General features: G+C 41.2%; 2 pseudogenes; both read right to left on the bottom strand.

Annotated features, from left to right (window-relative positions):
* Window positions 1–34,875: 34,875 nt before the first annotated feature.
* Window positions 34,876–35,913, bottom strand: LOC139207960 (piggyBac transposable element-derived protein 4-like; annotated as a pseudogene).
* A 25,402-nt stretch (window positions 35,914–61,315) lies between these two features.
* Window positions 61,316–62,975, bottom strand: LOC139217765 (piggyBac transposable element-derived protein 4-like; annotated as a pseudogene).
* Between the last annotated feature and the right edge of the window lie 9,114 nt (window positions 62,976–72,089).

The following is a 72,089-nucleotide window of genomic DNA, read 5'->3' as shown; positions in this document are numbered from 1 at the left end:
ATGACCCAATACATGAGCAGGGCTCAGAAAGGAATCGACATACCAGGGGGGGCAAGCATCAGCTACTAGCCAATAGAACAGGCAACATTGCAGATGTTCAGGACAGTTACAAATACCTTGAGATCCTGCAGGTAAATCATGAGGAGGCAGCAAGGAAGCTAAATCTAAGCTGGCCAAAGGAGGAGACAGAGGTCACTGATATCAAGACAAGGAAGCTCCTCACAATGCATGGGGGGGTTTGATCCCAAGTCCAGCACCCTGAGACTGTACACTAAGCAGAGTGAGGGAGGCCAAGGACTGGTGAGAGTTAAAGCTATTGTCCACGAGGAAACAACCAAGATCTTGGAATACATCAGGATGATGGTCCCTTAAGTTAAGCTGCAAAATGAATACCTCAGGGAGCAGAAACCTGATAATGCAGAAGGAGGATGAACCTTACTGGAGGGACAAGCACCTAGACGTCATAGAAAAGTGGCTAATGTCAAGAGATCCTACCAGTGGCTGGAAAAGGCTGGATTAAAAGACAGCATAGAAGCACTGATCATGGCAGTGCAAGAGGGGGCACTTAGTACAAGATCAAAAGAAGCAGGGGTCTTCTGCAACACACAAGACCCCAGGTGCAGGCGGTGCAAAGATACACTACTCACAAAAAGTTAGGGATATTTGGCTTTCAGGTGAAATTTCAGGATGAACCTAAAATGCATTCTAACCTTTCCAGGTGAACTTAATGTGACCTTCTCTAAACTTTTGAATGCACATGTCCAACTGTTCAGTGTTTCAGTACTTTTTGCACAAGTTGCTGTTCTCTAACAAGAAGCTTAACAGCAAAATTCATAACAGGTTTGATCCATGAATCGACCAATACATTTCCTGGTTCAGTTAGAATTGGTATTTAAACAGTCCTTCTCATCATGCTGTTCACATTCTGACATCATGAGACCAAGACGACACCTAACAATTGATCAGCAGCACCTTGCCATTGCGAGGCTTCAAACAGGAAGTCCTCAGATGGAAGTTTTCACTGAGCTTAGAGGGTCACAGAGTGTCATCAGGAGGTTGTAACAATTTCAATTCAATTCAATTCAATTTTATTTGTATAGCCCAATATCACAACAGAGTGTCTCATAGTGCTTTACAAAGTTCACTGAAATAAACAAGTGTAAGCGAACAAACAATCTAATAAAGAGTCCAGCAGTCGATGAGGCCAATGGATCAGTCCGGTGGATCAGTCCGAGGCATCACCTGCCCTTTATGACCCTCCTTCTTCGGGAAGGAAAAACTCAAAAAACCCAGTGGGAAAAGAGAAACCTCCGGGAGCACCACAGTGAAGGAGAGATAACAGTGATACAGAGTGACTGGAAGACTCACAGAAAGGAGAGGAGTGGACGTCCTTTGGCCACATCCCAATTTATTGAGACACCGAACATTTTTTGTTGTGGTATACCCACCACTGTTGTTAGATTTTCTTCAAATAAATTGTTTAAGATGAAGAAATTACCATTGCATGCTTCTACTTACATGCCCTACTTCCATGATATAATACCAATGTAGCATTAACTTTTTACATTTTCCATATATTTCACCTGAAAGTCAAATATCCCTAACTTTTTGTGAGTAGTGTACAGCACATAATAGCAAGGTGTAAGATGTAGACAGGAACAGCGTACATCTGACACCATAACCAAGTGGCTGGCTAAATGTACAATAACAGCTACATTGAGTATGGGCTGAGTCCCACAGTCAGAATGAAGACACCTCCCAATGTGGTTGAGAATGACCGAGCTAAGATCCTGTGGGACTTCTGCAGATCTGGTCTGATTGAAAAAGTGGTGCTGGCTAACCAACAGGACATCATCAGGAAGAAGGATGGTGAGAACCTTGAAAAATACCAAGGGCTCAAAGAGGAGCTAGGAAAGATGTGGGGAGTAAAGGCAACAGTGGTAAATATGGTGATCGGAACACTAGGGGGTGATTCTCTTTTCAACTACAGTCATCATCAGGTCAAAATTTAATGTGTCCAATACTTCAGTTTATGACTAAATACTTGCAAAACTAATGACGTTCCCATCAGCCTTAACTGTGTTTTCTATTTAGTGCTATTAGGTTTTAAGCATCTTAACATGCTAAACTAGGATGGGGATGGGAATAAGCATTAAACCTGCATGTCCCTAAGTTTGTGCCTAAGTCAGTTTGCAAGACATTTGGGCTTGCAGACCCAGATTTTTGTGTACTTAGTTGGCTTTAAATATTTGTGATTTGACCCTAGTGTTCTGTACTTTCCTTTAAGCAGTTACCCTAAGATCGTGACAGCATTATACTTAAAAATGTATGTTTTAAGGCCAAACTATGTATTTTTTCATGAGCAACCATAATAACTGCTTCTGCTGCCACAAATATTAAGCACAATGGTGGGACATTTAATTCGGTTGATGAGAGAGCAATAAAGGTTATCATAGTAGTCTAATCAGAGCTAAACCAGGCCAGAGAGCAAAGAAAAACCATAAACATCTACACCCACAGCAGTTAGACCCATAGTCCAAAAAGTAGTAGTGAGTGATGCAGTGCCATAACGTTCAGGAGATCATACCTGCTCAACCCATGTTACATTGTGCAAGAACAGGTGTTTGGTGCGTGGACTAGAAATGAAAGAGGCACCATTCTCCCCATTACAAATCATTGTAGCAGTGGCAAATAGAAATGATATGAGCAGGAGAGAGACATACACTGAAGGAGAGAGTCAGAGAGGTACACTGACTCATCAGAGAACCCATTATCTCTGTGGAAAGAAATTGAAGTTGCATGAAGGAGAACACACAACAGTACAAGGAGAGAAAATACCAGATTCTGTTGCTGAATGGCACCTCTCCATGGGTCGGTAATTAACAATTGCAGGTCAAGGGGAATGTCAGTACAAACCTACCATTAGGAGGAGATGGGCAGGCTGTTTTAACAGCTAATCATCTCTCATCCCAGTCACACTGAGAGCCAGGCTGGCTACAGTGTAATTTCTAGTACTGCTGTGTCACTGCCACAGCCCAGTTTCACTGCACTTTTCTGGAATTACTTGTCGAACTGTGATAATATGGACTCATTCTACACTGAGAAATCTAGCATTTCATAGTAGTGACATAAACACTGGCAAAATGAGTTACAGCACCAATCTAAAGTGATGGTAGTGGGTTACCTACCTTGCAGTGACAAATTCACTTCAAAATCAGATTATTGTCCATAATTTCATTCTGTCCACCAAAACCATCGATTAGAAAGTCATATCTTTTTTTTTTTAGCTATACCAGCATGGGTTTAGGGATGGCAATGTCTTCCTGTCTGTTGGTTGGTCCACCACTTTGTTCCAGACCGGAAAATCTCAAAAATTGGATCATTTCAAAAAGACATTTTACCTGGTGATGAACTGTAATAATTTGATGATTCTTGAAACTTTTGAACTTGCATCATTATCAGGTCAAAATCCCATCACCCTCAGCTATACTTCAATTTAGTGGTAATTAGTGATGGTTACCGTGCTTACATGCTAAACTTATGATTTTCTATTTTTTATTTATTTTTAATACTTACAACTACAAGTCCATTGAGAAAGTAAGTTCACCCCCATGAAGTGGTGGTTAATGGCAACTAACTTTGCAGATCCTACAGCATATTGTGTAGATTATCCAGAACAGCACATTTGTTGTGGTTGATTTTTTCCAGTGTTTTCAAGTCTGGGAACACAACAAACTGGATTCCATTCTCCGCCTTTGTATTCAGGTGGAGGCAATTATCTCAGAGACAAAGCACCGTTAATTTCCTGAATACTGTCATAAATATGTTTTGCATAGGTAACCACTCTAATTAAATATGTAGGACCAGTTTGAACCCAGTTTTTCCTTCTGAGCCTGCAACAGGTAAGTGAAAAAATAATAAACATGAACAACCACACATACTAACACACACACGCACACACACTCTCCATGCATGCAAGGTAATCATAATCATAATCATAATGCTCAGCCCCACTGCATTGGAGCAGCAGGGTGATGGTTAGATTTGCTTATATGCTATTTATTATAGCATACTGAGGTATGTTACAAAATTGTAAGTTTCCAGAGTGACTTGAATGAAAAGTGAAATAACTGAGGGTTCAGGAGTGTGATGATGCACAACCCAGAGGTGACTTCAGGGTAATTGAGCTTGTTCCTGGGAAGCACCAGAGCAGATATGACACCACAGCATGTGTTTATACAGTGGGCTGCGTACCTCAGTGAAATCTCTCCCTTTCGATCTCTGTCCCCCGTGACCTCTGGATGTGCCATCATCTATCAAAGAGAACTGTCATGGCTTTAAAAGATTTTCCGCTCTGTCTTTTTCTTCTCTTTCAAATGATTGGGTGTCATGTCGAGGAGACAGTTTGTCAACAAACCGATGGTATAAATGGAGCAAAGGGGCAGTATAAGAAAGGGTGCTGGTTTAAAAAGTAAGCATGATGAAAACAAGGCAGACATCAATGCAGAAAAGAAAGAGGAAATCTGGAGAAAACACAGAGATTGCAGAGAACAGAACAAGAAATATATTGCAGCAAGGGAAGGTAATGTTAATAAACTGAAGGAAAGAAGGATGACCAATATATAGTAAAAATAACAGATCTGGGGAGGCTATAAAATCATTTTAAGACACTGATTCGTAGGAGTTCACAGCTGATGTGATGGACTGAGGCTTCCACAACACAAATCTTGTTATTTTAGTAATAGTCCTCTACACTTCAACTCAGCACAAAATGGTAAATGGTCTGTATTTGTATAGCGCCTTTCTCGTCATTTTGACTATTCAAAGCTCTTTTACATCACATCCTTATTCACACATCATTCATTCAGGAGGAATCTAAGTTGGAGGAGACTATTCTTTTACACACACACACAGGACCAAGTGGGGGTTCAGTGTCTTGCCCAATTCTCAACCACAGTGGTAACATTTAATGTCTGAGACTACTACTGACCCCAGGGTTAAACAAACTTGTACCCCCCGCTAACTTCCCCAGGCTGTAAATCTGGGCCAACCATGCATTGAGGACACACAACACAGTCTAGATTAGTTTGTAAGAAAATAAATCTGGACAAAGAATAAATAGTATTAAGATATGTCAGTGCTTTAGCATTAAGTTAACACCTAACTGAGCAGCTTAAAAACATTTCCAGACTATTTCCTTTCAGAGTAATTGCCCAGCCTTCAGTTAGTGTGTATCTTGCCATGAAGTAGACCCCCCCCCCCCCCCCCCCCCCCCCCCCCACACACACACACACACACACACACTCCCTCCCTGATTGAAAAGTCTAATTGTTGTTTTTACCCTTCTGAGCAGTCTTTTAACATACTCACCATTTCAAGATTTATGCTGTACTTAAAATGTTATTCAGTACTAGAGAAACATGTATGTTGTTAATAGTGCTTTTGGGAAAATAGATGCAGGACATATGCATGTTGGGGGAGAAAAAAGAAGCATTCCTCTGAGGTTTCATGCTCAGTGGTTTTTACTTTTAACTGGACCGTTTGACTCAAGTGCAATAATGAGTTACAGGTTGGAATTGATTTTCCAGATTGCCTTTTTTACTCTTGACTGCTCAAGATAATAGTAATGTTGGCTAACATATGAGGTCTGAGTTTCACAGTCTCTCAGCGTTGGAAACATTTACATTTAAAACAAAGAATGGGAAACAGATACAGCTGCTAAGTCTGCCTTGTGAAATCAGTTACCACTGATGGTTCATTATTAAACACCTCACCAACAACCCACAACACACAAAAACGCATAGTATATGAAGTCATTGATTAATTGGAGAACTTTTACTGAGAAAAACAAAAGAAAATCTGAGAATTAAAACAACCCACCTACATCCTGTGTTTGCTAACATGAAGCGTTACACTGCATAAATTGAATACATTAAAATTGATACATAAAATTACTTTCCCATTCTCCAGCAAGAGCTTCCTTCCTAGCAAGAGAGTAAATATACAAATTGTTCATTGAAATTACTTCTATAATACATGGTCAATCAGTCTATACATCAGGTTTAGTAGCACGCAAGACGCTATGTAATTTTCCTTTGTGCTGCAATATTAATCCAGAGTGAATGTTTATACATTTTTTTCAAGTAGGCCAGAGTCTCTGTGTGTGGGTGTGTGTTTAATTAGTTCAGTATATGGGTTGTTAAATGGGCACCTCCCAACACAGATGTTTCAATAAATTAAACCCATGGCACCTGCAGAAGGCTCAGGAGTGATTTTTTGGCAAACTAGAACCCCATCGCTACCACTTAACTACATTGACACTTTACCAACACAACTGAGTTGCACAAGCGGCAACCTCTGGTTCTGGAAAATGTAGCCAATGCGGAAGTGCAAAAAACTGCAATTCCTGCACTGGCCGCTTGAGGCTTGCTCCAAAAGGGAGCAAATCCCCATAGACTCCCATGTTAAACGTTATAGCAGGAATAAACATTACAGCCTGGTATAAAAAACGGTTTTGATTTCTATTGCTAATTTTTCATGAGAACTGTATGAGGGGTGAATTTTTTTTTTATAACTCACTCGTTTGATTACATTAAGGCTTAAAGTTGTGCATTATTAAGGGTTACTTTGAGTGACAGGTGGGTGCTGTGAGAGATGGCTAGTCGCTAGCCATTTGCAAGGGTTCCCATAGTGGCTTATTCAAAGCCAGACCATCATGGAAAAGGCTATAGATATAATGTTATTAAAATATATTGTAAAAGTAGTCTTTTCATTACAGTTAACCAAACATCAGTGACCAGTGATATGGTGGCTTGTGTTGACTGCTCCACCGTCTGCAGCTGCCATGGAGTCTGTGCGGAATCAAGTTTAGCAACGTAAAAGGCTCCTTTTTTTCTTTCTTTCCTTTAGCAGTGTTGTACACAATTGACAAATGTGGTGATGTACTGCACAAACATCCTTGTTGAGATTGAGATTAGAAAATTGATGTCAATTTTACACAGCGTCTGTCCCAACTCAGTCTCACAAAAGTTTGTGAAATAGTCACAAAATTTTAATCTATATTCAATTCAATTTATTTTGTATAGCCCAATATCACAACACAGTTGTCTCACAGTGCTTTACAAAGTTCACTGAATAAATACATTTGTGTCTGTGGACATGACGTAACAGTTTACAAAGTTGGGTTGTAAAAAGATATATCTAGCGAATATATCAAATATCTAGTACAGCCAAATTAGTAATAACACTGCATCTAGATGATCTATGGTAAGAAAAATTAAAGATGTTGGTTTATGTCAGATATTTAAGATAGTATTTTCTTAAATGAGGTTTTGGGATGGCGGTTCTTACAGTTTATAAGTAGGGTTGTAAAAATGTATATCTAAATGGTAAATGATCTGTATTTGTATAGCGCCTTTCTAATAATTTTGACTACTCGAATTAGTAATAACACCACATCTAGATGATCTATGATTTAATTCAGTAATGTAAATGATATAATAGTACCATTGTAATTATAAAAGTTTTTGTGTTCGTCTCATATAAATTGTCGATGAGAAATCCTGAGGTTAAATGTTGAGTAATGTAACATGTTATAGTTTAAAAATGAAAATAAAATGAGAAATAACAGCACAGCTTCTGTGCTCCCATGTCCTACAGACAGGAAAAAAGATGTGATATAGACACGAAAAAGACAATACCACAGAAGCACATGTGCGCTCAGGGACATGAAAAAACTTTGAAATTCGTGTCCATGGACACATATTTTGTGACTGTTTCATGAACTTCCGTGAGACCAGGTTGTCTGTCCGTTAAATATACGACTACAGGCAGCTTTCAGTTAGCTTAGGTTAGCACTAACACACAAGTTGCAGTTTTAATAGGTTTTCATTAAGCCTGGACACGTGGTAACAGCTAGTTTTGCTTTGTCTGTACATAAAGAAGGCACTGGACAATTTTCTTGGCCAGGAGTAGTAACCCTATTTTTTACTAGTTGCTTTGAAACCTCATGGTGACAAGCAGACTTATTCTTCCTTCCTTTAAGTGGAAGGAGCTAATGTGCTAGCAAGAAATAAATCAAACTTTGCAACAGTTGAAAAGAATGTGTTTGTGTCTGTGTGTTTGGGGTTGATACCAAGAGACAAACAACAAAGAAGGGGACAGGGTCAAAAAGATAATACAAGATTTGTCCTGCTATACTCTGTAGACAGAGTAGACAGGGAAAGCTCAACAGACAGACATACAGTGATAGGCAGGGAGCAGGCAAGTCAAGGGTGTTGGAGGCTGAACAGGCAAAAATGAGCAATCTATCTGCTCTGCAACAGCTGTTTAACATCTGCTGCGTGCCAATCAGAGCCCTAGGAACACAAGTGCTGTAGAGCAAACGATGATAAAGTGGAAGAAGAGAAAAAGAAGAGGGATGGAGAGACGCACTGTAGAAGAGAGGAAAGGAGAGAGAGATTTAGAGAGAGTGTAGAAGAGAAGTGATATTGTGATGTGAATGAGAATGCGAGAAGGGTAGAGAGAGAGTCACAAAGGGTAGAGAAGACTTAAGATGAGAGAGAGATGGGAGAGGATAAGTCTCAAGAGCAGTAAACTTAATTAAAGATTTTTTTTTTCAGCAGACTGACGAACACTGAATGAGAGGAGATAAGAGGGGAGGAGGAGTGAAGTGAGGGGGAATGAGCAGGAAGCCCAGAAAGTGAGAAAAGAAAGAAAGAGATACAGATCCAACAAACTTTTAAAAATGAAGGCGTTTATGAAAGGTTTAGGTGAAAAGCGAGTGCATAATTCTATGAATTAAAGAAACAACATCTGTGCAGACCAAGAAAGCATGTGTGACTAAAATTGTGGTTAATGAAGTTATGATGTTGTATTTGAGTTACTTGCAAGGTGTTTAAAGAGTTGTTGAAAGCAGCACATGCATACCAGAACATATTCTAAAAATTAATGATTTACAGAAAACATTTAAAAGGTTCATATGCGATACATAATACAAAAATTAAACAAAAATAACAGTATTGACATCCCATCATTCACAATCATTTACATGTGTAGTGTATGTGTGAGTGCACACGTGCATTTTCCCTAATTCATTACAAAATATATGTATATATGAGTCTAAATGTGTCTGTTACTCTGTGTGCAGAACTCTTACAGATCTAATTTGAGTTTGAGATTCCAAAATGACAACAAAGAATTTAAAATCACTGATGTCTTTTCAGCTCAATGGAGATTTACCATTTTGACTTTTTTGCATCTTTCTGGGAGTGTTGGTTTAATTCCATTGCCACCTCTTTACTGGCCCCAAGATGACTCCCTGTCTCTTCTTTTCCCAGATGCTTACAGCCAAATTCTTTTTTTGGTTTTGTCAAACTCAGATATGGTAAAGCATAACAAAAGAAATGTTACTCTTACCACGCTGTTGCTCTGTTGAAACTTTGTTTGTGATGCCAATTTGTAATGGAAATTGGTGAAGCTGGTTAACTCTTACAGTGAGGAAAAGCTGTCTTGAGACCTTGATATCTTAAACAGCTAGACATCTAGAATCTAGAATAGAGTTTAAAATCCTTCTCCTCACCTACGAGGCTCTTAAGGGTCAGGCCCCATCATATCTTAAAGAGCTTATAGTACCGTACTACCCCACTAGAGCACTGCGCTCCCAGAATGCAGGTCTACTGGTGGTTCCCAAAGTCTCCAAAAGTAGTTCAGGAGGCAGAGCTTTCAGCTATCAGGCTCCTCTCCTGTGGAACCTCCTTCCAGTTTGGGTTCGGGGGGCAGACACCCTCTCTACATTTAAGAGTAGACTAAAAACCTTCCTTTTTGACAAAGCATATAGTTAAGGGCTGGCTCAGGCCTTAGACCAGCCCCTAGTTATGCTGCTATAGGCTCAGACTGCCGGGGGACTCCTATGGTGCACTGAGCTCCTCTATTCTCTATCCTCCTCTTCCTCTCCATCGTTATGTCTCATGTCAGCCAAATGTCTGCCTCTAACTTGTTATCTTCCCCGGAGCGTTTCTGTACTTTCTCATCTCTCAGGTTCCTGTGGATCCTGTGGATCCTGGTCCTGGCCCTGCTGATGTGGGTCCTGGTCCCGGTCCCGCTGATGTGGTTCTCTGGTTCCTGTGGATCCTGGTCCTGGTTCTGCTGATGTGGTTCCCTGGTTCCTATGGATCCTGGTCCTGGCCCCGCTGATGTGGTTCTCCACCAGCCAATGGATGTGCGTCTGTCCAAGGCTACAGCCTGTCCGTCCTTGGGAGCTGGATCTCTCCTTCACTGTGGTGCTCCCGGAGGTTTCTCTTTTCCCACTGGGTTTTTTGAGTTTTTCCTTCCCGAAGAAGGAGGGTCATAAAGGGCAGGTGATGCCTCGGACTGATCCACCGGACTGATCCATTGGCCTCATCGACTGCTGGACTCTTTATTAGATTGTTTGTTCACTTACACTTGTTTATTTCAGTGAACTTTGTAAAGCACTATGAGACACTCTGTTGTGATATTGGGCTATACAAATAAAATTGAATTGAATTGAATTGAATTGAAACAGCAATGTTTATTAATGGCGAGGAGAACAAAAGAAAAAAAAACAGCAGCAGTGTGAACACTGCCTGATGTCGCCTCAATTCTGGAGGTTGCTTCCTGTGATCAGCCTTTAAACCCCTACTAGGCCTGTGAAAATGATTGCATGCCCAGATGAGGACATGTACATACCCAAATATATGACAGTACAATCTATTGGTACCAAGGTTTCTAAACAAGGATCTATGACCATCCATATTACCCCAGATAGTGTAGTGTGGAATCTCTAGGTCACCATCAGCATCTTTCTAAAACAGGAGACAGTCTCCTTTAATGTCTGGAGCACCGCACAGCTATCAAGTGCAACCTTGGTAACCCTGACAACAGAGCGTCACACCTTCTCCGGAGGGTGCCAGCCAACCTGAACAACCACACAGTTACTCTGTGCTCCAAAGGCAGAGACAGAGTTTCCCTAACTTGAAGTTTCACAGTTGGTCTCGTGGTGCATGGTGCAATACCTCTCAATGCCTGTCTCATGCCAAAGCCTTAATAGTGGTAAAAAAGTATTATGAAGTTGAATATTCTATCTATATCTATATCTGTGATGTGATTAAAACCTATAATATGATACATATCCTCTGTGTTAAGATATATACAGTGTGCTAATTGCAATGTTTGATCTTAATATATTAAAATAACTTTATTTCTTTTAAAAGTAGTTAGGAAAATGTTCAGAAATAAGGGTGAATATTGTGAAAGGGCAGACTAGACCTCTTTTGAACTTGTTCACCTAGAACATGTCCAGGCAAGCAGAGCCGGCTCTACCCAATGTGGCGCCCTAGGCGAGATTTTAGATGGCGCCCCCCTCCATTGGCGATTTACATGCACTTACAAAAGAAATCGAATAGCATTGCTTTTACCATTGTCTTTAATTTGTAAGGTAACATGTCACCAAATTTACATACTTAACAAATCACAAATTAATACAAAAAAATCTGAAATACAATATAAATACCCTTACCATAAAATAAAAACCTGTAAATAAGTGAATAAAGAATAATAATAAAAATAATAATGTGTACTTTAAGACTGACTTAAAGTTTAAAACAATTAACATGCTTTAGATAATATGAACTGTAACACAAGTTAAAAATCAGATCCATGAAGGGTTGAAAATGGAATTGCATTTTGACTGACTATTAAAAGCAGGAAAAACGTTAGCTAGCCAGAATGCCAGATGTAAGTAAAACAAGCATAGATTAGGACAATGTAGACATCTACTGAGTAGGTTTAATCTATACAAATGATCCCTGACAGTAAAGACCTCTCCATGCCGCTCAGCTACAGAAATATAAAACTGCTTATTTACTGATTAGCATACGATGTTGAGGCTGATCGCTCAGAAGCAAGTGAACAACCTGCTGTTCCACTGTGATAACTGCTACACCTGATGCTCGCTGTGATAACTGCTACACCTGATGCTCACTGTGATAACTGCTACACCTGATGCTGCTTCATGTCATGACTGGATCTTTACTTTACGTCTTCCTTTCTCCCGTTTTTCCTCTTCTTTTCTTTTTTTTCTTCCCTGTGCTCCGGACAGTTTCGGTCGTTTTGACATGTTTACAAGGTTCTCTGGGGTCACATCAATAAATTCGCCCCTCCCCCCACAGAGAGCGAGCAGGTAACGATCAGCCGGAGGGAAGGGAAGGGGGCGCCCCCGCATTGCTTTACATTTGAATCAATGTGAGCTTTTCCATTTTAAGAGTTAATAGTAATAACTAGTTTTAATATAATTATATTCATGGTATTTTTTCCCCTTTTGTGGCGCCCCCTGGAGGCCACGGCGCCCTTAGCATTTGCCTATATTGCCTATTGGAAGAGCCGGCCCTGCAGGCAAGACACATAGAAATACCCTACCTTTGCCAGAGTTAGAGGAGCCATTACATCATAAAAAAAGAACAAGCTATTTTTTTCTATTGAAAGATGAGATGTTTTTTGAAAAATAGGCAGGCACTGATGAAATCATCCCCTGAATAGACAATATTAGCCTCACAGAAGGGGCTTCAGGGGGATAAAGGGAAAATTCAGACAACAGTATGACAGTTGGTCAAGGATGTGATCATAGGACATCAGCAGGTTTCTGTGCAGGACTCTGGAGCAGCCCTTACCTCCTTCTGGTCTCATTTCATAGATTGGCAGTTCAGGGCCCATTTGTCTCACTATGGTATGAACTGTGTCCTCCCAATAATTTCAAAGCATTCTCTCATTGATATCGAGTGGCATTCTTGACAAAGCTTCTGCATCACTATTTTCCTTTCCTGGTCCACACTTGATTGTAAAATGGAGATCATCAAAAACTGCAAACAACCTGAAAGTGGTTGCATTCAGTTTTCCAGTTGACAAGATATAGGTAAGCGGGTTGTTACTGCTGTACACAGTGAAAGTTGGGGCATAGTACAGATAATGACAGAACTTGTCAGTGATTGCCCATTTTAGACCTAGAAATCCTAGCTTGCCTGCGTGGGGGTGATAGTTCTATCTGGGTCTGCTCTCAGGAGCTCATACAGACAGCTCGCTCTTTTTGTGAAAAGTCTCTGTAGTAGGTGAGTAGACCAAGCACAGTCTGAGGTCTGATGTCTTAAGTGCCCCAACAGCCTCAACATCAGCTGGATCAACTCTACTGCCCTCCACAGAGACTATCCTGCCCAGATAGTGCATCTCAGATTTGAACAGGTCACACTTGTGTGTGTGGCTTGAGTTTTATGCCATACTCCCTGAGGTGTCGCAGAACTTTCCGTACATCATTACCATAGTCATCAAAGGTTTTACTGAAAACCAGTGTGTTGTCCAGATAGAGAACACAGATGTCATCCTGAGGTCCTTCCAAGCAGTCCTCCATACAATGTTGGAAGCCACAGGGACATTCACGAGGCCAAAGGTTATGTAAATCCACTTATAAAGTGGGGTAACAAATGCTGTCAGGGGTCTACTCCGCTCTGACATGAATCCCTGGTGGTAAGACTTGCCCTGATCTAAAAGGGAAAACTGGCACCTACCACCCAAATTGTCCATAATGTGTTGGACTTGAGGAATTGGGTGACGGTCAGGGATCTGTTTTTGTAATCTATGCATAACCGAAAGGTGCCATCTTTTTTTCAAACGGGTGACGAGGATGATGAATTTGACTTCCTGATCCAGCCTTGTCCTATTAGATCGTGGAGGTAGCTCTTCATTTCCAGATAGAGGGGACCAGGCACTGATATCTATGTGCGTTTGACTGGATCAGTGCCTTTGAGGGAGATGGTCATGTTCAACTTTTCAATGCAGCCAATGTCACTGTCTGGCTTTGAGAAGGAATGACACCCTTCTCTAAGCATCTGTTTCACCACCTGTCTCTGGTCCTCACTTAGGTGACTTAAATCTACAGGTGGATCCCACTGTTCACTGGCATTAACTGTGGGCTTCATGCTGTGACTTACTGTGGCTGGTTATACAACCGTCTCAAAAAGCTGGGTGAGCAACACTGTCGTGCTGGTTTGCACTGTGCCAATCAAAGTGCGCTCTGGCAAAACAATGTCATGGTCAGTTGGATTGTGAACATAAATTATGATGACTCAGAATACATCTTTCCTGACTTTGATTAACATGTCATAAAACTCAAGACCATCTGGCCACTGTTCAGGTCTGGCTGAAACAACATGGTTATGTCCTCTTTGAAGGGCTGTGCAGCTACATGACAATTAACTTGGATCCTACTCTGTTTTGAAACTGTAATCCTCTCTTTCTTTGTTTTCACTGCATACTCATCTTCTTGTTCTGCACTAACAGCCCATATGAAAACTCTCACTTTATTTCTTTTGAGACTTGGGAAAGCCTTTCTCACTCCATTATACTGTTTTGCTTTTTCAGTCTTTGTCAAAATTTGTTCAATAACATTGACAAGTGGGACAGACAAGTGCCAAGTCTTCTGCTTGATGAGATTCAGAGACTAGATGGAAAATCATTTCAATTCATCCCAAATGAGGTGGAGGGGGCAGAATGTTTCTTTAGTGGAAGATTTTTCACTAGTACGTGGCAGGTGAGCACATTTTCCTTTATGTTCAGCCCAGTTTTGTCAGGTTTTGGAACTATACAGCATAATATATAATTTGTACATGATGAGCATTGTTTCAGTTTGTCAGGTGTTTCTACTCTGCCACAATTTGCACATTCCTGGGACTCTTAACATCCGTCTCATGGTGGTACCCATTCCTCGTTTAAAGGAGCCTCCCTACGCGGTTTGATCCAAATTTTTTTTACAAAAGGTACGACTCGATGTGTCTGAAGATGTCAAATGGTGTAACCACAAAATTTTTTAAAATATTTATTTACACATTATTATACATATTGTCACATTAAAATAGATTTGACTCAAAACTGGATGGCCTTTAGTGTATCTGATGACCTCTAGCTGGCCTCAGATGACATACTCAACCCCCAGCTCCAGCTCTCCTACGAAAGCAACACTTTTCTCACTGCAGCCTGCCTGGGTTGCATTATAGAGAATTAGCTGCTTCAGAATTCAGGGTTAATTCAGCTCCTCCATATTCTCTGGTAGTCTATATGGAAGAGTCAGCTTCTCTATATGTGACCAAGGATCACACACGATTGAGCATTGCTGAATACATGCCAGGTGACCAAGTGAGAAGAAACAATCCTGATACTACAATGGTTTTATTTCCATTATGCATAAAAATGACTTAATCCCTCTGAGAATGTGTGATGTGTGTGCAGAATTTTCTTGAAAATAGCCATATTCAAGACGGATACATAATACAATTTTTGTTGAGTTAGGTCTGACAGCTGTTTTCAACTAATTTTTGGGTGCGGAATCCAAAACAGATCTCAGTTTTTCTCTATCACGTCAAGTTTTTGAACTATAGGATCCCCGTTTTCTTAAAAAATATGAAAAATACTGTACTTAACAGATATGTGGTTGTTTTATAAAAAATTTCAAATATTGACATACAATGAAATATGAAAGAAACAGGCATGTCTGCAATGTTTATTTAACTCTATTATGTTTTTACAAAGGGTATGGCTACTGTAATTATAATTGTGTGCAAGTAGTTAAGGTAAAAATTTACATTTATAGCTCTTTCTGGAGTGTTCAACTTGAGGACTATCGCGTTTGATGCTCCAACAATAGTCAGCCATCATATGTACATCCCATCTACCCTGATAACGTTCTTCCATAACCTTCAAATCTTGGTGAAATCGTTCACCTTGCTCGTCGCTAACAGCACCAAGATTTTCCAGAAAGCTGGCAAGATGGCAAAGCAGAAAATGTAGTTTAATACTCATGTTGCAACCAAGCACTTTGTAGCTCTCCAATAGTTTCTGAACAATTTCTGTGTAATTACTTGCACGTGTATTTCCAAGAAAGTTCTTGACGACGTCTTTGAATGATAACCAAGCATCCTTCTCAAGGTCTGACATAGTCCCGGTGAACTGTTCATCTTTGATGAGCTGCCGAATTTGTGGACCATCAAACACACCGGCCTTGATTTTTTCAATTGACAGTCCAGGAAATTGCAAGATGATGAAACGTACTTGAAACAGTCGCCATCAGTTGGCAGTGCTTTTACAAATTGCTTCATGAGACCTAGTTTTATGTGCAAAGGTGGGAATATTAACAAGTGGCTGTCAACAAGTGGCTCATGTAGAATGTTGGGATCTCCAGGTTTAAGATCAGATCTTGGAGGCCAATTCGTCTCAACCCAATGCTTCTCTCGAGCTCTGCTATCCCACATACAGAGAAAGCAGGGATACTTTGTGTACCCACGTTGCTGACCAAGAAGGAAGCATACCATTTTAAGGTCAACACAGATGATCCAATTGTGTTTGTCATATTGCAATAATTGGTCCACATCTGTAAACTCTCGACACACTGCTTGCACACTTTGTGAGGGGCCCATGGCTTGTCTTGATCACCAAGTTTTACTTTAAAATGTGCAAAATATGCTTGTTTGACAAATGTACTGATGTTTGCCCTCTGAGTTGGAATGGTGAAACTACCACAAATATAGCAAAAGGAATCAGGGTTGTTTAGGCATTTACGACGAGAAGTAGCAGGAGCAGACATGATCTGGAACAAAGGAAATATATACCTATGTAAATAAAATACTAAGATGGAATAGTTACAAGCTTTGAAAACTAAAAAAAACAGCATAAAACGAAATAGAACTTACAACGGTATGCCCATGGTTACAAGGTTAAGAGAAAAGCCAGCACAAATCCTCTTAATTCCTACTATGCTAGCTTTTTGTTTGCAGATATTGATAGTACTGACCTATTGGGAGCTGCACACACCTCTCACCGCACTGTTTCAATTGTGACTGCACAAACAAGTTACCATGTAGCTGTAGATGAGTCCAATCGTAATCAGCTGGCAAGTCTTACTACAGCTAATCAGTGGAGTTTTGCTTATCTGGAGGGTAAACTGTGGAGAAAAAACTTGACGTGCTAGAAAAAAAACTGACCGCAATTTTGGAATCAGCATGCCAATTTTAGTTTTAATCAGCATAAAAATCTCAACAGAATTTTTTTTTTCAAATTGTTCCCCAGTGTAATCTAATACGTGTAACAGATGCAACATTTCAGTGTAACTGTTACACCTGGGGCCTTTCTGTGTGGTGTTTGCATGTTCTCCCCGTGCTTGCATGGGTTTTCTCGGGGTACTCCATTTTCCTCCCACAGTCCAAAGACATGCAGGTAAGGTTAATTGGTGACTCTAAGTTGCCCGTAGGTGTGAGTGTGAGCATGATCACCAGGGTACCCTGCCTCTCGCCCGAAGTCAGCTGGGATTGGCTCCAGCTCCCCCACGACCCTGACAGATAACCGGTATAGATGATGGATGGATGGATGTTACACCTAGCCTAGGGGAAGCCTGAGTGCAACACAAAACAAGTGACTCCTCTCTTCTCCGCTCCCAAAGATGACCCGTGCCACAGCAGATGGAGTCCAAACAGAATTGATTTATTATCAGGTAGTTCTCAGCTTCAGGGTGAGAAAAGCCAAAACAATAAAATATAAAATATAGGGCTCTTACCTGTAACACAGGAGAAAAAGGATTAAAAGAAAAAGGCTTCTCACCCCAACATCTACCTGGAACTGACCAGTGATGACATGTACAGCCGCATGTCATCATTTAACCGCTGGCTGTCGAGGTGGTGCCCAGCTAACAATGTGGGCTTCATAGACAATTGGCAGTCTTTCTGGGGAAAACCTGGTCTCATTAGAAGAGACGGCATCCATCCCACTTTGGACGGAGCTGCGCTCTTATCTAGAAATATGGCGAAGTTTATAAGTCCTAAAACTTGACAATCCAGAGTCGAGACCAGGAGGCAGAGGTGCAGTCTTACACGCTTCTCTGCTCCTCCATTAGAACAGTCACCCACCCAACATCCTATAGAGACTGTGTCTGTCCCCCGTGAAATGTGGACTTTTAAACATCAGATCTCTGCCATCCAAAGCTGTTTTAGTAAACGATCTGATATCTGACCATGAAATTGATTTATTGTGTCTGACTGAAACCTGGCTACGTCCTGAGGAGTATGTTAGCCTTAATGAGGCCACTCCTCCCAGTCATACTAATACTCATATTCCCAGAGATTCTGGACGTGGAGGTGGAGTTGCAGCAATCTTTAACTCTAGTTTAATAGTCCAACCTAGACCCAAACTTAATTATAACTCCTTTGAAAGTCTTACTCTTAGTTTTTCACACCCAACCTGGAAAACTCTAAAACCAGTGTTGGTTGTCACAGTGTACCGCCCTCCTGGTCCGTACTCTGAATTCTTAACTGAGTTTTCAGAGTTTTTAGCAGATTTAGTCCTCAGTGTGGACAAAGTGATTATAGTAGGTGACTTTAATATTCATGTGGATAATGATAATGATAGTCTTAGCACTGCTTTTGTCTCACTACTGGACTCAATTGGCTTCTCCCAGAGTGTAAATGAACCAACTCACTGTTTTAACCACACTCTTGACCTTGTTTTGGCTTATGGTGTTGAAATTGAACAGTTAACAGTCTTTCCACATAACTCTATTTTATCAGACCATTACCTGTTAACGTTTGATTTCTTGCTACTGGACTATGCTCTATATGACAGAGAGGTCCTCACTAGATCCTTATCTGATAGTGCTGTTGCCAAATTTAAGGAGGTGATTCCTTCAGTATTTCAGCCTGTGTGTCCCTGTGCTGTGGATGACCCCCATGCTAATCTTAGCCCCTCCCAAATTGATTATCTGGTCGATAGTGCTGCAGGTTCACTGCGAATGACACTAGACTCTATTGCCCCTCTAAAAAAGAAGAGAATTAAAGAAAAGAGACAAGCTCCCTGGTATAACTCCCAGACACGTGAGCTTAAGCAACACTCACGAAGGCTAGAAAGGACATGGCGAATGAAGAATCCCGTTTAATCTGGCAAGACAGTCTTAAAACCTATAGAAAGGCCCTCTGTAATGCCAGAGCCGCCTACTACTCCTCATTAATAGAAGAAAATAAAAGCAACCCTAGATTCCTTTTTAGCACAATAGCTAGGCTGACAAGGAGCCAGACCTCTATGGATCCTTGTGTTCCCTTGGAGCTCAGCAGTAACGACTTCATGAGCTTCTTTAATGATAAAATCCTAACTATTAGGGACAAAATTCAACACCTCCTGCCCTTAACAGGGTCTGGTCCAACCTCAAACCTAGGAACCACAGAAACAGCAGTTACACCTGATGTGTACTTGGACTGTTTTTCTCCAATTGATCTTGCTGAATTGACCTCAATAATCTCCTCATCTAGATCGTCAACATGTCTCCTAGACCCCATTCCTACTGGACTCCTTAAAGAGGTCCTGCCCCTAATTAACACGTCCTTACTGGATATGACAAATCAGTCTTTACTAACAGGCTATGTACCACAGTCCTTTAAAGTAGCAGTAATTAAACCTCTCCTGAAAAAGCCTACTCTTGATTCAGGTGTGTTAGCTAACTATAGACCTATATCCAACCTTCCCTTTCTCTCCAAGATCCTGGAGAAAGTTGTAGCTAATCAGCTGTGTAATTTTTTAAACTGTAATAGTCTATTTGAGGATTTTCAGTCAGGTTTTAGAGCGAACCACAGCACAGAGACAGCACTGGTGAAGGTTACAAACGACCTCCTTATGGCATCAGACAGAGGACTTCTCTCTGTCCTGGTCTTGTTAGACCGGAGTGCTGCTTTCGACACCATCGACCATCACATCCTGTTACAGAGACTGGAACAGTTCATTGGTATAAAAGGAACTGCATTAAGCTGGTTTAAGTCCTATTTATTAGATCGATTTCAGTTTGTACATATTAATAACGAATCCTCTGTCCACACTAAGGTTAGACATGGAGTTCCACAAGGCTCAGTGCTTGGACCAATGCTCTTTATCTTATATATGCTTCCTCTTGGTAATATTATCAGGAAGCACTCCATTCATTTCCATTTGTAACTCTTTATTATCAGGCTGCCCCAATAAGTCGTTAAAGACTCTCCAGCTGGTCCAGAACGCTGCTGCTCGTGTTCTGATGAGAACTAAAAGAAGAGACCACATTTCTCCTGTACTGGCTTCTCTTCATTGGCTTCCAGTAAAATCTAGAATAGAAAAATCCTTCTCCTCACCTACAAGGCTCTTAAGGGTCAGGCCCCATCATATCTTAAAGAGCTTATAGTACCGTACTACCCCACTAGAGCACTGCACTCCCAGAATGCAGGTATACTGGTGGTTCCCAAAGTCTCCAAAAGTAGTTCAGGAGGCAGAGCCTTCAGCTAACAGGCTCCTCTCCTGTGGAATCTCCTTCCAGTTTGGGTTCGGGGGGCAGACACCCTCTCTACATTTAAGAGTAGACTAAAAACCTTCCTTTTTGACAAAGCATATATTTAAGGGCTGGATCAGGCCTTAGACCAGCCCCTAGTTATGCTGCTATAGGCTCAGACTGCCGGGGGACTCCTATGGTGCACTGAGCTCCTCTATTCTCTCTCCTCCTCTTCCTCTCCATCGTTATGTCTCATGTCAGCCAAATGTCTGCCTCTAACTTGCTATCTTCCCCGGAGCGTTTCTGTACTTTCTCATCTCTCAGGTTCCTGTGGATCCTGTGGATCCTGGTCCTGGCCCTGCTGATGTGGTTCTCTGGTTCCTGTGGGTCCTGGTCCCGGTCCCGCTGATGTGGTTCTCTGGTTCCTGTGGATCTTGGTCCTGGTTCTGCTGATGTGGTTCCCTGGTTCCTATGGATCCTGGTCCTGGCCCCGCTGATGTGGTTCTCCACCAGCCAATGGATGTGCGTCTGTCCGTCCTTGGGAGCTGGATCTCTCCTTCACTGTGGTGCTCCCGGAGGTTTCTCTTTTCCCACTGGGTTTTTTGAGTTTTTCCTTCCCGAAGAAGGAGGGTCATAAAGGGCAGGTGATGCCTCGGACTGATCCATTGGCCTCATCGACTGCTGGACTCTTTATTAGATTGTTTGTTCGCTTACACTTGTTTATTTCAGTGAACTTTGTAAAGCACTATGAGACACTCTGTTGTGATATTGGGCTATACAAATAAAATTGAATTGAATTTAATTGAATTGAATTGAATTGAACTGCCTTTAGTATACATTTACAATCACAGTAGAGAATAGTTAATCCTAAATCATCTTGAAAGACACTAAGTGGTATCTCTGATTGCTATTACGCATACAGGACAGAAAAATTAGTGGATTGTGGTCTGAATGCACAAGGACTGGTATTGAGCTCGAACCAACGTAGACCTTGACATGCTATAACTTTAATTTTGCTCTATTAAATATACAACGATGTGCTCAGGTAAACAGTTATTAAACTCTTCCAAAAAGTATAAGCTCCCGCAGCTGCACAAAATCCTTGGCCATAGTGAGTTGTCACCATTTATCAAAGAACTCCCCTTTCTCACGTGCAAACTCCACATAAGTCTGGTTGATTGGTTGTCTGAACTTCTGTCTGTATGCTTCAGGCACTAGTTCATAAGCACGTAGCACAGTGACTTTAACAATACCATAATCCATACTTTGTTCAACTGTTAGAGGTAACCTCCTGAGCTTTTCCTACTAATTTACACTGAAGCAACACTGACCAAACATCCTTTGACCAATTCAGAGTGGTTGCAATGCACTCAAATGCATTAAAATACAAGTCAATTTCTTACTCCCTGAAAAGTGGTACAAGTGCAATGTGCCTGCTGACATCAAAACTGTCTCGGGGAGAATGCAGGGTTGCGGCTGGGCAATTGATTGTGAAGCGACACTAGGCTGGCATTACAGTTCCAGAGTTCTTACCCTTAGGTGCATAGCCTCCACCTGTAATTCCACCAATTCCTCACCTCCATATCCTTGATGCGGAAGGTCAGTTGGAGGTCCTCTGCAGATATTCCAGACATAATGAATGTATCTGTGGGAGCGGGCGTGACAGGCGGCACAGGATCTTGTTGATCCACATCAGTAAACATACCTCTCTCCTCCAGCTTCTCAACCAAGAGCTGTCTCAGCTCCTCTTTTTTTGCACATAGTGGCACATGCAAGTCAAGCAGGTTAGCAATCTCTGCCAACCACAGATATGAAAAAACATGCAACAGTAACCATACGCTTTCCTGCAACACCATAAGCTGCAAGTGGATAGACATCTTGAAGGCTGTGGTGATGAACAAGATTCATTTCCCTACAGCTTTCCAACAGAAAATATTAGAAGTGCTCCTGGTACCAAGCATTGAGTGTCCTAACAATGAAATTAAGACTGCTTTCCAAGAACAACATCAGTATGTGTGGCGTCAAGCAGGAGGTCTAAAAAGAGCACACAGCAACAGTGGAGGCGGAACCAATCTGCGGCTGTGGAGTTGCTACCTGGGATAAAAAAACAGGCGCACATGGCACCTGGGGGAAAGGCTGATGAAGAAGGAAGCCACGGACAAACAAAAGGACAAAAGAGATAATTCAAAAACGCTGTGGAGAGTTGCTGTGGCAAACTGTGCAGGACTGATCCCAACACAAAATCCGGGTGGCAGCCAGTAAGATTTACAACTTACTAAAAAACTTGTTAACCTGCCGAAGGCTGCTGCTGGAGATGCTTTGTTAATTTCTTTATGTCCATGTATACCTGGTAAAGCCAATGCACTTTAGAGGGGAGTGATAAAATACACTTTAAAATTGTACCATGCACTTTAATCACTCTATGCACTTTAAATAGATAACTTAAAAACATAAGTAAAAAAGTATAAAATGCTAAAAAAGCATAAAATATTTTAAAATGTTTGACAATATAAATGTTAAACTTGCCTTTGTGCAAAATGCAGTGAAGATATATGTGGTTCATTATTGAGTGGGGACTATCTGTTTATATTTAATAATGTGAAAATGTTTCTTTGTCTCTGTTTAAACGTTTTTCACCTTGAAACCATACAACTTAAATCCTAAACAAACTGCAAAATAAAAGAAGGAAAAAAATTAACGGTTTGGTTATTTGAGTGGAATCCAACTCGAGCCCGTGTGCAAGGGATCATCCTTTTCAAGTGGGGAATCTGCACAGAAATCCTCCAGTTAATGACAAAAAGAGGGGGGAACTTAACGGTATGATCTCTACAAAGTCTGGTAGACCAAAATCAACCTGAATACCTTGGTCCATGGTATGTCACCGTGTTTGACAACTGTATACTTGTTAGCAGAAGGCCATAAAGAGCTCTACATTCTTCGTAAGGGTCAAAAGAATTTGCCATGCTGGGTCATCAGAGAGTACCCTTGATCCAGTGATTAGTGACCTTGTAAGTGCCCAGTTCTCATGAGTATTTCCTCCTATATATATGCCCCAATCAAGGTTGACTTTACACAATGTCCCATTAATTTAAATAATTATTAATTATCTTTGATAGTTAATATTAATTTCTGATATATCCCAACGTTTATGCAGGTGCATGTTTGAAATCTGAAGAAGAGAAGAGGAGGTTCTTGCTGCACTCTTGCAGTCCTCTGAGGATGTTACCAGCAGTGAGGATTCATCTGAGAGCCAGGAGGGATCAGGGGAGGAATACCTGCCAGGCATAGTGGGGTCCTGCAGCTTGGAGGAGGAGGAGGAGGAAGCAATGGCGGATGACACCTCTCCATCGAGTTCAACAAATGCAGAAATCCTGTGGTCTCCCACACATGAAGAGGCCCTGCCATTCTTTCCCCCTCCTATCTTGACCCCAGGGCCGACTCACTTCGCAATTGCCAGGATCAGCAGCCCTGAGAGTGCATGTGAGGTTTTTTTCCCTGAGGACATCCTGCACTTCACGAACCTGCAGGGGAGGAGGTCAGTAAATGAATGGAAGGATTTGAGTGAGGAGGAGCTGCGGGCCTACCTGGGGCTTCTGATTTTGGCAGGCATGTTCAGGAGTCAGTGGAGCAGATGGAGCATCTGCCTCCTCAAGCTGTTTAACCCAGGGAGGGACATATGCGTTGATGAGCAGCTGGTCCCTTTTAGATTTGATTTGGGCTCTCTGTGACGTGCAGACCTTGTATGCATGGCTGCTTCAAGTGTATACAGGGAGGTCTGCCTCAACACCTAGAGAGGTCAACCAGGGGATGCGAGTGGTACTTCAACTCACTGATGAGCTTGAGGGCCTCACGGTCACCACCGACACTCCTCTTGCTGAGGAGTTACAGAAGAAGATGGCCCTGGTGGGGGCACTAAGGTCAAATAAACCTGAGCTCCCCCCGCAGCTGCTCAACATCATATACAGAGAGGTGCTGTCCTCCGTGTTTGCATTTACCCACAACAGGACTGATGTCCCGAAGAAGGGAAAAAATGTTCTTGTCTTGAGTTCAAATCATCGGGAGCCAGAGGTCCAGAAATATGGACAACGAAAACCCCAGATCACCCTGGATTTTAACAGATGCAAAAGGGCTGTGGACCACCTAGACTAGACTATAAATTTATTCACGCCATCTGATCATTTCTTTTCCTTTTGCAGGTTTGCAGCACCTACTCCTGTCATCGGCAGACACGCAGGTGGCCCATGTGCCTGTTTACCACATGATAGATATATCATGTTATAATGCCTATGTACTGTTCACCGCTGTGGACCCCAGCTGGAACAGCGCCAAATGCTTCAGGCGGCCTCTCTTCTTGGAGCAGGTTGGCAGAGCTCTCATCGCCCCGACCATGGCAATGAGGAGATATGTGCCCAGAGGACCGTCTGCAGCCAGCCTTTTCCTACAAGGCCAGGGCCATGTCCATGGTCAGGAGGAGGAAGAGCCACAGCCAGGGCCCTCCAAAAAGCAGAAGCAGTGTGTTTTGTGTCCATAGCACAGAAGGGTGTGGAACCAGTGCACCAAATGTGGAGCACATGCATGTAAAATGCACCTTACGGTGATCTGTGGTTTATGTCTTAAATTGTAAGTGTAATTGTGTGTTTTTTGAATAAACTCTCATTGCTCCAAAAATAATAATGCATCAAAATCAATGTTATCAATTATTGACTTAGTCAAAGCTGTAATAACCATATCCCAAATATTCGACTTTGCACCAAGTTTTTGGAAAATATTGCATATTTTGTCTTTTTCCCATTGAAGAACTCAGTCTCACTCTTCTGACCAAAAAAGGACATAAAAACATAAAAAAAAAAAAAAAAAACATTAAAAAATAATAAAAACATATATAATAAAAAATATATTTATATATTACATTTTCATTACATTTTTATGAACGGGGCCGTTTGGGACCTAAGGGTAAAAAGTGTAACTTTTTGAAGGGTATTCAAGGGTTAATTAAGGCATGACTTTCTGATAATGTGAAGTATTTGATCTAAACAAAAGTATTTAGACAGTGTGTGCCTATTCTAAAAGAACAATACCTTCAAAAAGGCATGGAGTATGTTAGGAGGGTAACCTCTAATGAAACCGAAGTGACTCAGTTTCCTAGTGAGTGGCAGGCTTTCTTGTTCCATAGCAATGTGGCAAGATGGAAACTTCTTCTATAGTTTTGAGCTGCAAATTATGGGCTTCCACTGTTCGATGTAGAAATACTACTACTAGTGAACCTCCTTTGGAGTCCACCAAGATTGTCTGCTGCCACACAGTAAACTGTTCCTTTAATACTCTTTCCAGCACAGGCAACAAAAACTCCCTCTTGTTCCAAGTGAGACACATCTTTGAAGAGAGGCTTTTAAAACGATATTATAAGCAAATTTTGTAACATCAGCACCTTAACAGAGAATCGCCAAGTCTATTGCAGAAAGTGTAGAGCACATTCCAGCTGGTACATTTGCCAGGTAACAATAAACTGCAGTGTTCTTATGTTTTTACATGAAGTTCCAAACCTCAATATCATCAACATGAATATGAATGCTACTCTTAGTTTGTCTACAACAAAAATTGGATTTTGTTTGAAATATTCCCCTTCTTGAAATGATTCATACAGAGTGAATGAGCTTGGTGTATTTTTAAACCTCATGTGCAATATCCTTATTGGCCAATATATGCTGCTGGGGGGCAACTATCAAAAGCTGAGATTCTCCCATAAATCAAGAATGTACTCCACTGGTTCAACAAATTCCGTTTCTTGGTTTACGCCAAACATGTCCTCTGTTCTGGTGTCAAAATAATTCAGTTTTAGATTCATCTGTCCAAAGAACATTATTCCAGAATTCCTGGTCTCTGTCTACGTTCTCTTTGTCACACTTCAGTCTGGCCTTCATATTTCTCTTAGAAAGCACAGGTTTCCTCCTTGCACTCCTCCCATGAAAGTTAAACTTGTGCAGTCTCTTTCTGATTGTAGAGGCATGCACTTTCACATCAACAGTAGCAAGAGCCTGCTGTAGGTCCCGTGATGACATCTTAGGGGTTTTGGAGACTTCTTTGAGCACCTTGCAGTCTGCTCTCAGGGTGAACTTGCTTGTACGGCCAGACCTGGGCATGTTATCAGTTTTGAATGTCCTCCACTTGCAGACTATTTTCTAGACAGTGGAATGGCTGATTTCAAATTCTTTTGAGATCTTTTTAAATCCTTTACCAGACTCATAAACTGCTACAATCTTCTTTCTGATGGCCTCAGACAGCTCTTTCGATCTCACCATGGTGTTCACTCTCACTTCAATAGTCAGGAGCACACCAAACTAAATGTCTGAGGTTTAAATAGGGCAAGACTCCTTCAAAATACTGAGTAACAATGTTCTAATCATGTGCACCTGATGTGATACACTTGTGTGTGATTTTAGCCATTTTAAGTGGGAATAAATGTGGGGGTGTCCTAATTTATTCCTCACCAGAAATTGCATTTATTAAAATGACATTTTACAGAAATCCAAACAGATGTTCTCTTTGACAGCTGTGATGGTAAGGTGTTTATGTCAAACACATTTTTTCAGGAAAACCCAAGTTGTCTCAAGGTGGTTTTATACCAGGATGCGTTCGAAGTTGTGAATCCATTGGGTTCTGCAAAAAAGAAGCACAAGGTTTTGGATATGTACTCCTCTCTACTCAACATGCCCCCCCAGGCCGGCTCTGTGATTGGCTGCAAACCGGACAATTTTGAAGTGGTGGTGGAAAGGAGGACCATGAACAAACTTTTGTCCATTCTGGACAATCCTGACCACCCACTTCACCCAATACTGAATAGACAGCGGAGCAGCTTCTCAAACAGGCTGGTTCAGCTCTGCTGTCACAAGGACAGATAGAGAAAATCTTTTTTGTCAACTGCCATAACACTTTAACAAGTCAACTCTGGCTGGCAGAGAGTTTTCAGCACCCTCTGCTATTTAACAAATATGTATTTCTGTTCTTTAACGTGCACTATAGTTTTTATTTTATTTTATTTAATTAACTCGCACTTTGGTTTTAATCTTTTTATCAATTTATCTGCTTATTTATTGTTGTATTCATGGTGGTGGTCACTTTTGCTGCTGTAGCACCGGAATTTCCCCTCGGGGATCAATAAAGTATTTCTATCTATCTATCTAGGATCAAATGTTGACCACATGCAGCCAGTTTTATTGTGTAGAGATTTTAAGGAATTTGGCCATGCCAAGGTTTTTTCCGAACTGCTTAATGATCTGAAACAACTGGAGGAAAATGGGCTAACAATGGGAGATGAACTTGTAGAAAAGGGAGCTCTCTACTGCATTGCTGGAGACAACCTGGGCTCTCACAACGTTGGTGGTTTTACAGAAAATTTCAGTTCATCTGCCCCCGTCTTGGTTATGAGATCTTTGAGGGTGTCCTCTCGTACGATGTTACTCTTTACCTCAAGTACTTCATCAACAAAAAGAAATGGTTCACCTACACAACAGACAAATCAAGCAGTTTAAATACAAAGCAACAGATGCTTGCTCCAAACCTTGTGAGGTCAGTCCTCAAACACTGAAACTGAGTGGACATGCTGTCCAAAATTGGAACTTCTTGAGACTGTTACCTCTGATAATTGGAGACAAAGTGCAGGAACCCCAAGATAGTGTGTGACAGTTAATTTTGCAGATTAAGGACATTGTTGTCTTCTCAAGCAGCAAACTGGAAGAGGTCAGTCCACTGGTTGCTCAGAAGAAGTCATACAGATGGTGCTTCTTTTACTGCCTTATCTGGTTCAGTTAGAATTGGTATTTAAACAGTCCTTCTCATCATGCTGTTCACATTCTGACATCATGAGACCAAGACGACACCTAACAATTAAGTCCTCAGACGGAAGTTTTCACTGAGCTTAGAGGGTCACAGAGTGTCATCAGGAGGTTGTAACAGTGATACAGAGTGACTGGAAGACTCACAGAAAGGAGAGGAGTGGACGTCCTTTGGCCACATCCCAATTTATTGAGACACCGAAATTTTTTTGTTGTGGTATACCCACCACTGTTGTTAGATTTTCTTCAAATAAATTGTTTAAGATGAAGAAATTATCATTGCATGGTTCTACTTAAATGCCCTACTTTCATGATATAATATTACTGTAGCATTAACTGTTTACATTTTCCATATATTTCACCTGAAAGTCGAATATCCCTAACTTTTTGTGAGTAGTGTATATATATGCCTCCAAACTGCTCATCGGCATTTCACCGCTGATCTCTATAGACCTCCATTGTTTTGGAAAAATCCTGAAAGCTTGGTGTTTTGTGTATTAAAAAAATCAGCATGAGGGTGAGTAGATAATGAATGAATTCCCTTTTAAAGTGAACTATTCTTCTAAGTAATACTTAAATAATAATAATAGTAAATAATTCATAATGAGTTACTGCATGCACTAATCAAGGATGCATGATTAATTCCTGTTGCAAAACTTCATGTGATTTGTTCACACTTAATAGATCATCACTCAAGGATTGTTAGTTCAGTTACTTCATATGTTAATTGATATTTGACAAGATTAGCTTGATTTCTTTTTTTTTTTTTTGATATAAAAGTTTATGGGCAGCACCTTTTAAGGGAATAGACCAAATGGTATTTTTGGAGAGATTTACAACACAGTGGGTGGAATATGATATGATCAGATATTTTTAAGCTCAGCAGTGTACCACAGGCTGTGCCAATAAATGGTCGATTGAGTGTAAAGGTGTTAAGCACGGGGCTCAGAGACAGGGTGAACCCAAAAGCACAAAGCGAGAACTCACAGACAGTTTAACAAGCTTTTAATTTCACAAGATACTTATAAAGACAAGATACTTACTACTACAGACAAGATACTTACAACAACATGGCATGGAAAACTATGGCTTGCTTCTGAATACTATAGACCATTGACGCTCAGACAAGACAAGACAATCTGGCGCAAGACAAAGGGAGACGCAGACTATATATACACACAAGGTAATGGGGAACAGGTGGAGACAATCAGGGTGGGGCAGACAATCAGACATGACAAAAGAACACTCATTGGCTAACAAAATAATACCATCAGGTGTCCAACAAATTGTATTAGGCCTAATGCCATAAAGATTCAGGTGTTGTCCATAAACTTTTATACTAAAGAAATCAAGCTGGTCTCGTCAAGTATCAATTAACATATGAAGTACTTGTGACTTAATAATCCTTAATTGATCTATTAAGTATGAACAAATAACAAAGTCATAGTGACTTCATAATCTGTTAACTGTGAGCAACATGAATTAATTGTCCATCTTTTGTTAGTGAATGTAATATTTCATCATACATTATGCATTAATTAAGCGTTCCTGAAGTAACTGACTTGTACCCCTCAAGTGACGTGTTACCTTCAACAATTTCTTGCAGTCATAGAGATAGTATGTTCTTGAGATGTATGATGCAAGTGTAACCCCCATTAATTTCACCCTATGGAAATTAATTGATAGTTAGATGTGCTTTTAAGAACTGTCAGCATTTATAGGGTTAATTTGGAAAATCTTCCGGCTTTTGTCAGCTCCTCTTGTCAGCTCTTGAGCGCGGTGTTTGTTTTTGCGCCGTTGGATGAATGCCAGAGAAACTGCCTGAGAAAATCCATCGTATTCAGAGAGCATTTTTTATTTGTAACTTTTATGTTTGAAACTTGAATTGAAGTAGATTTCCAAGTAGATTTCCACTTCTGAAGAGTTGATCGACGAGAGACATCCCTGTTATTGTTTTTCTCTTCAAGCTCCGGTGAGTTTCATGGTCATTAGCTTAGCTTAGCCTGCTAGCTAACATCGCTATGTGCTGTATTTATACTGTGTCGCTGTTGTAAGTTATGCATCCTGTTATGGCTAAAAAAAAACTTAAAACCAATCGGAGACAAACTGTATGGATGTATTGATACATACAGTGGAGCAAAAAAGTATTTAGTCAGCCACCAATTGTGCAAGTTCTCCCACTTGAAAAGATGAGAGAGGCCTGTAATTTTCATCATAGGTACACTTCAACTATGAGAGACAGAATGGGGTGAAAGAATCCAGGAAATCACACTGTAGGATTTTTAATGAATTAATTGGTAAATTCCTCTGTAAAATAAGTATTTGGTCACCTACAAACAAGCAAGATTTCTGGCTCTCACAGACCTCGAACTTCTTCTTTAAGAGACTCCTCTGTACTCCACTCGTTACCTGTATTAATGCCACTTATCAAAGGACACCAGAAACAAAATTGTAGACCTGCACCAGACTGGGAAGACTGAATCTGCAATAGGTAAGCAGCTTGGTGTCAAGAAATCAACTGTGGGAGCAATTATTAGAAAATGGAAGACATACAAGACCACTGATAATGTCCCTCGATCTGGGGCTCCACACAAGATCTCACCCCGTGGGGTCAAAATGATCACAAGAGCGGTGAGCGAAAATCCCAGAACCACACGGGGGAACCTAGTGAATGACCTGCAGAGAGCTGGGACCAAAGTAACAAAGGCTACCATCAGTAACACACTACGCCGCCAGGGACTCAAATCCTGCAGTGCCAGACGTGTCCCCCTGCTTAAGCCAGTACATGTCCAGGCCCGTCTGAAGTTTGCTAGAGAGCATTTGGATGATCCAGAAGAGGATTGGTAGAATGTCATATGGTCAGATGAAACCAAAATAGAACTTTTTGGTAAAAACTCAACTTGTCGTGTTTGGAGGAGAAAGAATGCTGAGTTGCATCCAAAGAACACCATACCTACTGTGAAGCATGGGGGTGGAAACATCATGCTTTGGGGCTGTTTTTCTGTAAAGGGACCAGGACGACTGATCCGTGTAAAGGAAAGAATGAATGGGGCCATGTATCGTGAGATTTTGAGTGAAAACCTCCTTCCATCAGCAAGGGCATTGAAGATGAAACGTGGCTGGGTCTTTCAGCATGACAATGATCCCCAACACACTGCCCGGGCAACGAAGGAGTGGCTTCGTAAGAAGCATTTCAAGGTCCTGGAGTGGCCTAGCCAGTCTCCAGATCTCAACCCCATAGAAAATCTTTGGAGGGAGTTGAAAGTTCGTGTTGCCCAGCGACAGCCCCAAAACATCACTCCTCTAGAGGAGATCTGCATGGAGGAATGGGCCAAAATACCAGCAACTGTGTGTGAAAACCTTGTGAAAACTTACAGAAAACATTTGACCTCTGTCATTGCCAACAAAGGGTATATAACAAAGTATTGAGATGAACTTTTGTTATTGACCAAATACTTATTTTCCACCATAATTTGCAAATAAATTCTTTAAAAATCAGACAATGTGATTTTCTGGATTTTTTTTTTCTCATTTTGTCTCTCATAGTTGAGGTATACGTATGATGAAAATTACAGGCCTCTCTCATCTTTTTAAGTGGGAGAACTTGCACAATTGGTGGCTGACTAAATACTTTTTTGCCCCACTGTATGAGTATGGTCATGATCTTGTTTTGAGGGAAAAATATATATAAATGCTGTTGAGATGTATGTAATTGATGTCATGAAAGCTAAGGTTAGCAGAGCTAGTTAGCTATATATTCAAATACATTGAGTTAATTTGCCAATTGAATTTATTAATTGTGAATAGAGGAAAACTTATACTGTGCAGTAAAGAGATATTAATTTAGAAAAAAAACTGCTGCATGCAGGTTGGTTTTTTGGGGGGGATTTTGTTTTTTTAGTGTGGACACCAGAACGGCGAGCCAGAGCCCAAAACAGAGTTTTGTGGAGAGGAGCAGAGTAAAGGACCAGCGTGCGTGGAGGACGCGACGTCCAGCTTTTGCTGTATCCAGTGCCAGAGGAAGGAGAGCACATCACTCCCTAACACCCAGCTATGGATCTTTTGGTGCAAACAAAATCATACTCGCTGGGCAGATGTAATGACTGGACTGGACTGAACACACACATACACACACACACACACTTTTCTTTTGGGAAACTTTACTATTTATTTCTATAAAAGTGTACTAAAATTGTTTATACTTACCTGTTCTGTTACACTGAAGGCCATTTAAATTTCAAAATAAATGTAAATATTAATTTGTTCCACTAACAGTTGTCCTTGTCACTATATTCTCCCTGAGCGTACCTAACGTTACCATTGCCATAAAGAAAGCCCACAGATGATTTGATTTTATTGACCATACCATACCATATTCACTCTTTTATGCTACAAGTGAAAGTGATACACCGCTACACAAGATTTTAAACTTTTGCTCCCCTTCAGATATGATTTTATTGTGATAATGTGAAAATGATACGCTGTATGTACACTGATATCACTTTGTTGTTAGATTTGTACCAAAAGTGCACTTGAATGTTCTCAAATTAAGTGTTATGGTTTCTTGGCAAATTGTCTGTTACAGTTTGTAAGTAAAAAGTGTGTTCATCTTACTACACTGGTTTCGAAATTGGAACAGTTTCAATGTGAACTTGTGAACATTTCTTACATGATGTTCTTCTCATTAATATATATTTTGTGATATGTAAAACTGACAATATTAATTCATGCTCTGTGTATTAAGTTTACAGAATAGAATGAATGACACAGAATACACTCTTGTCTGGCAAGTTCCGTATCCTCTGACAATAATTGAACTGATAATTTGACTTAATATTTAAAGCAGGGGTGCCCAATATGTCGATAGCGATCAACCGGTAGATCACAAAGGTAGATTTGCAGGTAGATCGCGTGACATACAAAAAAAACAATTCCTAATTTAGACTGTTAATTGTCAAACAAAAAAAACATCATATTTCATGGCACAAACGTTATTTTATATGGTATTTTCATGTAAATTTTTTTTTAAAGGTTAAAACTTTTTTTTTTTTTACAGTAAAAAATGGAATTAAGCACATTTTTTAACCGTAAAATCAACACAAACAATACATTTCTTTACTGTGTTAAAAATAAAAAACTGAAACATCACATGCACATAAGTATTCACTCCCTTTGCTATCAATCAATCAATCTTTATTTATATAGCGCCAATTCACAACAGCGTTATCTCAATACGCTTTACATAAAGAGCAGGTCTAAACCAAACTCTTTAATTAGAGAGAGACCCAACGATTTAGGAATTCAAAAGTAAGGATTCAAGAATTCCCACATGAACAAGCATCAGATATTATATTGAGCAACAGTGGCAAGGAAAAACTCAATGAAAAAAGGCTCAATGTGGGCGGCTTCTGTAGGGGTCCGTGTTGGGTGGAGGTTGGACAGAGAGAGAGAGAGAGAGAGAGAGAGGGAGAGAGACAACACAAACAGCAACTAACGTACTAGCAGTGACTATAGCACTAACAATAGGAGTGTGACTATAAGATTAGCTAATACACTCAAAACTTAGCTCAGGTGCATCCTGTTTCCACTGATCGTCCTTGAGATGTTTCTACAACTTGACTGGAGTCCACCTGTGGTAAATTCAATTGATTGGACTTGATAATCAATTGAAAAATATCTGCAGCATTGAAGGTCCCAAAGAGCACAGAGGCCTCCATCATTCGTAAATAGAAGAAGTTCAAGATAGAACTATTTGGCCTGAATGCCTAGTGTCACGTCTGGAGGAAACCAAGCACCGCCCATCACCTGGCAAATACCATCCCTACGGTGAAGCATGGTGGTGGCAGCATCATGCTGTGGGGATGTTTTTCAGCGGCAGGAACTGGGAGACTAGTCAGGATAGAGGGAAAAATGAATGCAGCAAAGTACAGAGACATCCTGGATGAAAACCTGCTCCAGAGCGCTCAGGATCTCAGACTGGGGCGACGGTTCACCTTCCAACAGGACAATGACCCGAAGCACACAGCCAAGATAACGAAGGAGTGGCTTCGGGACAAGTCTGTGAATGTCCTTGAGTGGCCCAGCCAGAGCCCAGACTTGAACCCCATTGAACATCTTCAATTTCAATTCAATTCAATTTTATTTGTATAGCCCAATATCACAACAGAGTGTCTCATAGTGCTTTACAAAGTTCACTGAAATAAACAAGTGTAAGCGAACAAACACACTCTGGAAAGACCTGAAAATAGCTGTGCAGCGACGCTCCCCATCTAACCTGACAGAGCTTGAGAGGATCTGCAGAGAAGAATTGGAAAAATACCCCAAATGCAGGTGTGTCAAGCTTGTAGCATCATACCCAAGAAGACTTGAGGCTGTAATCGCTGCCAAAGGTGCCTCAACAAAGCACTGAATAAAGGGTTGAATGCTTATGTACATGTGATATTTCAGTTTTTTATTTTTAATACATTTGCAAAAAAATTCTTTTCTTTGTCATTATGGGGTATTGTGTGTAGATTGATGAGGAAAAAAAAAAGAATTTAATCCATTTTGGAATAAGGCTGTAACATAACAAAATGTGGAAAAAGTGAAGGGGTGTGAATAGTTTCTGGATGCACTGTATACTGCAACAGCATCACACACTTACTTCAGGCTCTGCAGATGGTGGTTCTGTAGGTCGGGTGGATGGGGCACCAGCATTTTCCTCCTGAATCCTCCTCATGATGGTTGCAGAGGCTGGGGTTCTTGGAACTCTGGGTTCAGTGCCATCCAGATGACAAAGGCGTTGTACGCTGAGATGTCCAATACATCAAAGAATATCACCAGTGGCCAGCGAAGGGTCCTCCTTTTGCAGCTGTAGACAGTCACCAGCTTGTCCATGTTGTCCACCCCTTCTTTTGTGGCATTATAATCCATGGTGATCTCTGGTTTTTGATGCTCCTGGCCACAGACTTGGAAGACTTGACAGGCCTGTTCTTTGTGGTCAGCAGTTGGGGTGGGAGCTCAGACTTGTTTTTCCATATTGCTCCCACCATGGTCAGCTTCCTCTTTAGGAGCTCCTGTCCCAGCATGTCGCATGTGATGTTGTGTCCACTGAGTCCCTGAGTCATGTCCAGGACAACTCTCATTCCTTGATTTTTCTCAGGGGCTCCTCCATCAGGTTTCCCTGTGTAGACTTGTAAGTTCCAAGCATATGAGGAAGTGGGTAAAGTCCAGATCTTTATACCATATTTTGCAGGTTTAGATGGTATATACTGCCTAAAGGGGCAGTGGCCCCTAAATGGCATCAGCTGCTCATCAATGGTGACATTAGGCCCAGGGTTGTAAAACAGGGGGAGGCGGTGCACCCACTTGTCCCACACTGTCCTGATGGCAGCTAGCTTGTCTCTCTGCCGTCGAGCTGGTTTGTCGTCTCGGTTATCAAAGCGGATAATCCTGGAAATTATGTGGAAGTTTTCCAGAGACATTGTTGCTCGGAAAATTTTACTGCGAGTTTCTGCATCCCACAGGGATTCTGTGGATTCCCCTTTAGACCTGAAAACTCCAGTAAGGATAAGAACCCCAAAGTAGGCATGTAAATGGCTTTGGTTCATCTCCTTCCACCTCTCTCCAAAAACCTTCTAAATTAGTGCAATCCGGAATAATTTTCTGGATGGAATCTGGGATGAAAAGCTCAAAAGAAGACTTGATGTCCTGCACATGAGTAACTGCCATCCGTGTTGGCCCTGGTTGCATCCTTATCACATTGGCAGCCATGCGGGATGGCTCATTTCTTGGGCAAGAAGACCATTGAATTTCACAATTTTTTGACATCCATATTCCTTCACTTGCTAGCTGCTGACGGGCTGGTCCTGTGGCTGGCTGCTGACTGGCTGGTCCTGAGGATGGCTGCTGATGGGCTGGTCCTGTGGCTCGTCTTCGTTTCGGAACTAGCTAATACTCAGTCTCATCCTCTTCTTCAAAGTCATTGTCAGACTGAAACCTCTTCCTCTACATCATCATCAAAAGCTTCTCTCTTCCAAAATCAATTGCAAGGCCCTCTGAGCAGAGAATCTTTTGGCCATCTTGATCAGTTGTGACAAGGAACCACACTTACAAAGCTATATTTATAGTGTCCCGCCCCCAATTTGCAGCTGGGATAGACTATGAGAAAATGAAGATTGGTAAGGGTAAAATGTGCGGGAATGTGAGAGCAGACGGTATTGGTACTTGAATTTTGCAAAAATGTTGCAACCTTGTGTGGGAACGGCAGACACACACACACACACACACACTCACACACACCAGGCACAGACGGGAGGACAGAGTGAAGGTACACAGGACCTACAATTTCCACACTTTTATTAGCCCTGGGTCCAGTGAACCTGAACATCCTGTATGTAATATAAATGTGTAGGGGGGGTGTACAGTGTGTGGTCATTGAAAATGCGTTCTGATATATGTTCTTCACAGAAAATGAGCAAAAGCCAATGAGTCTGAGTTTGAAAAAATAATTAATCGTATAATTTTTCTATTGATAAAAAATGAAAAAAAGGTCCCACAGACCCAAACACCATACAAGGCCGCTCGCTCTTGCAGCCGCACCGTTTCAGTCACAATTTATGCATCAAAGCGTAGGAAAAATACTTGCGGATGCAGTGATGTGACTCAGAATACACAGAAACGTACGCAGCTCCGATTGACAGCCTCATTGCCTGCCATGTTAACTGAGTGCGCAAAGTTGAGGAGGGAGGCAGAGACAAACACTTTTCTAACCTGCTCCAGTTCTCTCATTTTGAGACATCAAACTACATGTACGTGTTCAGCAGACCCTCTTCTCTCCACTGGTTCGCACATTATGGCTGTGACACGTACCGTTTTTTGAGTAAAACCTGCATTTTCAGAGGTGTGTCACAGCTGAAATCTCAACGAAAAGAGCTGCATGTGAGCACAGAGTGGCTCAGCAGGCACCATCACCATGGCAACCTGACAGGCTGATGAGCAGCAGCTCATTAGTGACGTTTGAGCCGTCACCAGGGCAGCGTGACAGCAGCAGGGTAGCATTCACACTGCAATTTCTTCAGGAATTGCAATTTTTCTAGTTTTGTTTGTTGTGCTTACCCCCAACACTCAATCAATCTTCAGTCTCTCTTGTCCTTAAAAAGGTTAAAGACCCATTTGTCTGCTCCTCATACAGGCCAACTAGTTAGGGCCCGAGTACCAAGCGGTGCGAGGACCCTATTGAAATTCGTGGATGCAAGACATGCAAGGGAGGAAACATGTCAGTACCAAAGCACCAAGAGGTGTACGGACCCCATAGGCCCCGAGCAGGAAGGGGTTGAAAAAATACGTGAAACATAGTTGAAATGCAAGGAATTCTTCTTCTTCTTTTTCTTCCCCGAAAAAAGTTGCGAATTTGGGGGCCTAAACATGCACGAAAACTCATGAAAATTTGCACACGCATCAGTCGTGGTGAAAAATTACGTATTTTATGGGTCTTGCAAATTCTTCTTCTTGTCGTGTCCACTTGTAAATTCCATTGCTTGGCTAGATGTATTTCATCCACAGCTGAACACATTGTTGACCTTTCTCATTAAACTCTGCCAAGTCCGATGCTGTGCAGGGATGGTCCAGCAGGGGGCATCTCAGGAGGTGCTGCATAGTCTGTGGTTCAGTACCACAGTCACACACAACGTCTCCGTCATACTTGTATCCCCATTTTGCAAGAGTGGCTTTTGTACATCCAACACCAGATCTTAATCTGTTGAGGCATTTCCACTCTACATAGTTGGTGTCTGCTCCAGGGGGCAGTGCCTCGCTGGCCTTTAGCTCCATGGTTGTTGCTGGTGGGAGGTTGTTAAGTCTTTCCTCCCACTGAGTGACTCTTTCGCTGCTTGTACTTGATGTTCCAAGGGGCTTGATGGTCTTAAGGAAACTCTTCCTGGATTTTAGGCGGCTTCTGGCTGGCTCACGGCCAAAGAGAGGGTGTTTTGAGTCTGTAGACTGTTGTTGGCGCTCTTTCATGCTTGCTGCGCTTCATCGTATGTCTGGTGGGGCTATGCCTGCCAGGATGTACAGGCGGTCCGTAGGAGTTGATTTCAGGCAGCCTGTGATAAGGCGGCAGCTAGCATTTAGGGTCTAACTTCTTCGCATGAGCAGCTCGCTCCCATACTGGACAGGCATACTCTGCAGCTGAGTAGCAGAGAGCAAGTGCAGTTGTCTTCAGAGTCTGTGGGTTAGCACCCCTGGTTGTTGTAGTGAGCTTGCGGATGATGTTTCTCGCATTCACTTTGCACTTGGTCTTCTCGATGTGGGCCTTGAAGGAGAGGCTTCTATCCAAGGTCACCCCGAGGTAGACTGGGTGCTCACAGTGTTCCAGGGGAGTTCCTGACCAGGAGACCTTCAGTTGGCGCTTGGCCTCACGATTTCGCAGGTGGAAGGATCACACCTGTGTTTTAGATGGATTAGCACGTAGGTGGTTGTCTTCGTAGTAGGGTGTTAGTTCTGCCAGGGCGTTGGAGAGTTTGTCTTCTACCATTTTGAAATCAGTGTCTTGTGCACTTATGCCAAGGCCGTCTGCATAGATGAAGCGGCACGTATCTGCACTGCTTTTTGATCAGCTCTGTCAGACAGGTGTCTCTTGTGGTCTCCAGGATCTTATTAAGAAGACGTCTGTGATTGACTGTATCGTACGCAGCTGAAAGGTCGACAAATACAACACCAGTTACCATCCCTTCCTCATATCCATCCTCAATATGTTGGGTGAGGTTGAGTACTTGGCTTGTTGTAGACTTGCCAGGGCGGAAACCTGCTTGTTCGGGGTTGAGGTGTTCATCAGCAAGGGGGCCAATTCTGTTGAGGATCAGACGTTCGAAAAGCTTGTAGGTGTGGCTCAAAAGTGAGATTGGTCTGAAATTCTTAGGAGCAGATGGGTCTTTACCAGGTTTCAGAAGTGCTATAACGTGGGCCTTCTTCCAGATGTTAGGGAGCTTGTATGTTGTTAAGCACTCATTGTAGAGCTGTAGAAGCCATGTTTTTGCCATGTGCCCGAAGTGCTTGATCTGTTGTGATGTTATCCAGTCCGATTGCCTTTCCTGGTCTGAGCACAGAGATTCCTACTTCCAACTCTTCCATGTTGAATGGTTTTGTGGAAGCCGGGTCCTTAGTGTATTTCTTGCGGTCTAACTTGGTTCTCTCTCCTCTCTTTCCGTTTTCTAGCAATTGGTTGGAAACTTGGTTAGCAGTGACTTGTGGTTGCTGAGGGGCTGCTTTAGGATCACCATGTAGCTTGTGAATAAGTGCCCATGCTTTCTTGCTGTTTTTGGACATGTCCGTAGACTCAATGAGAGCCTTCCAGGTCTTGTTTCGCTCTTGAGCAATGCTTTCCATCACCTTCTCGCCTTGGCGGTTGTTTCTTCAGAGAAGGGTTCTTCTTCAAACATGCCGATGTAATCATCATAGAGTTCGGCACATTCCTTTGAAAGTCCAGGTATATATTCAACTCTGCAGCCTCGTGGGATGTGTGTCCTTGCAGTGTTCAGCACCAGCTTAGCAAATAGGTCGTAGTTCTTGCTTACTGGTGTTATGTGTTCAATCTTTTCCTCCAGCTCGTTGGTGAAGCTCTCCCAGTCTGCTTTCTTGTAGTTGAAACGTCTTTTAAAGGGCATGGTGGTTGGGACGGTGCTGGCTTGATGGGATCAGGTCTAGCACAGTCTTTTTACACAGTCTGGCGATGTTGCTTGTGACCATGATGAGATCTGGGTTGTAGCCACATTTCCAGAGAGCACTGAGGAAGGAGTGAGGTAGCTTGGGGTCGTGGATGAGACTCAATTGGTTAGTGTCTATCCAGTCCTCTACTGCTTCTCCGTCTTTGTTAGTTCCAGGATAGCTCCACTGGGTGCTGTGGCTATTGAAGTCACCTATAATGATCTGTGGCTTGCTGTGTACCTTGGGAGTTGGCTGGGGGAACAGAAAGTCTACAGGTGGTGGTTTGTAGACAGATGTTACTACTACATTGCTTAGCTCAACAGATAGGACTTCGATGTCATGGTCATCTGACATGTCCGTTTCTTCTATAGCTAGGCCTGTTTTTACGAAAATAGCACTTCCGTACTGCCGGTGTGGTCGCTCGATGGCCTATTCCTGGTATGGTGGGACGGTTGTTTTCACTCCCTCTGTGTGTCTCTTGCAAGCAGAGGACATCACAGTGTTGCTTGCTGCATAGGTCGGCTAAGATGTTTTGCTTTGCAGAGGAGAACCCTTCAATATTTGTAGATATGACTGTCAATGCCGGTCTTGAGGCGGACCCTTGCTTCCGACAGTGTCCTCTGCGTCTATCTCCAGGCATGGTGTTTTCTCTGTGTTCTTTTAGCTTTGTGGCTTGTAGCTAGCAGCTTGTAGCGTAGCTTGTGGCTAGCTTGCTAGTGGTGGTGATAGGATTAGCAGTATCTTGTTGATCGAGTTGATCTTATTGATACTCCCATGGCCGCGGCGAGGACGCTCCTATCGTGACCCCGTCTTGGTCTTGCAAATGGGCGTGGCAAAATGGCTCACTTGGCGCCCCCTAATTTCAAGCCCCGGAACTGTGTTTTATGTACATGTACGAAATTTGGTGGGTTCATGCATCTCTTCAAGATGTACAAAAAAGTCTCTTGGAGGGATGACCTAAACCCAACAGGAAGTTGGGCATATTGGATTTTTCGTACATTTTTGGCAATTTACGAAGTAGTCTGAAGGGGTTGAAGTGATCCACTTCAAACTTGGTCAGCTGGTAGAAAAGACATGAACGATGAAAAGTTATTAAAAGTCTTTAAAGTCTTTAAAAAACTTTAACGGTGTGGGCATGGCGAGCTGTCAAACTTCAGTGTCTCTCCATGAAACAGGAAGTTGTTAATAAATAGACTCTACATCAGGGGTGTCCAAACTATGGCCAACTGCGACTGCAACTAAAAACGTATTGGAATACGGCCCACACATGGAACTTGCGCTGGACTGTATTGTACTTCTTAGTCTCACCGCTAGGTGGAGTAACTGTCTTGAACGAGGCAGCTTCTCTATAAAATGAGTAATAGAAGAAGAAATTTGCTACAGGTGACCCAAAATGGCAGAATTAAGGAAACGTAAGAGAGCAAGTTAGTGTAGAAAGGTTCAGACGCGGTGTGCGATGAGAGCACAGCTAATAACTAATGACGATCACTTTTGCATTACGGAGGAGCTGCTTGATGTTAGCAGTCTAAAGAGCACCACGATGGGTGAGGATGTTTTTGAAGCTGTGCCAGGTGCAGTTGGCATGATGGGACTTAAATGGGACGAGCTGTGTGGGGGTACGACGGATGGAACAGGCGAGCGCAAAGGAAGGGCCTCTACGGTGTCTGCAGAGGGGCAAGAAAGTGGAGGTAAGGCTGTTGATTCGAGCACCAGGGCTCTAGCACAGACTATTTCAAGCTTCCCTCTCTGATGCTGATGCTGATGCTGATGCTGATGCTGATGCTGGTGCTGGGGGGCTGGCTAAGTCGTGGCTCTGTGCTGCAGCGGTTTTATTTCCTGAGATCAGAAATCGACCAGTTTTGAAGAGAGAAGGACCGACGTCTTCATGAGCTCAGTGACCCTTTCTGGTTGGCATTTTTAGTGGATCTCACTGATCACCTGAACACACTGAACAAGAGACCAGCTTGTACCACAACTAATAAATGAAAGGCCACTAATGGTTAGGCTGTTTTTTTATTCTTGAATCATATTCAGGTATCAAGCAGAATTTACCTACATTTGATTAATTCACCTCTAGTGGATTAAAGTGAGCAATATAGCTCACTTCTAGTGAGTGGCCCAGCCCTTTGTATGTTTTTCTGTATGTGGCCCTCAGTGAAAAAAGTTTGGACACCACTGCTCTACATGATCCAATCAGCACCAAACTTGACATGTTTGATAAGAGTCCCGCCCTGAAGACGTCTACATGTCAATATTCATTCACAGTCATAGCGCCACCTGGTGGTGACAGGAAGTGCTATGTTTCACGCTATGATGTCTCAAGACAAGCCAATTGACCAGATCCACTTCAAATTTGGTCAGGAAACCCTTGAGACGTTGATGTTGGTCCATAGTGAAGGTGGTCAAAAGGTGTCGCCGTGTCGCTGTGGCAGCATGGCGAATTTCGATAGAAAATTTTCCTTTGCATGAGCATTAAAAGTGCTGTAACTCCACTCTACAAGGTCCTATCTTCACCACATTTATACTGTTTGATGACTGTCCGGCTCTGAAGACATGTATATGCCAATTTTGAACCATAGTCATAGCGCCACCTAGTGGCGGGAGGAAGTGCATGTTTTATTCTCAGACGTCTCTCTCTCAGCAGGTTAACCACAGCCACCTCAAATTTGGTCCAAACACTCCCAAGACGTGGATGATACAAACTTATGAAGCTCTTGAGGTTTCGTCAAACGCTGTCACAGTAGTGACGCCGTGTTCACCATGAAACAGGAAATCGTTGTATCTTCAGTGTACATTATCCAATCTGTTCCAAACTTGTCATGATTAATAAGACTCCCGACCTGAATACATCTACATGCCAGTTAGTGACCACAGTCATTGCGCCACCTAGTGACAACAGGAAGTAAGACTTTTGTGCCAATCATCATTTGATTTGCATGAAATTGTTACAGTGTAGTCAACACTTCATATGCTGAAATATAGGACGTGATTAGTGGCTGTTCTCTAGCGCCACATAGGGGACACAGGAAGTGACATGTAACTCCTTCATGCACTGTCCAAAATACATGAAAATTCTGAGCCGCATGGAAGGGTCAGAGTCCGGCAACAGGACGAAGCCGCCGCACGACCCAACGTGCACGGAGGTGCGAGGGCCCTCCAACGCTGCTTGCAGCTTTAATTTCAGTGTGTACCTGTTTTCCTCCCTCAAACCTTTTTTCCGTAGCATTGATACAGTTATTTCAGAATTCATTTGGAAAAAAAAACACCCAGCAAGTAACTCCTACGGAGACTGAAGTCAGTGGGTGGTATGGCCCTACCAAATCTGAGGTTTTACTATTGGTCAGCCAATATTAGAATAATGCAAGCTTTGCTAAAGTTAGTACAGTATAGTATAGTTAGCTACAGTAGTGACTCATACCACCCCCTGCCTTTCTGGCTTAAAATGGCTGCCTCTTGTGGCCCGGTGTCATTTTCAGTATAAGACTCAATTACTTATTAAGAGTGCTTCTTCCTGTGTGAAAGCAAAGGTAAATTTTTCTTACGTAACTAACATACATCATACATAACCATCCTTTCCTAAACCTAATGAAATAGTTTTGGTTCCTAAACCTCATGAAACTGTGTTAACTACGTCTTATGCTATTTACCATAATGACAAAGGTCCGGTATGCCTGCTGCAGTATTAGATGGTCAGGGGCCAGAGTATCTCATACAGATGCTAAAAGGTGTGAATGAGAACAGGATGGAGTGCATTGATGGTAGAGCATCTTACATGGACACCAAAGGGTGGCTTGTGTCTGTATCAGACACCAACGGGCTTGGCAGTGTAGCTGTATTTGACAACCTGGGAATGTGACCAGTTTGGCGGCTTCCTGCATCAATCTTTCTGAAAAGATGAAGGATTATCCAAATCAATGGTCAAATGATAGAGGGTGCCACATGTGGTAAAGATTGTAAAGACAAACTACTATTAGGGCTAGGCACTGAACCAGGGAGGATTCAAAAGCATGACACCAGTAAGCGTCCAGACAGTTGAACACTTTAATGATACAAGAGGGCAAACAATACTTACAATGGCTTGAACACAGACAAACCATACTTTCCAAGACTTGACTAGACTTAGTGGCAACTTGAACACTTGAACAAAACAAGACTATCTGGCACAGGACAAAGGGAGACACAGACTATTTATACAAGAGGTAATGGGGAACAGGTGGAAATAATCAGGGCAGGGCAGACAATCACAACGGCGGGAAACACACAAGGGCAGGAAGTCAAACAGCCTGAAACGAGAGGAGAGTTAGTTTTCACAATAAGACAGGAAGTGCGAGTCAAGACTAGACACGAGTGAACTCGACAAACTTAACAGACATGACGAGACATAACAAATACCATGGTTAAATCATTAGAAATATACAAGGCCTTCATCTTGTCCTGTAACAAGGAGTTACTTCCTTAAATCTGTACCCTATTGTCAAAGATTAAGATTATTCAAAAGTGATGAAGACAACATTTTTCTATTGTTTTCACATACAACAGGTGCCTTCTTCTTCTGATATTCTCTATCTAATTGTGGACTCAATCAAACTGAGGACAAGTCTCCTGTTGATCAATTTCAGGGAGTTACATAGGTTAAACTCGACTGGTGTGAGACATTATTTTTCAGGGTGGAAATTATAGCGCTTCAATCTGTTTCTCTTTCAAATTTTACATACATCAGTTATTAATATCCTAAGCATCAGATAGAATCTTAAATATGTTAACCCAAATGAAGCCGCATACCTATAAAACCATAGTGACTCTGGGGGACAGACAGTTGCATGACTGACATGTTGTTTTTCTTTATTAGGAAAAATCCAGATTTTAATTAGGAAAAATCTTGCAAGGCTTGCACTATGTCTCCTTGCTGATGAGTGTAATTATATGATGTCTTGCTCAAGGCAGTGTTTAACTTAAATACAGATCACAAGGGGTTTATTAACGAACAAAGTCAAGATCACTCCATTTTGGCACAATACTGACCGTGAACGTGTTTTTCCCACAACAGGAGTATCTTAAAGAAATAGAATCAAGGCAACAGGAATAAGTGAAATAGGGGCATCAAGAATTTATTCCTAGGGTGCATACATGTTTGAAAAGTTTGCATTCTTCTTCTGTCTCTATTTTCAGAATGAAGCAGAACATGGTTGAAAAGGAAGTTAAGTTTCAAATGTCATTTGACAAATGCAATTGAAAAAGAAACTACGAGATTGTCGCTGGATGAAAACTGTAGAATTGAGTTCCTGTATGTGAGAGTCAGTGATTACACTGCGTTAAAATAACCTCTGGTTTACTAAGAACAAACACCACATGAACAGATCGGACATTAAATACATCCTCTTACAGGACTATGATGGACACAGACTGAACCAGAGTGCAGAGGAGGAGAAGAAAGGTAATTTTGCTACGTTATTACAGACAGGTCTACATTAGAGGGCCGCATTAGGGACCCAATGCAAGTATTGTGGGCTAAACTTTGCTGCAGCGGGAGTGGGAAGTCTGTGGGGGCGTGAGTAATGGGCAGAAATCCATCAGCAGTGGGTGGGAGCGCGATTTAAAAAAACAGGCCATATAAGCACTCATAAAGTCTTGCTGCAAAAATATTTGTTCTGTTCACCAGAGATATAGTTTGATATAGTCCATTGATTTCCAAAGATTTGATCGACATGACTTGTGTACTGCAGAGTGAAAACCTTTTAATTCCTAAATGGCCAATGTCTAGAATGATCTCTGTATATATGTCAGTCCAGGGACGTGCGGTCAGGGGAGGCAGGTGAGGCAGTGCCTCACCTGTCATCATCCTCACCTGCCCTCATGAGATGTATACTAATGATAAAATAAATATTTGTCCACTGATCTGTGCTATAAATGCAATTTCTGTATGATTTGAATAATTTCAATCATTTTTATAATCAAAATCGCTGTATTTTGTGTATTTCCTGTTCAATTACAGCGTAGGCAGCGAGGTGAGGCAGCACTGAGCTGTGCCTCACGTCAGATTGCGCAATCCCTTGAAAACTGGGTTGAGCGCATGCCTTTTGCTTACTCAGTGTATGTTACCAATGTAATGCTTTATTAAAATGTTTTTATACATTTTAGACATTTTTATTATATGTCCTCACTTTCCATATAATAGGTAATGTATTTCACGTATGTCTATCACTTATTTAGTGTTAGGATCTGACATAAAGCCGCACTGAAAAGACATAAGGTGAGGCAGGCAGTGGCTCTGCCGCAATGAAGAGGGCGTACGTGAGCTCACGTTTATTCTTGTTCGGTGGTTGCTCTTCTTCTGCGTAGTCAAGTAAAGTTCAATAGGAGTCCGTTATTTTATGTTTTGCTCTGACTGACTGCAAAAATGGAGGATGTAATATCTCAGCTCAAAAATTTCTCAAAATTGGACTTTCAATCAAAATGTGAAGTAATAAATAAGAAGGAGAGGCGTATGGACTTCATTTACAAGTAAAGGTAAGACCAGTGTGCGAATCCTGTGTGTGAGCGAGAGAGAGAGAGAGCGCATCCGCCGTGGTGCTGTGCCGCTTGATATAGGCTGTCTGTAGCATCCACCTTGGTGTTTTTTGGGAGGCATACTGAACCGCTATACATTTTACATTCTTCCTTGGCCCAGTATGTACCTGCTATGTGTATGGAAAGAATGCTGATATGTGATATGAAACATAATCGGTAGTTGGCAAATATATTGGGTGCATATATTTGTAAATCTGACTCTGAAAGAGTAAGTGCCTCACCAGCCACAAACCTCACCGCACGCCACTGCGTCAGTCACAGGGACATCCTCAGAGAATCTTCACACCAGCAAAACTCTCACTTCTATCAAGGTTAGAGAGCGGAGAAACTTGGAGTCAAAGACAAACTCATGCTTTCCCTGATGTTTTCTCCAACTGTTGTTGAGTTCTTCCAGGGCTAGGGGCAATTCATAGATTTGTGTCGACACATGGCAGCATCTCTTGATGCTGTGCCAGCATTGCTTAGGCCCAGTCTGGCTGTGACATTCCTCCTAGCAGAACATGGCTGTGATTAAGGCGAGATTTTCAAACATTTCTCAAAGCCCCGATGAGCAAAATTATACCTAATTAGTCACCATGCTGACATAGTTTATTAGGAGTGACAATGGCACATCTATAGCTGACAGCAAATGTCTCTCCCTCTCATTTTTCTTACTCTCCGTGTACATCTCCTGGTCGATCCGAGGCTCGCTGCCGTCAGCAATGACATACAGAAATTGAAGACATTATTGAAATAAATAATTCACCATCACATCTGTTATCTATTCACAGTAAACATTTCTCTCATCAGCACATCATCTGTCAGTGACCTTGACAGTGGGATAATTTTGTGCACAGCAGCATCCATTCAGAAGTATACATTTTTCTTTGCGTTTCAACTCTCCAAATCTTGTTAGTATGCTGTGTTCGCTGGTTGGCCTACATGCTGCTTGGCCTACATTTGGATTAGTTCATTCTAATATTCCTTTTACAAGTAAGAGAGAGAGAGAGAGTCATTGGAAGTTCATAGCTGGGAAACCAAGACTGCCTCTGTTGATTTCCTGTATAAGATTGAGTCTACTAAGAATAGAAATAAAACTTCAACCTTTGCAAAATTAATGATTTTGGAAATTAAATTTGGTATTTATTTGGAGCCACATGGCAAATGTAAGTCTGATATTCATTTTCTTTCTTAGGGAAATGTCTGGCTTTTTTGCTGCTAAATACTCCACCATGATCACCACCTGCTATTCTTAGCAGATATTGTACAGTGGGTTTATCAGAGCAACTTCCATTGTGATCCTTAATATGAAAATGTTGAATATATCCACAAATATTTGTTGTTGCTCAAAGTTTGGGTAACACTGGATTACAGTCCGCAAAATTCAGTGTAATTACTTTAGATTTACAGATGGAATCTGTAATGGTGTACCAGTACAGTACCAGTACATATGAAGTTATGGAATAAGGGGATAACAATTCTTACAAAAGAACTACACTGTTGTTGCACTGTAATTTTTTTAGTTACTGGGTACCTATCCTTTCATTACAGGGTATGTATGTCCCACTGAACAATAACCTGGACATTTGGGAGGAATTTAGAGATAATTTATGCTGTAATTATTTAACTAAAGGGTACCCATTCTTACTATTGGGTAAATAAAGGTCAATTGTAAAAGGGTTACAGTTGCAACACTGTTTCAGGTTAAGCCAAATTTTATGTATATAGTCCAAAAAAAGACACCCTCTGTGCTTGATTTCGATAAGGAACCTCAGGAAGAGCACTAGAGTAGGGATGTCACATGTACAGAACAGACCAGCACAATCACATTAAATTACAATTTAATTTTTTTTTAATACATGTAGATTATAAACAGAAATTGTAATGCAAGAGGTTAATACACACATAGGATACCATCATTAAAAAAAAATAGAAGATACATCTCTCTCTATAGTAAATATGTATCTGGAGCAGACTTTAAACTGCAATTATGTAATTCTGGAGACTGAATAAACAATTGTAAACTAGTGGTAAACTAATGGTAAACAATAGGGTCAGAAAATATAACTCAAGACAAATTAATTAGTAGAAATGGCAATATTTCCCTAATTTCATTGTACCACAATGACAATAAAGACTATTCTCTATTTATTTTATAAGCTGCTATTATTAAAGGGGAATTTCAGTCATGTACAGTCCAAGGTCTTATTTTTATAGTTTTCACCATCATAGTACATATTGAAATACAATTTGTACAATTTTTATATAATTTATATCATAAATTTTATATTTTGAAATGTTGTATGCCCGTTAGGATGTATACTCCATTTGTCTCTCTCCCGTCTGTCTTTCTTACTCTCCTGACGGTGGCATGGCCCTCACATTCCTCCTTCAGGCCCTTATAAAAACCATATTAGTTGGATTTGAGTAGCAGCAACAGCCTTTGGCGACATGTGTGGGGCTATAGGACCTTAATTAAGAGGTCCATTTATAGTTCCTCATGTTGGAATGGCAAAGCTGCAGTTTTCAGTTTTGAAAAAGCTCTGTCTGCATATATGAGTCATTGTCTGTCTCTCCTCATCTGTCTTTCTGTCTCCATATTGTTCTAGAGGGCTTGACTGACCTAATGAGTGACTGTAATGAGGAAAAGATCAGGGCAGAGACCGAATGATACTTAATGGTAGAATAACAGTTATACCCAGCTCAAAAAAGGGAAATTCACACATCACTAAAACCATGGCACCAGAAATAGTCATGAAATGAAAATAACATTGGCAACAACTGAAAATGGAAAGTTTAGTATTAAGTGATCATGACAGGCTAAATTGGTAAGCTGTTGTCAATTCAATTCAATTCACTTCAATTTCTTTTGTATAGCCCAATATCACAACAGAGTTGTCTCACAGTGCTTTACAAAGTTCACTGAAATAAACAAGAAGTGTAAACGAACAAACAATCTAATGAAGAGTCCAGCAGTCGATGAGGCCAATGGATCAGTCCGAGGCATCACCTGCCCTTTATGACCCTCCTTCTTCGGGAAGGAAAAACTCAAAAAACCCAGTGGATAAAGAGAAACCACTGGGAGCACCACAGTGAAGGAGAGATCCAGCTCCCAAGGACGGACAGGCTGTAGCCTTGGACAACGCACATCCATTGGCTGATGGAGAACCACATCAGCAGGACCAGGACCAGGATCCACAGGAACCCGAGGACCACATCAGCAGAACCAGGAACAGGATCCACAGGAACCAGAGAACCACATCAGCGGGACTGGGACCAGGACCCACAGGAACCAGAGAACCACATCAGCAGGACCAGGACCAGGATCCACAGGAACCCGAGGACCACATCAGCAGAACCAGGAACAGGATCCACAGGAACCAGAGAACCACATCAGCGGGACTGGGACCAGGACCCACAGGAACCAGAGAACCACATCAGCAGGGCCAGGACCAGGATCAGGACCAGGATCCACAGGAACCTGAGAGATGAGAAAGCACCGGGGAAGATAGCAAGTTAGAGGCAGACATTTGGCTGACATGAGACATAACGATGGAGAGGAAGAGCAGGATAGAGAATAGAGGAGCTCAGTGCATATTGTCACACTACGTGCATTCTGGGATCTGAAATTCAAAGGGTGTCAAAAAGATGAGATGAGTTTAAGATCTCAGAAGGAAAGAAAAATTAGCCAAACATGCATACATCTGATGAAATTTTTATATTATTTTACTGATCATTTTTTAAAGTCAAATTAGCTTGAATCTGATCTATTCAGTCAATCAGTCTTTATTTATATAGCGCCAATTCATAGCAAATGTTTCATATAGAACAGGTCAAGACCAGTATCTTTAATTAAGAGAGTAAATGCCTGTACATACTCTGCAAGAACAGAGAAATTTGTTCTCTCTCCCAGGACTGCGAGAAAAAAATGACGTCATTCTTTTCTCACAGGTTTGGGAGTTCTTGCAGCTTGTTCTCGACACATCATCTGGGCATAACTTTTTTCTTGTGTGGTGTCCGAGAACTATTGTGTGTGTTGTAGTGTGATTGGTCAGAAATTTTAAGTGGGCGTGGTTAATGCAGAAATGTGGAGATGTTGTCATTCCTGCGCGTGTGCTGTGGGAGGGCCCTATGAGGACTTCCTAGGAGTTCTGCACTTGAGTTTCTCATGAAGTATGAAATGTCCTGGCCAGAACGAACTTTGTTCTTGTTCTTGCCACCTAGAGAAAACTAACAAATTTCTCTGTTCTTGCGAGTTCTTGAGAGACCTAACAAAGGTCAAGAATGAAGGATTCAAGGATCCCCACAATGAGCAAACACTAAGCGATAATGTAAGACAGGACCCGACTGCCACAATTGTTGGTTGGAATACCTTTTGTACTAGTGCCATCATCAGATTGAAATTTTGCTTTGTCCAGTAATGTTTTTAATGACCAAATACCTGCAAAACTAATGAGATTCCCATCAGCCTCATCTGTACTTTGTGGTAAGCAATTATTAGCATGTTAGCATCCTAACACACCAAAATATGATGGTGAACATAATATCAGCATGTTGTCATTGTCAGAATGTTGGTATGGTGATGTCAGCACAGAGCCTCTAATATAGATTGCTCCTGTATGAACAACCCAGTCTCACAGAAGTTCCTGAAATAGTCACAAAATATAATCTATTAATTCATGTACGTGGACATGAATTTCTATTGTTTTTTGTGTCCTTCAGCATTATTTTCAAACTAATGTATTTCTATGGGATTTTCTTTTTGTGTGTCTTGGGAGCACAGAGACACGGTTGTTTCTCATTTTATGTTCTAACTATAACCGCTACGTTACTCAATATTTAATCAAACATCCTCTCTTTATTTTATTGGCTTTCCCATGATGTGCCCAGAAAACCTCCAACGGGAGACGCCCAGGAGGCATCCTGACCAGATGCCTGAACCACCTCAACTGGCTCATTTTGATGTGAAGGAGCAGCAGCTCTATTTCAAGCCCCTCCTGGATGTCCAAGCTCCTCACCCTATCTTCAAGGCTGTGCCCAGACACCCTACGAAACTCATTTCGGCTGCTTGTCTCCGCGATCTCGACCGAAAGGTCATTACCCAGAGCTCATGACTATAGGTAAGGGTTGGAACGCAGATAGACTGGTAAATCAAGAGCTTCGCCTTTCAGCTCAGCTCCCTCTTCACCAAAATGTACCGATAGAGCGCCTGCTATGGACACCGCACCAATCCGTCTGCCCATCTCGCACCCCATTTTAGCCTGACTCGTGAATAAGACCCTGAGATACTTAAAATCCCCCACACAACCCAGAGAGGCCAATCCACCATTTTCATTGCCTCAGACTAAGCGGTGCTGACCCTCATCCTAACTACTTCACACTTAGCTAAAACTGCCCCAGTGCATGCTAAAGGTCACAGTCTGAGGAGGCCAACAGAACCACATGATCTGCAAAAAGCAGAGATGCAATTCTGAGTTCTCCAAACCAGACTCTCTCCTCACCTTGGCTGCACCTTGAGTTCCTGTTTGTGATTTTCATGAAAAGGATCCATTATAAGGGTCAACCTTGGCAGAGTCCAACACCCGCTGAGAACGTGCTTGACTTTGTGCCAAGTATGCCTCGGACTGATCCATTGGCCTCATCGACTGCTGGACTCTTTATTAGATTGTTTGTTCGCTTACACTTGTTTATTTCAGTGAACTTTGTAAAGCACTATGAGACACTCTGTTGTGATATTGGGCTATACAAATAAAATTGAATTGAATTGAATATGTGGACACAGCTCTCACTTTGGTTATATGGGGATCGAATTGCTCGTAGCAACGAACCCGGTACCCCATACTACCCCATTACCCCCCTCCAGGTTTTTCGATCATTACCCATGTGAGCATTGAAATTTCCCAGTAGAACCCCAGATGGAACCCCTTCCAGGATACCACTCAGGGACTCCAAGAAAGCAGAATACTCTGAACTGCTGTTTGATGCATACACATACAGTCACAGCCCCCCCCCCACCAATTCATAGTCACATGGAGGCAGCCCTCTCACTCACTGGGGAGAACTCCAACACTCTCCAGGAGTTTGGTTCCAGAGCCAATACTGCACATAGAGGCGAGCCCAACTATATCTAGCTGGTAACGCTCAGCCTTCTGCACCAGCTCCGGCTCCTTCCCCAGGACTGGGCCCCGTGGATCCAGGCCCAGCCACCAGACACTCACCGGCAAACTCCCCTCCCAGGTCTGGCTCCAGGAGGGGGCCCCAATTTCCCTAAACCGGGCGAGAACACTGAATTTCTGCAACACAGCAACAACACAGCTCCCAGGTTCACAGGGGTGCACAAACTCCCCCACCACAATAACGTGGAGATTCATTGGGAGATTATTTCATTTCATTTCGTTTCTTCATAAACTTCAATTTCTAAAACTTGTATGTACCAAGTATGTTGGTTCATGTCAGATGGTTAAGCTAGTATTCTAGAAAATTAGCTTTTGTAACAAGTAACAGAAAAACACATGAACTAAACTCAACAAATTTGATGGGACATAACAATGAGCCTCACATGCTCATTCCATTGCTTCTGAGGTTCATATAATACAATATTCGATACACCCAAAGGCAGGTACTGTACATCTGTATCAACACTGTACAGCTATTCATAGAGACAATGGCAGGCAAGTTAAGGATAACAAATTAGCATGGAATTACAAATGTACTTAAAGGGAAATTGCATAGAATTTTAGGATCCACATGTTTTATTCAGCATGCCTCGAGGTACTGCAGTTTGTTTATATGAGCATGCATTACTGTTCCCCATGGGAAATGATAATGATACAGAAACTGGGGCTCAGGAAGAACCATGGAGTTAGGAAATATATCATATGAAATGTGAACAATTTGATGATTCCATTTTTATTGTTATTCCTCTATTGTGGTAACTGCGGGATGGCAGCTCTTCTTATGCCTGCTCTGACTACACTGAATTCAAATATGTCGTCGGAGGCTTATAGTAGTGTAATATAATCAGTACTCAGTCAGTACTCTGCCTGACATGGGCATGAAAATATGTTGCACAATTATTGTGTTGAGGGTTTGCACCATTTCTGGGGCAAGTTGGTTATCAGAAATAATAAATGATTATCAAAGATGATTAATTTTACTGTAAAGTCCACCTTGATTGGGGCACCACCTTGATAAAGGAGGAAAAATGTAACTATTTTAATCAGTATTCATTTAATTGGTTCAGACCAAACTATCAATTTAGTATTATGACGTGTGTGAGGGGTGTGTACATGTGAATATGCCGCCCGCGTAAGCCTTTGTAATGGCTGTTAGCTTTGTCTCTCGGTCAAGACCTATTTTTTTTTCTTTTTTCTATTTATATAGCGCCAATTCACAACAGCGTTATCTCAAGACGCTTTACATAAAGAGCAGGTCTAGACCAAACTCTTTAATTAGAGAGAGAATCAACGATTCAGGAATTCAAAATTAAGGATTCAAGAATTCCCACATGAGCGAGCATCAGATATTATATTGAGCAACAGCGGCAAGGAAAAACTCCCCTTTAACGAGAAGAAACCTCGAACAGACCTAGGCTCAATGTGGGCGGCTTGTGTCAGGGTCCGCGTTGGGTGGAGGTTGGACAGAGAGAGAGAGAGAGAGAGAGAGATAACACAAACAGCAACCAACATACTAGCAGTGACTATAGCACTAGCAATAGGAGTGTGACTAAAAGTTTAGCAGTATAGTATTAGTATGTATGCCATGAAAAAATGCGGTCTGCTTGGTAAAGGCCACACTGAGGCTGGAGCTGGAGGAGAAAGCTGCAGGCCTGGAACCGGACCCTCAGGGGTCCAGGCGAGAAGAAGTGCAGGGCTGAAGCTGGGGCTCCAGTAGAGCCCAGCCATGTGCCACACATTGACCAATGCTGGCTAGAATCTCGGTCCAGGGATGGGTTTACTACGTAGGTATGAAAACCTACAGACACTGGGAAATTGAGTTCAGAGAGGGAGCCCTTTGTTCAAAGGACAAGACACGTGGGCCTAACAGTAATCTATTTCAAACATGACATAACTTCAACAACATTTCTGTTTGAAACCATCAGTGTTTAAAAACAATAACAAATACTTTTTCTTACTGTAGGGACTTGCCTCCCATCTGGAGTTAAAAGACTTGCGCCCACATGGTTGGGGTGAATAATTGTAAGTCAATTAAATGTCCTCACAAGTTCCAAAACTGTGTGAGAGTGAGAGATAGAGATAAAGAGGTGCATGCGCATGCTGGATTCAGTCCTGAGAGTTACCACAGTTTCAGACAGTCATCAATAAGCCATTTTTCTCACCTCTCTACTGTTGTCTAGCCAGCAGAAACCAATAGAAATCCATTATATTGAGCACCATCCTGATTTTAGTTGGACAGTCAGGCTCACACTGTCCTGACAGTGACCAATTGGACGCTGAGATACAGTCTCGAATGTCCAATAAAGTTCAAGGAGAATGGAGGGAGATTGGGTTTCTTAATTGCTAATAGACTCAGCAGCAGATTCTGTTCTGTCTTCCCTGTATCTACTTCCAAATATTCCATTCCATGCGTTACATACCAAGATAGCTGTACCAGCTTTATTGAAAGAGCACTGTGTCTTTAACTCATTCATTAATTACTATTAGCAGCACCATAATGATATGGCTCTACACACAAATGAAGGCACACAAATTTATGGTTTTGTGGTGCAAAGACGCAGTCAAACATTTTTTTTCTTGCCATAAGAAATGTTTTGCCTCTACCCTGGAAGCAGGGAACATTCAGCCATTTGCTGAGATGCAATAGTGGTAGAGATTCATTGCCTAGAATCAGGACATAGAACCCTTAAACCACAACAATTTCAATAATCATTGTCACAGATTATTGAGAAGAGTGTAAGCTAATTTAGTAGTACTCCTGGCGAAGCAGGCTAGGCACCAGCTTCTTCTTGTCCCCTTGTCAAGTGAGATACAACTTTTTAATGAATAAATATCACAGTCCACAAAAATACAACACAACCACAAGAAACAAAAATTATCCAACTAAATGAAATACAGTGGGGAAAAAAGTTTTTAGTCAGCCACCAATTGTGAAAGTTCTCCCACTTAAAAAGATGAGAGAGGCCTGTAATTTTCATGATAGGTATACCTCAACTATGAGAGACAAAATGAGAAAAAAAATCCCCTTCTGGATCATCCAAATGCTCTCTAGCAAACTTCAGACGGGCCTGGACATGTACTGGCTTAAGCAGGGGGACACGTCTGGCACTGCAGGATTTGAGTCCCTGGCGGTGTAGTGTGTTACTGATGGTAGCCTTTGTTACTTTGGTCCCAGCTCTCTGCAGGTCATTCACTAGGTCCCCCCGTGTGGTTCTGGGATTTTTGCTCACCGTTCTTGTGATCATTTTGACCCCACGGGGTGAGATCTTGCGTGGAGCCCCAGATCGAGGGACATTCTCAGTGGTCTTGTATGTCTTCCATTTTCTAATAATTTCTCCCACAGTTGATTTCTTCACACCAAGCTGCTTACCTATTGCAGATTCAGTCTTCCCAGTCTGGTGCAGGTCTACAATTTTGTTTCTGGTGTCCTTTGACAGCTCTTTGGTCTTGGCCATAGTGGAGTTTGGAGTGTGACTGTTGGAGGTTGTGGACAGGTGTCTTTTATACTGATAACGAGTTCAAACAAGTGCCATTAATACAGGTAACGAGTGGAGGACAGAGGAGCCTCTTAAAGAAAAAGTTCCAGGTCTGTGAGAGCCAGAAATCTTGCTTGTTTGTAGGTGACCAAATACTTATTTTACAGAGGAATTTACCAATTAATTCATTAAAAATCCTACAATGTGATTTCCTGGATTCTTTCCCCCCATTCTGTCTCTCATAGTTGAAGTGTACCTATGATGAAAATTACAGGCCTCTCTCATCTTTTTAAGTAGGAGAACATGGGAGGGAGGGAACAGCTATGGAGAATATTCTGTCGGCCCAAGATTGGTGCTTGGTCCTGAGTGGTGGAGACAGGAGGATGGCATCTGAGGAGCAGAGGCTGCGTGAAGAAGTGTGGTGGTGGAGCAGGTTGGTGAGGTAGGAGGAGGCCTGGTTATGGCGGGCTTTGTGAGGAGAAGGATTTTGAATTGAATCTGTTGTGTGACAGAGAGTGTCGTGTTCGTTTATTTCGAATGAAGACAGGCAACTTCTCTCATTTAAGGTGTTTTAATGTTTGTAAGAATAAAACATAAGCATGGTCATGGACTCAGTCTGTTCTCAGAAAACCACAGTCAGTAAGCTGTTACTCTGTAGCCAACAGATAGCAGAGTGGGCTCTGTATAATGCATCAACTTACATTCTTACATACTAACATTCAGATATTGTGGATAAAATCGTAATTGGTTTAGACTAGGTGGGGAGAGGCCATGGTTTAGACTTGGCTCTCCCTTGTTGGTGCACAGGCTGGTCCCAGCCTCTTGGCATCACGATCTCCAATCCGGTAAAGCCGAATCTGGAAAAGGTACCCTCCCCAATCTAGTCTCATGCATGATCATCCTTCAGTGCAACCTATCCCTATTGTGTCTATCTTGTCTAACCACTACAATAGTGGCATTCAGAAAGAGCATCTCTTGTCCTTGGAGCTCCCTTATATGGAGTTGTTAGTGTGGTGCATATAAGCTTGTGTGCCCTCTTGCCACTTCTCTTTGTTCACATGTGTCTAACCCTTCAGAACCTGGGATTAGTGCTTGTATACTATCATTAACATTCTGAAGTTGGCCAACTCTATAGCGATACATTTAAGCAATATGTGTCTGTCCCTGTAAATCCAAAGCAGTGAATAAAGTACAAAATAAGGCACTATGAATAATAACAATATGTTCTCCACACATCATAAGGCACTTGGAATAGTAACACTATATTCTTCACTGATACTATATTCTTCACTCTTGGAATAGTAACACTATATCCATCACAAATACTATATTCTCCACAAGAGCCAGTCAAGGTTCTGGAATAAAAAAAGAATGAGAATAAAGAATGCTGTTGGAGTAGTGGGGGACTCCCTGGGAGAGAGGAGCGGTGGAGAAGGTACAGTGATGCAGATGCTGACAAACTGTTGTCTGTCTGAGAGGTATGAATTTAACCAAGAGAGGGCAGTGCTGGTGATGTTGAGGGAGGATTCGAGGCGGGACAAAAGAATGTTGTAGTTGATGGTGTTAAAGACTGCAGTGAGGTTGAGGAGGATGAGAATGTTGAGGAGTTCAGAGTCTGAGGAGAGGAGGTTGTTGGTGACTTTTAGGAAAGCTGTGTCTGCGATATGTTGTGAGTGAAATCTTGATTGAAATGGTTCAAACATGCAGGTCATTGGAAGTGAGGTGGGTATTGAGCTGGGAGGCAACAACACTTTCCAGTATTTTAGTAAAATAGCAAAGTATAAAGGTAAAGAGTCCAAGCTTTTTGAGAATGGGGGTGATAGCCGCCAGTTTGAGAGTGTGGGGGACTGAACCAGAACTGAGAGAGTTAATGATGTCTGTGATGAGTGGGGGGGGCTCACTGTTTGGGTCCAGTGTTCGAGCTTGAAGGCGGTGTTTGAACAGACTAGATGTGATGGTATTAAGGACAGAAGTGGAGCTTTTCAATTCCATTATGAAGCTGGACAGCTCCACTGGGGACACAGAGGAGAACTGAGACAGGGCCTAAGTAGCAAAGGGTGTGGGAACAGGTAGGGAGGTGGAGAGGGTGGGGGTGGTGGTCAGGTTGCTGTATATGTTGTTGATTTTATTTTGAAAGAATGCAAGGAAAGAGTTTCTGACATCAAGGTCAAGGTTGTGGATATGTTGTTACTGGGTTTGAGAAGTTTAAATTTAAGTTTAAGTTAATATTTGTATCATTTTTGGTCTTACGATTCACTAAATAACTCACATACGAAGATGATGATGAATTGTAGGTGTTTGGTATTTCAGAACTTGAGTTCTGAGTACATGTTGACACATAGAGTTCCAAAATGAAATCCAAAACTCCACCACATAATTTGTGAAGTGCTGTCAGATCTCATGGCCTTGTGCACTGATAGAGCTGCAGCATTTCTAACTAATGAGTCAAGTCAAGACCACTGGAGCCTGTAAGCTCTCCCCAGGCTTCTGTGCTTGGATGTAATTTGCGCTGTAAACATCTCCCCATCACTCTTGACCCTTAACACTCAAGCTGGGCTTGAGAAAATACTGCCAAGCAGAAATCAGCCTGCCAATTATAGTCAGGCTTATTCAACCATTCATAAATAACTGAATGTGTTCTGTGTAACTATATCTTTTGGTCATGTAATTGCTTAGTGGTCTTGACAGTGCTAGATGATAAATATGTTTTCATTTCATTTTAGTGTACTTTTTTAGTGTACTGTTTCTGATTTTAATAATACGAGGATGAGTCAAACATTAGTAAAAGCACTTCTCAACAGAATTAACATTCTATTTATTTCTTTTTTATTATATATTTTCATGTGGCTCCTATGAAATTTCATTGTCTAATTATAAATTTGAACTTAAATTAATGATCATAAGACACTGTAATTGTATTACATCTGATGCTTTGAGGCTAAAAGTTTGTACAGCATGTTTCAACAAGTACTTCTATTTACCATCTTTAAACCAAAAATGTCACTTATTGAGCCAAGCAAGCCTTTGTCAAAGAAAACATACAGTGAGCTGACAAACACAAACACACAGGTCTTGCTTTTAAAGAATGATTTATTTTACTCTTTAACTTCTAGTTCACAGTAATGTACATTTTAAGTGTCTTGGGGATCAGTCATAGGAAATTCAGTATAAAGTTTTGGAAATGTTTTAGCTCTGGACGTTAAAATTAAGTGTGGGTAAGCCTATGTGCATGTCATAATATGAGTGCATTTGTATGTGCAGGTGAAGAGCTGAAGAATTTTACTCATCCAAAACTTTTTAACTTTAGATTCTAACACACACTGTGTCAGACAGTGTACAGCACCATTACCAAGAGGCTGCGACCAGTGAGGCTGGCTGTCTCAGTGCCATGTCTTTACTACACAGGAATAACATACACAGTGGTATACAATGCTATGAGTCCTATTCAAATACAACATAGACACAAAAATGCTATCCACTGCATAAACGGAGCAATGGAGATAACAGACAGACGGAACATGTCACTTAGATCAGTTTTTTAGCCTGTGTGCTCCTTGTTGTTGTCTTGTAAGCCAAATGGGTAGTAAAAGGCTCAACAAAAGAGAGAGTGAGAGAGAGAGACAGTGTAATCAGCTGTTTCTACATAACTCCACTTGCAGATGTGATTAAAAAATGTAAATAAATAAAGGCTTGCTTGTGATGGCATTTGTGCTTAGTTTTGTTTAGTTTTAACAGCTAACACCTGGGTGTTGATTCCATGACATTCCCCCCCCCCGCCCCTCTCCTGTGTCATGGACCTCATGGTCTTAGTACAGATAAACTAATTATAGTAGGTGACTGTAATATTCATGTGCACGATGATAATGATGGTCTTAGCACTGCGTTCCTCTGATTTATTTTCACTGGAGGCCTATCTGATAGTTCTGTTGCCAAATTTATGGAAGTGATTCCATCAGCATTTAAGCTAATGCCATGTCTCAATACAACATAAGACTCTTTTGCTAATCTTAACCCCTCCCCAATAGATTATCTGGTCAGTAGTGCTGCAGGCTCACTGCGAATGACACTCGACTACATTGCCCCTGTTCAAAGGAACAGACAAGATCCTTCGTATAATTCCCAGAACCATGAACTTCAGCAAACTTTGCGAAAAGGATATGGCGTTCCACCAAATTGGCAGAATCCTGCTTAGTCTGGCAAGATAGTCTTAAAACCTATAGGAAATCCCTCTGTAATGCCAGAGAAACATATTACTTCTCATTAATAGAATATAAAAACAGCCCCAGGTCCCTTTTCAGCACGTTAGCCAGGCTGACAGAGCCAGAACTCTATTAATCAATGTATTCCTATAGAACTTAGTGGTAATGACTTTATGAGCTTCTTTAATGATAAAATACTGATATTATACTGAAATACTAGACTTAAGAACCATAGAAACAGTTGTTTGGCCTGATCTCTGATTCTCCAATTGATCTTTCTGAATTGGCTTCTATGATTTCCTCATCGAAACCATCAATTTGTCTCTGACCCCATTCCTGCTAGGCTACTTAAGGATGTCCTACCCTTCATTAACACAACTTTACTGGATATGAACAATCAGTCTTTACTAACAGCCTATGTACCACAGTCCTTTAAAGTAGCTTTAAATAAACCTCTTCTAAAAAAGTCTACTCTTGATGCCAACCATATACCTATATACAACCTTCTCTCTCTCTTCAGGATCCTCGAGAAAGCAGTAGTAATCAGCTGTATAATTTACTAAATACCAATAGTCTATTTTAGGATTTTCAGACAGGTTTTAGATCGCATCAGAGCACAGAGACAGCATTGGTGAAGGTCCTTACAGCACAAGACAGAAAACTTCTCTCTATACTTGTCTTGTTAGATCTGAGTGCTGCTTTTGATACCACTGACCATCACATCCTGTTACAGATACTGGAACACAATTGGCATAAAAAGAACCACATTAAGCTGGTTTAACCCTTGTACAATGTAATTACATTGATTATGTTGCGGGTCATTTTGACCCGTACTGTGTAAATCCACTCAAAACAGTCAAAAAACAGTTAAAACCAATAACAACTTTATTTTAGATTATATAAACATTTAGAAAAGAGACATAACAATAAATTTGTAATTTCAACACTATATTTAAGAACTATTTTGTTCAAGTTTTTCCCTCTGCATTTTTTTTTTCATTTAACTGCCCCTTTTTCTCACATTTTCAATGTTCAACATTTTCAATGCTCTCCACATGATGGACAGAATGTAACTGTGTGCTTTCTGCAGATGTAATTCTTGCATTTCACACAAGAGGTACTTGTTTTACTGTCCTCTCGGTAGGGACAGACCTGGCACCTTTTCCGTTTCTTTACACCTGTGTCCACTAGATCCATTGCAGATTGGTTGGATGACCTGATCTTGACCTTTTCAATGACAGCTGCCGCTGCTGGGGATCAAGCTGGCCTGGCTCGCTTCTGGATCTTGGGAGTGATGAGTGCTTTGCCGAGTTCTTCCAGGAAAAGCCGACGTCGGTACAATTTGCCGGCATTCCATTGCTGGTTGATTTCAGTCCACAAGACATAGGCATTGTAAGCAGACACATCCACAATGTTGTAGAAAATCACCAAGGGCCAACGGGCAGTCTTGCGCTGGCAGCTGTATGTTGCTGTGACTTTGTCCAGATTGTCAACTCCTCCTTTGGTGGAGTTGTAGTCCAGGATCATTTGTGGCTTCATGTCTTCTCGTGCTCAGAGATGCATCTGTGTGCATTGTGCTCATTACAAGAACATTCTTGTTTCTCTTTGGGCAGTATGAAACAACTGCTGCTTTCTCCGTGAAAACAAATATTGCATCTTCAGAATTTCACTGGGAAGTTATGGCTTATTTCTTCTGACTGTTCCCAATATAGTCAGCTTTTTCTTCTGAAGTTCATCTCCAAGGCGGTAGGATGTAAAGAAGTTGTCACATGTGATGTTATGACCTTGCAACCCTTCACTCATCTCCAGCACCACACGCATCCCCTGATTCTTCTCAGATGCTCCTCCAGGTAGCTTTCCAGTATACACTTGCATATTCCATGCATAGCTAGATTTTGCTTCACAGGCTGCCCACATTTTGATGCCATACTTGGCAGGCTTGTTGGGCATGTACTGTCTGAAAGGACAGCGCCCCCTTAATGGAACAAGGCGCTCATCTACAGTAACATGTGGACCAGGATTGTACAACAAAGGTAGAATTTCAACCCATTTATCCCATACATCTCTAATCACAGCTAGTTTGTCTCTTTCACGTCGACCAGCTCTGGTTTCACGGTTGTCAAATCGGATCACACGAGATATCATGTGAAATGTCTCCAGAGACATTGTTGCTCGAAAGATTGGCCTTCCATACTCTTCATCCCATAGACTTGCAGTTGCTTCTCCCTTTGACCTGTACATTCCAGCTAATACCAGAATTCCGATGTAAGCATGCAAGTCAATCTGATCCAGTGGCTTCCATTTCTCCTGAAATACACGCCTCCCCTCCAAGTTGGTAATTTCCAGTATAATCTTCTCTATTGGTGGGGATATGAAGAGCTGAAATGCTGATTTGATATCATCAACTCGTGTGACAGCAAATCTTGTAGGACCGGGAGTCATTTTGATGACATTGGAAGATGACAGTCTACCTCGGCTTTGGTGTGGTGATGTTGACCATTTTATATTACCATCTTTAGATCTCTATGTCCCCTCTGTGGATGATGATTGCTGCATTCCTTGGCTTTCAACCGATGGAGAGACAACGGCAGGCTCGTCCTCTGAATCCTCCTCATTGTCGGAAAATTGACAATCTGGATCATCAATTACATTGTCCTCGGTCTCTGAAAGATCCTCTATCTCTGAAATCTCTTCCTCTGCGTCACTATCCGAGTTCAAAATCTGTGGTAAAGCTTCTTCAGCTATAAAAAAAAGTGACAAAAACAAGGGAGAGAAAGTCCCTCCTCGACACACACCTGGGTCTCTGGCAGTCAAAATACAATTAACTGTACATCAAAGCACAGTACTCTTTGATGTAGATTAAAAGGACATCAAAGAGGCATGTTTATTTTGGATCTGTACAGCTACTTACCCACATAAAAGTGTCCGGGTCAAAATGACCCGCAACATCATCTTTGTATACAAACTCTGCACAGACATTCCACTAAACATCAAAGTGTCCAGATTTTACACACCAGTTCATGATCCTAGATGAGGAAAAGTCACAAAATTTCATGAAGAAAAAGAAAGGATAACCAGTACTTTGGTCAACACAAAAACCGAAATGGGTTAAATTTACCTTTAACATAATACAAGGGTTAAGTCCTATTTTACACCTAAGAGACACGTTTTCTAATAATAATATAGCTACTCTGGATGGCATTACTTTGGTGCCACTGAAAGGAATCTGGAATTAATCTTTGATCACTGACTTCTAGCATAGAATTTAAATTCCTTCTCCTCAACTACAAGGCTCTTCGTGGTCAGGCTCCATCATATCTTAAAGAGCTCATAGTGCCGTACTAACCCATCAGAGCACTGCGCTTGCAAAATGCAGGCCGACTTGTGGTTCCTAAATACCTCAAAAGTAGTGCAGAGGCAGACATCTTCTCTACATTTAAGATACATTTATTTCAAATATTCATTTTTGATATAGCTTATGTGTAGGGCTGGCTTAGGCGTTGGACCAGCTCCTAGTTATGCTGTTACAGACTCAGACTGCCCGTTATGCACTGAGCTTCTCTTTCCTCTTCTTCCTCTCCATCTATATGCTTCTATATGTCCCTTTAATATATGTTACTAACTTGGTATCTTCCCCATAGTCTTTTAGTGCTTTCTTATCTCTCAAGTTGCTCGCAGAACGCAGAACAATAGTACGCAGGCTGTGGTTCTCTTTTTACTAATATTAATCATGTTTTTATTGTTCACATATTAATTATTGTTATACCGTATTGGTTATAAATGGTTTACTATCTAACTGGATACTGTAATAATAATAGTAGTGGTGGTTTTGATGATGATGGTAACAGTGCAGTTAATTTATAATAATAATAACAGTAATGCAACACACAGTGGAAGTGGACTGCCATAAACTCCTAAGGAGAGGAAGTAGAAGCAGTTGGGGCGATCAGTGAAATCAGTTTCAGTTGTAGCCAAAGCAAAACCTTCCATCGCCAACCAAGGAAAAGAAAACTTGAACATGGGGTAGCCGCTGCCTCAGCCCCTGCCCCTGCAGTAATGCCACTTGTGCTCTGACTTATATGCTAATGTCAACTTGCAACTTGGTCTCACAGAAATAGGTGATATGACCATGACCTTGTAACACTGTATGCCGTGGTGGTGGCACATTATGTGCCACTACCACGGAGAAAATGTCAATAGAAATCAACAATCCATAAAAGTTCATGAAATAGTTATGAAATGTAATCTATTGATTTGTGTCTGTGGACACATTTTTTTTTTTTCTTTTTTTCCTGTCCCTCAGCACGATTTTTTTGAGAGGATTAACTTTGTTTCTACATCACTTCTTTTCAGTGAGACTCCAGGATCTGGGATCACAGGACTTATTATTTCTCATTTCATAAATCATTTTTTAATGATAACTGCTACATTATTCAACATTTAACCACAAGATTCTATTCTCATTTTCCTCTCTTTATTTTATCAGTCCACATCAGTCCGGAGGGTCTGCTGCCAGTCAAAAATGTCCTTTATAAGTCAACAACATGACCAGTTAATGCTATGTCCATCCATTTTGATTTATCTCCCCTGGGATCCCGAAATATCATGTTTTGTGTCTGTTTTTAATAGCAGTAGCAGCTCGTTTCTTCTCGAGGCTTTTCCTCACTGTCACCACTTCCTGTTAAACATGTCTTAAACATATAAACACGACAGTGTCCTTGACAGCTCAACGATACAGTGGGCTACCTTTATGGCCATCCTTCTGAATTATTTCCCTCTCGATTCTAATAACAATCAAGCTTTTTCGGACGTGGCATCATTACACATGAGTCTCTGTAAGGATTATATTACAAAACTTCTAATATTGATATAATATTGTTTTATCGTTTACATACTAAATTGTTTCACAGATCAGATGCAGTGTTATTGCTAATTCTGTTGTACTAGATATTTGATCTATTCGATATAACATATAACATCTTTACTTTTTGTTAACATCATCTAGATGCAGTGTAATTACTAGTTCAAGTGTACTACATACAGTGGGTACAGAAAGTATTCGGACCCCTTCACTTTTTCCACATTTTGTTATGTTATAGCCTTATTCCAAAATGGATTAAATTCTTTTTTTTCCTCATCAATTTACACACAATACCCCATAATGACAAAGTGAAAAAAGTTTTTTTGCAAATGTATTAAAAATAAAAAACTGAAATATCATATGTACATAAGTATTCACACCCTTTATTCAGTACTTTGTTGAGGCACCTTTGGCAGCGATTACAGCCTCAAGTCTTCTTGGGTATGATGCTACAAGCTTGGCACACCTGCATTTGGGGTGTTTTTCCCATTCTTCTCTGCAGATCCTCTCAAACTCAGGTTAGATGGGGAGCGTCGCTGCACAGCTATTTTCAGGTCTTTCCAGAGATGTTCAATGGGGTTCAAGTCTGGGCTCTGGCTGGGCCACTCAAGGACATTCACAGACTTGTCCCGAAGCCACTCCTTCGTTATCTTGGCTGTGTGCTTCGGGTCATTGTCCTGTTGGAAGGTGAACCGTCGCCCCAGTCTGAGATCCTGAGCGCTCTGGAGCAGGTTTTCATCCAGGATGTCTCTGTACTTTGCTGCATTCATCTTTCCCTCTATCCTGACTAGTCTCCCAGTTCCTGCCGCTGAAAAACATCCCCACAGCATGATGCTGCCACCACCATGGTTCACCGTAGGGATGCTATTTGCCAGGTGATGAGTAGTGCCTGGTTTCCTCCAGACGTGACACTTGGCATTCAGGCCAAATAGTTCTATCTTGGTTTCATTAGACCAGAGAATCTTGTTTCTCATGGTCTGAGAGTCGTTTAGGTGCCTTTTGGCAAACTCCAAGCGGGCTGTCATGTGCCTTTTACTGAGGAGAGGCTTCCGTCTGGCCACTCTATCATAAAGGCATGACTGGTGGAGTGCTGCAGAGATGGTTGTCCTTCTGGAAGGTTCTCCCATTTCCTCAGAGTAACGCTGGAGCTCTGTCAGAATGACCATCGGGTTCTTGGTCACCTCCCTGACCAAGGCCCTTCTCCCCCGATTGGACGGGCGGCCAGCTCTAGGAAGAGTCCTGGTGGTTCTGAATTTCTTCCATTTACGAATGAGGGAGACCACTGTGCTCTTCGGGACCTTCAATGCTGCAGAAATTTTTCTGTACACCTCCCCAGATCTGTGCCTCGATACAATCCTGTCTCGGAGGTCTACAGACAATTCCTTTGACTTCATGGCTTGGTTTCTGCTCTGACATGCACTGTCAGCTGTGGGACCTTATATAGACAGGTGTGTGCCTTTCCAAATCAAGTCCAATCAATTGAATTTACCACAGGTGGACTCGTCAAGTTGTAGAAACATCTCAAGGACGATCAGTGGAAACAGGATGCACCTGAGCTCAATTTTGAGTGTCATAGCAAAGGGTGTGAATACTTATGTACGTGTGATATTTCAGTTTTTTATTTTTAATACATTTGCAAAAATTTCTAAAAAACTTTTTTCACTTTGTCATTATGGGGTATTGTGTGTAGATTGATGGGGGAAAAAAAGAATTTCATCCATTTTGGAATAAGGCTGTAACATAACAAAATGTGGAAAAAGTGAAGGGGTCTGAATACTTTCCGTACCCACTGTATGTGATATTTTCAGGAGATATATCTTTTTATGACCCTATTTGCAACCCTAAACTACAACTCTTTGATTTGTATCAAATTGCAAGGGGCAGCTCTAAGGAATTGTACTTTTTTTTAAGAATCTGTATCTAGAATTGGAAGTTGTAAACTCTGAACTGAGAGTACACTGTACATTTGTGTAATCATATTTTAAATAGGCTATCTAATTGGTAAATGGGTGAAAATTATTTTACACTCATTTGACAACCCACCCAGTTGTTGCCTATACTTGCTCATGTGGGGATTCTTGAATCCTTAATTTTGAATTGAATTATATCAAAGTGTCTTGAGATAACACTGTTATGAATTGGTGCTATATAAATAAAGATTGATTGATTGATTGATTGATTGACTCACTCACACAATACCTGTCAAGAGCTCTCTGTAACAGTTTGTCCCATTTGTGCAGCCCCTCATTATCCTGAATTATAAGCCTTCAAAAATGCACTGAGGTCAAGGTTCAAAGGTTAGTATTACACAGCAGGAGCCATTTAGAATGTTCATACTGATACTACTCATGTCATGGACTCCAGGCCTAGTTACAGAGAGCACTTTAAAGGCATGCTTTATAAAATGAAATAAATAAAGAAGCCCGACATACATTTTATTTTATTTTTTTACATAAATACACAACCCTACAATAAACCAATAACACATACACTCAAATAATCACATATGCTTTGCATGTTTGCTTCTACTCCATCTAGATGATGCTTCTAGATGATCTATGTTAAGAAAAATTAAACATGTTTATGTCAGATATTTACGCTAGTATTCTAGAAAATGAGATGGCAGTTTTTTACAGTTTGCAAAGCATGATTTTTCGGGATTTATTTCCCCTGCGATGGATGGTCATAGCATTATCCATGTTGTTGACTTACCAAGCAAATGTTTTTGAGTGGCAGTGGAGCCTCCAGACCGAGGACTGATGTGGACTGATAAAATAAAGAGAGGAAACCAAAGATAAAATCTTGTGGGTAAATGTTGAGTAATGTAGTGGTTAGAGCTATAAACATAAAATGAGAAATAACAGCACAGCTTCTGTGATCCCAGGTCCCACTTAAGTCCCATTGACAGACAAAGATGTGATGCAGATGGAGGTTGCAACATATCTTGCGTTGGAAAGACTTACATATATTGCTAGAGGAAAAAGAAAACAGTTTATTGAAGTATGGAAACCTTTTTTGGAATTTCTGGAGGATGAGAATGTTGTTATAACTTGAGGTCTTCAAGTTACCACTGCTGCTGCTTTTTCAGTTGTTTGTTTTTATTTACTTCCGTTACTACTGTTTATTTGTATTATTGTTATTATTATTTATTATTATTATTATTATTACTATTCTTTTTATCTTTATCTTTAGAATTGTTGTATAGTACACTTATACATTATAACTATTGCTGTGGTTATTTTTTTGTATGTTCTTATTTGTAAAACTCAATAAAATATTATTTAAAAAAAGATGTGATGCAGACAGAAAGATAATTTCATAGAAATGCGCTGAAATGTGTCCACGGACTCGAATCAATAGATTCAATTTCGTGACTATTTCATGAACTTCTATGGGTTGTTGATTTTCATTGACATTGTTTCCATGGTGATGGCATGTCATTTTAACACATTATGTGCCACCACTACGGAATACAGAGTTAAAAGGTCATGGTCATACGACGTATTTCTGCGAGATCAGGTTGCAACATGCTAATATGCTCACAGTGACAATGTTCACCATCTTAGTTTATTGTGTTAGCATGCTACAATTTACTAATCATAAAGAATAGCAGAGGCTGATGGAAATGTCATTAGTTTTTTGGTCATAAACAATTTTATTGTATTGTGCAAATTATCCTGATGATGGTGCTAGATGAAAAGTCCAGAGAGAAGGAGAAATGCAGTACAAGAGAGTAGAGGACAACTTTACTTGCTTTGGCTGGCATCCACTGTGGTTACATCTCTGACAATGCTTTACAGTCTTCTCTTCTTTCTTTCCCCCCTCTCTTCCCCATTCATCTGCCCCCTATGCTCCACTAAAATATGTTAAATCTTCCCTAGAAATAATTTCTCTCATCCTCTTTCCTCCACTCTTCTCCTTCCTCCTCTGCTCTTTCTCTCTTCCCATGTCATTTTTGCTCTTCCTGGCTCGACCCCTCTGATTTGGACCCATAGGGGGCTAACTCAACCTTTGATATCAGCTCCTCTCTGTTTGACTCGACTCCTTAGGGGAATAAGTGTACCCAGAGAGAGATGGGGAAGAGGAAGAAAAGGGACATGAAGATCCCACTGATACTTAAAACGCCACAGTCTTTGAAACAGATGACTTGGTCTCTGTATCTCAGTGCCCAAGGGAAGAAATGTAACAACATGACGTGACAGGTCACACCGCTTCAAGTGGCAATATGTGTTCATAGCAGATGAACAAAACCCAGAAAACTCACTATTTTAGACAGAAGGAAGCAATAGGATGACTGGTAAACTCCTTAAACAATTATTCCAGTTATGTTTGTTTTCTTTGGTCCAAAAAAACATAAAATGAGGCCAATCTAAATTCTAAATCCATTCTGATCATTTACTATTAAATATTTGCAAACAACAATAACACTAATGCTACTGGATCTACTGGATTTTGATCTCTTTGGACTCCTGCTGCTGTCAAAATTGAATGCAAAGACAAACAAAAAGATCCCTTTAGGTATCCATTCTTATACAGCACCTATACAATAATAGACACTCAAAAGCAGCATCTCATTTCTAACCAGCAACCATTATTTTTCATCTGAAATTGAAAATGCCAAAATTCAGTGTCTGGCTGACTTTTTAATATTAACAGCTGTTCTAAAAAGAAAATGCACTTGATGGATAGATTAAAAAATGTAGGTACAAGGAAAAATATAGGATGAAATTTTGTTTGAACACAAACCTGTTTGACTGCCTAACTTGCATGTTTGTATTTCATAGTATGTCTCAATTCTAAGGCTTTTAGAAGTATTGTTGTCTTGGCTAATGAATTTTGCTATGGTTGCCGCACTGTAAACTTTACCAAGCACTATAAAAGCAGGACCTAGCTGCTAATGTAAATACTCATAACATCCTAGAATGGCTTTAATTTTATTTAAACATGGCTGCTCTGTCCATGCTTTGTAATGTACTGTGCCCAATGACATACAGGCGAAATGAACATCACTCTGCTGCTCTCATAAAAGAAAACAATTTTATGATTATGTCTTGTGTAATGAGGCCGTTGGCTGTCAGATGCTTATGTCCATAATTAAAATTTTCCTGAAGCTATACTTCTTTGTGTAAAGCAAATTTAGAGATTTGTTTCTAAACATAATATACAAGTTAGAAAATGGCTGCTAAAAACGTGAAAAGACTGAAGAATGTAGTACTAAATTGTGGAATTAGACCATTTAACAGTTTTTCCCTGGTTTTGAGTTCAGGATTTTTTGGGTAGGACTGAAATGGTGGCTCAGTGATGCACTGGAATCTCTTTAGCATGACTCCTCCCCCAGCACTATATAAAAAAGTGCCTGTACCTCAGAGTCACTGGCACCGGGAAGGCAGTCAACAGTGGCAAGTGATTACCAGGACCTAAGGTTATCAGAATACTCTCTTCCCTGCAGTCAACCCAGCCTTGATAACCACTGTTACATCGGCAGTGAAAGAGGGTAAACTGGTAAAGCTAGGCTAGATTGAGCTTGTTACACCTGGCCTAGGGGAAACCTGGGCGCAACACAAGGGAGATGACTCCTCTCTTTCCCCGCTCCCAAAGATGACCCGTGCCACAGCAGATGCAGTCCAAACAGTGGTTTTATTAGCAAGTGGCTTCAGGGTGCGATCAGGCCAAAACAATAAACTAAACTAAACATCTTATTAAATACATCAACTAAATTACCTAACCGAAGAAAGTAAAATGAAAGAAAATACAGGCCTCTTACCTATCTGCCTAACAGGAAAACAAGAGAAAACTCACCCCTACAACCACCTTGTACTACTTTAAGTGCACATTGAACAACAACTCGAGAGTTGGCACAGCAGGGTCCCGTTGAGAGCCAAGAAGGAAAAAGGAGTAGAGATGGTCTCAACAGGTGCCTCTCTTAAGGTGGACGCCATCAGGTCCTCAGCCAATCCGGAGCCACCACCTGCAACTCAGACACCGGACAAGCAGGGCAAAAGCACCACCCTCAGGCAGGGAGGAAACACGACAGAAAATTATCCCCAAAACCAGTATGAACTGGGTCATAACAGAGCTAACAAGGCTGCCTCAAACACCAAGATTGATTTTAAATAAACATATCAGACTGAGCAGATTAAAACATGCAGACAAGGAGGGAGAAGTGTAAACAGCAGAGATCATGGTGGACGTAGTATCAGGACATTCTTACTGATTTCAGGACCTTCATCGTACATTCCACTAGTGTTTCAGAGAGGAGAACAATGCTGATTTTTTCTGATATTACTGATGAAATTATACTTTCACCACTTGGATTTAATCATTATTTACTGTTTGTGCATTAAAGACCTGCCAATTAATTTGGAATTAATACCAGGTTATAATCTTGTGTTTTATTGATTACTGATTACATTAATACACTGTTGCCCATAAAGTTAGAATAAAATGTTTTTTACCTCTTCTCATGAAATGATTGTGACAATGTGATTTATTCTTGATAAATAAAGTGTGTATCTTCTCAACTTTATTGATCAAACTCTTCCAAACATATCACAGTGAAACTTAAACCACAATTAACCTTTGCAAACTGTGTATTCAGGCTTTAACAAAATGGGGGTATTGAACAATTATTTCAACTTTATGGGCAACAGTGTGTTTTCATTACATATTATAACTTGAAAGGTGAATGCACTCCTTTGAAATTAATTACATGATGAACCTTCTTTCCTGCCTTATAATTTTATCCAAAGAATCTTAATATGATTCTCACAATAATTTGATGAAATACAGGGTGGAATATTATGACACATCAACAGCAGCAACAACACTAGGTCGAAAATACTTAATTATTTGGAATTTCTGATGCAGTCAGTAGCTTAATGCTTTGACCTCCTAAATTAATCATAGTTTAGAGTCCTTTTTCTATGCATCCCTTAAGCTCCACCAAGCATATTGTCATCTTTCAGTCCATTGTTTTTGTTTTACAACT

Source organism: Pempheris klunzingeri, chromosome 2 (genome assembly GCF_042242105.1).
Source record: "Pempheris klunzingeri isolate RE-2024b chromosome 2, fPemKlu1.hap1, whole genome shotgun sequence".
Taxonomy (NCBI): domain Eukaryota; kingdom Metazoa; phylum Chordata; class Actinopteri; order Acropomatiformes; family Pempheridae; genus Pempheris; species Pempheris klunzingeri.
Note: the sequence above shows the minus strand (reverse complement) of the source record. Positions and strands in the feature narration are given on the sequence as shown.